The following is a 72,089-nucleotide window of genomic DNA, read 5'->3' as shown; positions in this document are numbered from 1 at the left end:
ATGTGTGTGAGTACTCCTTGTTTATGCATGTCAACCACTGGAATATGATAATAATTCATCTCCCATGTTAGACAGAGGCAGTGATCTTCCTCATGGTAAAAACAAATGGAATGAGAAGTTGATGCAAAGTCAAGCAGTCATTAGACAGTAAAGAGGAAAAGAAGGTGTTGGGGATTGGTGTACAGATGTCTAGCAGCGGTGATATATGAGGGATCTGTGAAAAGCGGTGGTGGGAGCTGCCAGACAGTGGCTAAGTGATTAGGGACGTGTGGCGTAACCCTGCGCCATATTTAGCCGCGGCGGGGCGCCCCGTCCCCTGCCGTCTCCCCGAGGCCCAGTGCCAGATGTCGAAAGCTGCTGCGGCACGCCTGGCAGAGCAGGCTGGCAGCAGGGTGGCACAGCAAGCCTGGGTACAGTGAGGATAACACCGTCCCCATGCCAACTGCTGTTCACTCACTCATTTATAGAAACACACACTACAATCAGCACAGTGATAATACTTGTGTTTTATTCACATGTAGAAAAGTTATTGCCAACTCAGCGTGGTCCACTTCTCATAAGATACTTTTCATGATATTACATTTTTCTAGATTTGGTAAATACTATGTTGTTTATTGACTTAAACTAATGAGATATATGCATAGTTGGTTGCCTGAGGATGGTTCTGATCAACCACTGGTCCAGATGTAAATGGATACTAACAGATGTGGATTCACTCATGAAAATGATTCAAACTTAGCTACAAACACGCTTATCCCCAAACTTTCCAAGAGCAAGAGTTGTTAGTTAGTTTTCTTTTAGATGAACAGAGTAAGTCATGTAAACACAAGCACATGCCCCAAAATGTACACAGTAAGGAGAAAATGTGCTTTGTGTTCAATCTCAATGCAGCTCAACACAGGACTTCTTAACCTTTCCTCTGGCGACACCCACAGTTGCATTTGAACAGAGAAAAATATCCAAATCTAATACACAGATTCTCTTATGATTTGGTCAGCACATTTATATTTTATGGAAGAGAAACTTTTGATTTCAATGATGTTTTGTCATGCATCCCAACTACTGAAAACTGCTTGTAAAAACAGTTTGGTGATGGAATGTCAAGCTCCTTTGTTCACTGGATATCTCCACATTCATCATCCAGACAGGATTACATCCTTTAACACCACTCTCTGAACCACAAACTCGCAAACTTTACATTTTTATCCCACCAACTGGCTTTAACAATAATAGAATTATGCGTAGAGTTGTATGTAATGCTTATTTTCAAAAATAATTCATCTTCAAATACTATGCCCCATGACCTAGACAGTTATTGTCAAAACTTTGATGTGCAGAACAACACTAGAGTGAGAGTTCTGCACGGAAACTTTTGGCAGTGCACCACTTAGCAGTAGCATGCTCATGGGTGTGTGCTAACTAAGCTAACCAAGGTAGCCTGGTTACCCATAACGCTGACCAACTGCAACAATGTTATTAATATATGCTCTGTTATATCCAAATGATAGTGTGTCCCCTCCTCCCCGTCCTCCCTCTGTGATGGTCGGCTTTTCGGAAACATGTCTTAAAAAGTATGAAAGAAAAAGTAATGGTTTGGTGCATCTGACTGATTTTATTTAAGAAGGAAGTCCCTTTAGATTGAAATCTCCTCTTTTCTGAGGGAGACCCAGCCAAGACTTCACACTAGTTACAGTTGAAGTAGAAATAAAACACAAAAGATGAGGACACAAGAAGAAACTAAATCCAGCTCAAATAAGGCAGTCCTCCTTCTCAGTTAAATGGATTAGCTTGGACATTATTCAGGCCGTTCTCATCCTCTGTTTGTATGATATCATACCAAAAGTAGTGCACTACTGTTCATATGATATCATATCATATGATGACTGATGTAAAGTCTTGTTTCACAGCCTTATTATTATCCTCATAGTGTGTATCTGAGCTGCAGAGCTAGCAGAGACTGTAGACAACTATGAGCAGAAGATTTGTCACATGAACGTTTTTTTCTCTTTTTATTCCTCACAACGTTCGCTGAGGATCATGGGTAGGCTAATGTAGCCACTGCTGCTATTGCCCAACATTTTGAAATAATTCCAACCGATGGTCAAAACATTCACCCAGTATTTTGTTGAATTATCCAAGACACTTATGAAGAAATGTTGAAGATATAAATAAAATCATCAGTCTTTTCAGGACTTATAAAAACACAACAAGGGTCAAATCTCCTGGTTAAATGTTGAATCATATAGCGATGCGTTTATATTTTTAGTACTAAATAATATTTGAATCAACAGATTACATTTCAGGGCTATTTTAAGAACTGCCTTGAGACTTGTCAGGCGCACTGATCACTCATGTTACTGCATGTATTTGAATTCGTATGATATCATACAAAAAGTAGTGCACAACTTTTCATACAATATGATACGAACAGAGGATGAGAATGCGCTGCATTACTAGATTATTAATAGTGAAGCATCAGTGTTAGAGCAGCATGTCACTGTTGTAGCTGCTGGAGGTGGAGCTAGTTTATACTACTTTATACAGTTAGCTAGTTTACACTACTTTAGCTAGTTTACACTACTTTATATACAGTTAGCTAGTTTACACTACTTTATATACAGTTAGCTAGTTTACACTACTTTAGCTAATTTACATTACTTTATATACAGTTAGCTACTGTAGGTTACACTACTTTATATACAGTTAGCTAGTTTACACAGTTAGCTAGTTTACACTACTTTGTATACAGTTAGCTAGTTAACACTACTTTATATACAGTTAGCTAGTTTACACTACTTTATATACAGTTAGCTAGTTTACATTACTTTATATACAGTTAGAGCATAAATCAGCATGACACAGCTGTCAGCAGGTATCCTGACTCCCTGCAGACACACAAACCTTATTTTCCTTTTCCTCTGCAGCACAACTAAACTGTTTCACTAATAGTTTCGGCCAATGAGCCATTCTTGACATTTTTCTAAATAAAAGACTACAATGTTATTTTCTACCATTCTTTTTTTCCGCTTTATAAAAATTGTAGTGAACTGTGACGCCTACACTGAGGTACATACCCAACTGTGAATTTTGTGTACCATCACACTTTTAACAGATATGGAGCAAACTAGTTTCAAAGTAGATGATAGTTAATTTTGAGTTGATCGTATAACTGAATAATCAAGTAATCACTTCAGCTCTAATCATCAGTATGTCAGCTTTATTAAACACATGTGGTAGAGCGCAATAAACCACTATTTTGACTTTCTCTTCCAGGAAACAAGAAATAACAATAAAAAGATCACCGGTTCCTTAATTGGCAAAAATATTATCAACAGATAAAAACCTCAATCATGTGAACCCTAATAAACATGTTAACATAGAGGCAGACATACACACACATACACACACACACACACATACACACACACACAGAAACAGTCTTAACTCACTGATCTCCCTGCAGATGTGGCGCTAACAAGTGTCCCCCAATTAGTCATTCTCTCTACCTCTGCCTGCTCCCCCTTTTTTTGTTCTTTCTTTCTCACTCTAGGACACTCTGCCGGAGGCTGACCAAGATAAAGTTTTGACTGGCAGGACCATTTGTTTTAATCAGGTGTTTGCAGATGCTTCCCTGACCTCCATTAGTTGAAGTTTTAATTGAAATTAACCCCCACTACTACCCCAATTAACCCACGTCCCCCATGACTGGCGCCCGCCCTCATCCCGAGCATCTGTTTCGGGACGGGGGGAATGGGAGATGGAACGGGGAAGTGAAGGGGAGTGGGTAAGGAGGGTGGGGGGGGGTTAGCACGACCGCCGAGGATGCAGTGTTGTCACCCGAGGAGAGGCGGCATCACGTCGAGTGCATGCCGACTGTGCCTGGCTCTCCATGAAGCCCCGGGGGGCCTTCTGTCTCTCTGTCTATGACATCCCAGCAGCGAAGCTACACATGGCTTAGTCTTGGCCAGCGGGAGGTGGATGGGGGGGGGGGGGGGGGTTTGTGTGGGGTGTGGGGGGTGGAGCAGGTAGCTAGGTATAGAGGGATGGGCCTACAGGAGGGAGGAAGATGGAGATGTCCCACAGGGAGGGAGGTGGGATGGGGTTGGGGAAAGTTGGGAAGATGAGAGAGTGAAGAAGTAGTGGAGGATGGGGGGACAGAGAGGGAGGAGGAGGTAATTACTGTACAGCGTTCTTTCTATCTTAAGCCTCTCCTGCTGGAGATAAGAGTGTGTGGATAGAGTGTGGAGTGTGTGTGTGTAGCCTCCAGCACCTGTTTCCTTGCCTGTGGAAGGTCTAGAATAAGGAAGCTGTCAAAGTGGCCCCTCCAGCCCCGAGCTGAGACTATTGAGTGTCTACATACACACACACACACACACACACACACACACACACACACACACACACAGAGAGAGACACTGGAGTATCATTGTTTAGCCTTTCTCTATGCCTGGAGAGCATTTGTACAATTAGAGCTTTAAAGTGACTATAGTCAAAGCACAAATGTACAATCAGTGGGACAGTAAAAATATGGACCACTACTGTGACTGAAGCAGTTTAAAGGGATATTCCAAAAATCTTAATTTTGCCTGTGGGATGTGGGAGGATTTAAAAAGTTTGTATCTTTCTACCTCAGAGTTTGGATTCACAGCAGCTACTATAGATTCTAATAGTGACTCAATGTGATAAAACACCCATTGTAATTTCTAGAACCTCTCTTACAGCATAACTTTTCTGTAGTTATTCAACATTTCAGTCAGATTTTCAATGTATTCCTTTAAATATGTCATATAATAAGATAAACCTCAAGTACAGAAACCCTGGAATTTAGATTGAGAACCTTATACTTTGTGTTCTGAAGATTAAATGAGTGATGAATCAAATTGATGCATGTAGTATTGAGCTATAGGTAATTCTTAGCATGTTCATTTGGAGAAATTAATCTTATGACCAATATCCAAACCTCTACTGTACCTCAGGTCATCAGTTCAGCCATTATATTTCCAGGCATGATTTGTGGCACCTTTAGTGTGCAGAAACTTGATGGTGATAACTCTGGTGACTTCTTCCTCCATTAAATCTGCCTCACACATCTGCAGGAGAAAACATAACAAGCACTTAAAATATCACTTGGTCATGTATACAGCTTAGAGCCCTGGTTGAGAGATTGGCTTAACGGTTATACTGAATAAATTGATATATACCAAATGCATTATTATTTAAACAGGTACTGTACTTGCCACTGAGGTAGGCCACCTATTTAAAGAAAACAAGTAAAACAAAATCACTTAATTATACCAGATAGACCAAAAATAACAGAGACAATAAGCATTAAATGAAACGGTTATTTTCACAGTACTTCCTCACTTCTACATTATATTCCAAGTGGCTGGAGCAGAGAACATGAAGCCTTGTTTTCCATCTCTATACATTTAGATACATTTACAAAAATAAACATATTTACCTGGAAAGGCCTTTTAAATATAAATATACCAATCATTGAGACCTTGCACAAATCCAATGCGTACCACACAGCCTCAAACACAATAAGAGGTTTGAATTGAGTTACAAAGCTCAAAGGGCCAGGGATCGACATCAGATGCATGCAGAGGAGCAATGCTGCTATTTCTAATCATCTAATAATCCTTGTTGCCTAACTCCCTGTTGATTTTCCTACTTCTGCTGCTCATTTCTTCACTGGTAGAAAAACAATATCTTTCTTCCGCCTTTCATAAAAAACAAACAACAAAACAAAAGAGTGTCCTGCCCTTCACCTGAAAAAAAGAAAGAACCAACTGGAGGGTGTGGGGTTGAGGTTGGGAAAAGGTGGAGGTGGTGTTGAGTGGGTTAAGGAAAGGGGCCGGGCAGGGACGGTGCCCTGTGAAGGACAAAAAGGCGAAGGACCTGCCCCCTGCCTACTGTCGCCATCCAGAGCCATCCCTCATATGGGACCCCCCAATGGTGGCATGTCCATGTCCTACACACACACACACACACACACACACACACACACACACACACACACACACACACACACACACAGGAACTGTGCCACTGTAGGCCTCTGGTCTCCAGCCAGACTCTGTGCAAGAGATGATGTGTGTGTGTGTGTGTGTGTGTGTTGGATGGGGGTGTGGAGTGTCAGTCCCAGGGTGGAATATACCCTTGAGCAAGGTGGTATTACACTGTGGCTTTCTCCTTAGCTGGGTTATTCCTCAGTGCTGCTATTAGAATCATAATTGAGTCTAAAAGATGTGACTTTTTTTCCAGCTGAAACACTTTACATATCAGGCAGGACAGACAAAGAGATTACAGTTTCAATTAAAGGTTAACATTATCAAAGCCAGATTACTCCACAAAGAGGCTGTCCTCTGTGGGTGCTCAGAAGCCACAGCAACAGGGAAATCATACAGTAGGGTGACCAGGAGAATACCATCCAGTATAGTAACATCATCCAATGAAGATGAATAGAGGTTTGTGTAAAGGCAGGTGACAAATGAAATGAAAAACTAACTAAAGTGTCTTAGTAAGGTGTTGGGCCACTACATGCTGCCAGTACAGCTTACTTAGCATTGATCCTATAAGTCTCTGAACTGTACTGGATGGATGAACACCAGTCTTGTAATATTAGGTTGATATCTGATGACTATGAAGGCATCATCAAACTATTCATTGTCAAATTCAAAGACCACTTTATTGTCAGTTCTGCTACATGTACAGGACATACAGAGGATTGACATTGTGTTTGTGTCAGACTCATGGTGAGGTAGACTCTGGATGTGGAGATCCAGTGACCCCTCGTGTCCTATGGATGGACTATTGTTAAAAACACTGATGAAATTCAACTGGCGCTTGTAAATGGAATACATTTATTGTCGTCAATTATTTATACTGGTGCATATAAGAAATGACCCTAACCCTAGTCCTCTAAACTGATATCTAATTTTAATGGCTTTGATGGTTTTAAACCAGCAGGTTAACATATAGGTCCAGATTTTTTTATTATTTCTGTAAGTGCATTTAAGATATCTGTCTTTCAAGCTGACAGTCAGTGGCCATGATGTTTTTATTGGAAATGTGTGGATGTGCAAAGATGCTATTAAACAATAGTATTTGAATTTAACATCCTCTGTGTTGATTCCACATTATTCTGTGGTTTTACATTTGAATATCCATTATTACAACTTCAATATGAACAAGAATAAGCATTTAGTCAAGATTAATCACACCAAATTTGTTGTTCTTAATCGATTGACAGCCCTAATATATATATATATATATATATATATATATATATATTCTTTTTAAAGGCGGATCTGTATTCAGTCTGACTGGTTTGGTCTTCTAATTATGATTTTTTGTGGATATTTTGCCTTAATTTGATACTTGCCAGACAGGAAGCAAGAGGAATGACATGCAACAAATGTCTCCATCCACTATCAAAACAGCAACTTTGCAAATGACAGAGCCTTAGAGCACTTGTGCATGTGTAATCAAACTTTGATTGTATATTGACTATGACCACAATCGCTTCTTTACCTGGGCTTGGTTTAGAAGGCCCCTTTGTACACATTGTCTTCCTAATGGAGGCCCCAGAAATCTCTTATGGTTCGTTTCAGAGGGCAACGACAAGCCTCCATGAATACTTCAAATGAACCTGTGAGAAAGCTGTTGTACAATAAAAGGAGCACAGAGAGTTGAATTTTGTTTAAAGTGAATGTAGAGTCAGATCCATGCACAGTTTATGTGAACCTCCTGCACGAACACACACACACACACACACACACAAACACGCACTCTCTCTCTCTCTCTCTCTCTCTCTCTCTCTCTCCTTCTCTATGTAATAGATGAACTTACCTGCAGATGCTTTCCCTGTTCTTGGAATGAATCCCAATCAGGGGTTCCCATCGCCGCGGCTACATCCATCGAGGAACAAATTACAGTTGGGGATTAGGATTGGGGGGGGGGGGGCAACCCAGTGTTTTATCAGTGGGGCCGTGTTCCGTCTGCCGAGCCGCTTATATTTCAGGTAAACATAATCCAGATTCGGCTCTGGCGGGGGTAGATTCAATTAAGATACAGAGACAACTTTGTTAATGCGGCCGTATCTTAATACCCTGGCCACAGCTTGTAATGAATCTGGGCTCAGGGTGGGAGCTAGGAGTCAGGGACAAGGGAAGAGGACTGAGTGTGACAGTATCCTGTGGCGGTGGCTGCTGGAGTTACAGTCATCAGGCCTAGGCTTATACTGTATGGGTGGGGGAAACTTTTAAAATGCTGAGTGTTTTCAGGTTTGTCTTCTTAGATTTGATTACAGGAGAGAACTTCTGATACCATTAGTGTTTCCTAGATATTTTACATCAATGTATCAGGCTTTATAACATGGTTAGACTGACTGATCACTCCATTTCCATGAGTTATTCACAAGGTCTAAGTCCCACAGTATAGCATAATGAATGAAGATGCTTCCTCTCACTGATACTTCTGCAGTAGCAACGTTTATCAGTAAGGTAATGCTTTGACTTTTACCTCAGTCACTCCTAACTCTTAAAGATTACAAACTAATCATACTGCTTATGTCTGTCTGATTGTGGATGTGGTTAGCCTAGTCCAGGGATGTCCAAACTACTCCATAAAGGGCCATGGGCCTGCAGGGTTAGGGTTAGGGGGTCAAACCTGGTGTGCTCCTGCTTGATTGGGATGACATGCCTGACCTAGCCTAACATAAATACTTGTATGAGGGGGAAATAGATAGGCTGGTTCTATCCAAGTTCAAAAATACACCTTTCAGAACAGTTTTTGTCATTTAATCCCTAGACATACATGGTTTAAGGGGGTGTTACATGCTAGAACTATGTATTGATATGTACTTCAGTGTTGCAGTGTAGGTTGCCATATGTGGAAAGTGAGCACAGGTTTTGATCTCACTACAAACCTGATGGTACCAAACATGGCAACCTCAATGTGACAGCAAGACTTAAGTCATTAAGCAAATACCTTAACTCCCTTTACTAACATTTGTATTCTTATTCTATTGAAGTCTGGATTAAACAACCAGATGCAATGTGTAACATAGCAAGCTGTACCATCCAGACCTCTCAGGTGGTCTGAGACAGATCTGCTTCCTGTCCCCTGAGTCAAAACTAAATTTGAAGAAGCAGCATTCATTTTTATGCTCCACAAACCTGGAACAAACTCCCAGAAGACTGCAAGTCTTGGTTCTTTTAAATCATGACTTTTCTGTTGGTGACTGCTTTTTATTAAAATCCAAATTTTAGCTTTAATATCTCACACTGTAAGTATTTCATTCTCATGTTTTGTCCATCTTATTCTATTTTAGCTTCATTTTATTTCCAATTTAACACTTTTAATTGTATTTACACGTATACTGTCTTGACGTATTCAATGATTTATGTAAATGGGATTGCCTTGTTGAAATGAGCTATACAAATGAATGTGCCTTGCCTTACCTTTGAGTTGTCGGCAGCCATAATTCTCTTTTTAGGGGATCTTCTCATCTCTCACTCAGAAAGAGGGGGAATAAGCAATACAAACTGGTTCACAAGAGACACAACATACTGTACTACTACACTTGGTATATAATGTTTTGTATCGTACATTTAGACTTCTGAGAGCCATTTAATCATGCTTTCAAATGCTTGCGAACTGAAATCGTGACTAAATTTAGACAGTTTATTAAATAAATGAGTGTTACATTTCAGTTGGAAAAAAAGAGATGTAAACAGAAAGCCCAAAGTTCAGTAAGCCTGGAATGGAGTAACAGATGCAAATTTCATTGTCACTAAAAGTCACAATGACCTTTTGCATCTCTTGGAAAATGCCATCAATTTAAAAACAAAACAAACAAAAAAAAAGAAAAAAAGAAAAGAAACCCAAATCCTGAAATGCATATAACATGACAGCAGTTCAGCTCACCCAGAGTGAAGAACTGATCATTACTAGAGATTACAAGAAGGAAAGTGGATCCATTCTTCAAAAACAGTAGTTGTATTTAAATGAGGAATTAGAATATGTAACTTTATTGTTCTACTGTCCTCTTCTTCACTGACATACACCAGCTGGGATTCCAATTTCCAATTCAAATCTACTTTGCCCATTTTCACAGGCAGCAGTGGTATTAAGATATGAATTGACAAGATTATCTATTTAAAGTCTACTATCACTCTTAATGTAACAACTTTACTGAAAGCTCTGTATGTAGCTAAACCCAGAATTAAGTCAGTAAAATATCTTTTTTTTTGCCCGAACTATGCTGAAACAACAATTTGACATCATCTGATTTAGTGAGCCAACAGATGAAGACATTTCCTGAATAGCATCTACAAGAAGTGCACAATCCCAAAGCATGTTTGGTCTTAAAGTCTGGGTCACTAGCTCAACAATCCTTCCTCAGTATCAGCTGAGAGACAGCCACCCTGAGACCCATGTGGTGAACAGACAGCCTAACCAGAGCATATCTCATCCCTCTGGATGTTAATATTTATTGACGGCACTAGGCTGGTGTTAGAACATTAAAAAGGGGATCGGGAAGAAGGGCTCTGTGGACTTAAGCCCTGGGAGGCCACGGCGACTCAAAGTCTTATTCAGATGATGTGCCGTGAGATGCTTGTCCTTGAAGAAAGGGAATTAGTGTCTGTGGAAGTCAAAGGGAAAATAGAGAGAGTGAGAGAGAAAGAGTAGAAGGGGATGGGGGGGGGGGTGCAAGACGTCTTCACGCAGGGAGAGATGATGCAAAGAGTGCTGGCTGGTACAAAAGTGCTACCACAGGACCGAACAGACAATCCCCTCTCCAGGAAACGCAGATCAAAGTGGATTTAAGTAGTCAGGACTTGTTCCGTGCAGTTCCAACCAGCAGTCTCGACCCCGTAGCCATACTTTTCCTCTCTGTGTTAAGATCAGTTAGGAGGGGTGACGAAGCTCCGGAATTGAGTCATGGCAAAATTTGACGGAGAGGCCCAGGCGTTTCTAAGGAGCAAGCGATGCCATGTGACATTGTAGAGCTTGTGTAGATTGCTTGTCATGACTTGGAGATGCTGGGAAATACATTTTAATCACATTAGAGTATATATGAAGCTGAATGCAAACTTCAAGCCCCCAGTGTTTTTAACCATCATTTAAATTATATTCTTTTTGCTGGGTGTCTGTGACAATATATAGTAAAGTACAAGGAATAAAGCCATTATTAGTGAGATAGTCTGCATGAATTTGACTCTGTATCTTAATTACTGATGAAAGACAGAACACTTAATGCTGTGGTTTGAACATGAATCCTCCATCACCAATGCCCATTTGCCCATATGTACAATACAGTTTTATGGGCTGTACTGCTTCCCCAAAGGACAAATTCTCCCCTAGAATCCTTACATACACTTTAGGGTTTGTGCTGTGAACTGCTGTGATTTACTTGTCTACCTGTCAACTTCAGCTGTTGATAGAAAGGTTTGGGTATGTATGGTTAAGAGTAACATTGACTTTTGGTAGGAAACTAACAGTGGTTGTGTTTTTTTGACTGATCCATCCTCCTTAAGGTTTTGAGGTTATAAAACAATGCCATCCTATCACATTGTTTCTGACAGTCAAGAGTTCTTATTCACACTAGAGGTCACAGTAAACACAGGTAATCTTTTTGCTTGGGAGGACAGTATCACCAATAAACCATAGCAACATGATGGGCTGATCACACCAATCAAATCAGCTAACTTGGTTTCTTTTTTCAAACTGGAACATTTTACGTCAAACCCTAACCCAAGTTTCTCAATAAACTTAAGGTGAAGACCATGCCACATCAGTTCAAAACTCGATAATTAGCCTGATGAAATTGCCATTTCATTTGTTGAGACTCGATATATGTTCATGTTAGCTGATTTCTGTTTGCGGACTGTCTTTTTTTGCCCTGGCCAGTCAGTAGGCCCTGGTACTAGTTGCTAGGAGCAGTTACCACAATGATCAAAGACATATGTAGACTTAGCTAACTATCTACAAAGAAGGATGACTTCTCCAGTCATAATCCTTTCTGCAAAGCTCTGATTGGATGATTGTTTAGACGTAGAAATGGAACCAGAGAATCTGGACCCAGGCTAGAAAACTGAAGCTGAAGCTATTTTTCTTAATAAATCATTTAAACACATCTTGTCGGTGGTGTGGGTCCTTGCTAGGGAATTGTGGAGTTTGGACAAACCCCAATCTTTTTACCATCCAGACCACTTGTCATTTGCTGATTGGGTTGTAGATGCAATTGATTTGGACGTCTTCCAAACAAATAGTGTCCATTCGTCAAAAGATGGGGCCAGTTGGTTGCCTGTACTTCTGAAATGTTAATAAATTCCTTTAGATTTGAACTACATATTATAGATGATGATAGTACGTGCAGTATAGAGAAAACAGACACTACCCAGTGAGGCAGACTATGCATACAGTAGACTGTACATTTGTAAGTATAAGAAAGATGTGTAAGAAGTCTGCATTAGAAACAAGAAGTGGCAGGAGATTATACATCTGCACTGCCTCACATTTAACAGAGGACTCTATTCGGCACAGTACAAGCTGGCACGACAGCATAGAGATAGAGAAGAGTATAAGGACCGAAGCCGTAACAGAAACACAGATAGTGAACAACAGAGACGGCTGAAAAGGCTGATAGAGACAGTATAATGTTGGGAAAGGGGAAGCCAACAGAATGCATATCACCCGAGGAAGCAGAGAAATATAAGAGGAAGAAGCAAAGACGAAGACACAAGGAGGGAAGGAGGTGATTTATTATTTGTCTTGATATATGGTGTGATCGCAGGCATTCAATTTGTTCCCAAGCGAGGGCAGAGCAGTGACAGTGGTGGTGTGTAGGTATGAGAGGACATCAGCACCATAGGGAGAGAGACGCCAGTCTCCTTTCTCCACTCTACAAACAACACTACATAATTAATACATTTTTTCCTCTCTTTGTCAATGATGTACCGTCATTTTTATCCCTCCAAAATCCAAAAAGTGTTATCTTACTCTAAGCAGTGCTGTACAAGACCTGAATCACCTGCAGCACACTGATAGTACAGTATAGAGAACAGAAACACATTCAGAAACTAGAGGTGGGTAATACCATTAAATTTGGTTGCGATTTGATGCCAAATAATACCAGGACTGGAATCACGATATTGACGCTGATACTGATCTGTACTTATCTGTATGACTATAATAAACTTATTTACTAAATAAATAACTCATGAATTTGTTTTTCAATTTATTTTGTCCTGTGAATGACTTAATCCCAATGTTAAAACTCAAGTTGAATTCTTTGAACTTCCAAGGTGCTTCCAAGTGTAGCATAAAAGAAAGTTTACATCAATCAATCAATCAATCTTTATTTGTATAGCGCCAAATCACAACAAAGTTATCTCAAGGCACTTTACACATAGAGCAGGTTCTAAACCAAACTCTTCAGGTTTTAACTTTAAAGGGACCCAACATTCCCACATGAGCAACAGTGGCGAGAAAAAACTCCCTTTTAACAGGAAGAAACCTCAGGCAGAACCAGACTCAGAAGTGGGCGGACATCTGCCTCGACCTGTGCTCAAAACACAATTTAACATAGTACAAATACATCTATTTTATATTTAATCTAGTATTAATACTTGAAACAACAATTACTTTTGGTGATTATCCTCCTGCGACTCTGCATCCTCATATCGGGAAAATTACATTTTGGGTTTGCTGGACCTCATACTTCATTCTGCTTACATTTGTTGTGCCACCTAGTGGTAACAAAAGCAGTCAGAAGTACTAAACCATTTTATGGTTGAAACTTTATTATTGCTTAATAATGTTTGTAGTTTGATATGCTATACAAATTTGACTAATTTTAGTTATAGCAGCATGCTACGGCACTGCTAATCAGGAAGTACTCGTTTGAGGACACTCCGACTTCATTATCATTCGGGCAAAAGGAAGGTGTACATGTAAGGAAATACACAGTTTTATATACTGGTGAGTTAATTATAACAGTAAAATAAACCCATTGTCCCCATATGAGGACATTATTTTATTCAAAACGACTTCCTGTTCAGTGATATTGCTTCATTTTTGTATTTATCAAGTCTCGGGTCTCAAGAGGTTATCAATAGGTCTTCTTGTGGTACTTCACATGGACATGTTTCTTCTCTGGACAGTGTTTGTCATTATTTCACACATGACTATTGTCATTTCTTTTTGACAGTAGTTTAATATTACAGTTTTCTAGATCTCATTAGATACAGACCATGCTGAGTGGCTGATATCTGTTTTTATTTAAAATACAGTACCATCTGGTCTACTCTTGTCCCTATCCACAGGATGAGGACCACATTGCCCATGCTAGAGGCATTCTCAAACCCTGCATGTGTCAACTTATTCTAAGAGCACTTCATCTCTAAGAAACCATGCTTGGATCCTCCTTAACCCCCACTGTGAGCTCCTCCACACCCAGGAGAGAGAGGGCAGAATCTCCCTCAGTGTGACAAGCTTGTTCTACCTCGCTATCCCCAGGTGGGTTATCCTCTGAAAGCAAACCCCAGGAACATCCCTCTACCCCCCGTCACAGGAGAGAAACTCCCATCTCATGGAAACAGATGGGGGGCCAGAGTCAATCTGCCATACATCTTTCATTCTAGTTGAAGCAGAGATGGCTTCAACTTTACATTCTGACCGGTTGTAGAAAGAATGACAACAAAGATTACACGTGGCTCTAAACCAAAGAGTCATGAGGTACCTTCCTCTTCCTACTACCTTTGCCAACTGCCACCCAACATTAAGCCAAGATCGAGGGAATTCATTACAAATCAACCCCCCAACCCCTTTCTAATGCCCCCACCCAAACCCAGCTCAAACTGCTTGCATCCTGTAATCCGACAGATTAATGGCAGAGCATGAAATGTGGCGTTTACGTTGACAAAAGTTAAATGTTGTAGGGAGGGAGGGGCGGGCTGGCTTTGGCGTGTGGATTACGCCCCGCGAAACCCCCTTAATGCCAGTATAATTTGATGGAGCTGCCAATTTGCTGTATGCGCACTCTCTCTGCCCCACACTTCCCCCCCAGCCCCCACCAAACCAAAGCCGACTTTGCTGCAACACTTCTGAGGAGGATCTGAAGTTCGGAGAGGCGGAGATACATGTTAGGAGGAGGGACAAGCAGCCACAGATGCTGCCTGGGATCCCTACCTCCCCCCAAGCTTAGGATCACAGTGCTAATGTCATGGCAGAATTTATGTCACGTCTGGATTTACATAATCTGAGTCCAAGGTACCACAGGTGTAGATGCAAAAAGTGAAACCTGGTAGAAAAATGATTATTACAAGGCCATCTTAAAAGGAGATACTTGTAGCATTTTAACACCAAAGTTTGACACACAACAACCACATAAACAAAGATCATTTAGAGATATTTAATTATACATTTTTCATCACAAAATCACACCCCCTGTTAGTGTCAAACTGGCTGTTTCTATGATGTCTGTTGATGATAAATATCCATAAATCAATTAAGAAATATAGATAAGGCAGAGGGTGCTTTGAATGAAATGCTAATATCAGCATGCTAACATGCTCACACTGATAATGTTAACATGTTTAGCAGGAAATGTTTATCATGGTCACCTCAATGCTAATTAGTACTAATTACAAGGTACAGATGAGGTTGACAGGAATGTAATTATCAGTAACACTTTTAATAATAACACAATTATTATTATGTTCTTATTATAACAGTGATTATAATTCAAGATTAAATGATTATAATGTATAATGTACTATCCTTATGATGATACTTGACCTTATAAGTCAGTTGCTCTTGATTCACGGGTAAAAACTGTTAAATGTGATGTTTTTAATAAGACATTTAGTTGTTCCCTCAATAAATAAAATACAGCATGTCTTCCATCTCCAATCCCATTCTATTGTTTTGTTGACCTATATCGGTTCACTTGTGAAATGAGTCTTCAGTTTTTAATGTATTTGTACTGTACCTCATATATAAAGCACTGTGATCGGAGGTCTTTGGGTTAAACAGTAGATGCATCACCATCAATTCTACCAATTTGCCACTAAATGCTGTAGGAATCAGCATATTACTGCTGATGATTCAACATATAACTTCAGCTAAAAGAGTGATGAAAATATTCCAGTGACCAACATCATCATTGTTAGTGAGTTAGCGTGATTTTAAGTGTAATCTATGATACATATATGTCCTCTCTACTGTCACACCTAGTATCACTCCTAATCAAGATCTGGAATTACTTAATCTAACCATATATTTTCTAGTATATATATATTCCACATTGGTACTCTGAGAGTATGTGAAGATGTATTAGGAGTAAAAACAATGTAATGACACCAAGATGTTACAATATAGTCGTCATCTTTCATCATCTTTAATTTTAAGACTGCGTACACACTGACAGTAAGGCCAAAGGATGAAATTAATTTGGAAATGTGATTTAACTTAATGATTCCTGAAAGTGAAATTTGGACTTACAGCCCCTCCACCATCCCTGGTTACTCATCCCTTAGTGCATGTTTACAACAGTGGTAAACTATGACTCTAGGACTAAGGCCATCTATCCACCATCCACCCCAAACATAGAAAAATAAAAAGTCATGGACCTAAACATATGGTGATGATAAAAGCCATCCGCTGTACAGTGTACTGTGTTAAGCAGCTGACTCTCTGTGAGGACCAGATGTTACAAGAGAAAGTTCACAAATGCTCTCCAAAATGTTACCAGCCAGCTAAATCCCACTCAGTAACAATATCATCACCACTGTATCCTCCCTAGTTTTGATACTGTTCAAGATTCACTAACACCAGCACATCTACCTCTAAGTAAATTCAAGATGAAAACTGTGGCAATTCAACTTGTACACCCTTGTAAACCTTGTCAATAATGGTCAAAGCTGCATTAGGACCCCAAGGGGCCCCCGGGCACTGAAGCTCAATTCAAGTAAACACATTATAATATAACGCTGCTGTCGGATAATCCTGTAACTCATATTTTAACTCACATTTATATTTTGTTTTGGACATACTAGGTAAGTATTTTTTAAAAAGCACACACATTTATTTTCTCCCATCACTGAGGGCTCTTTTTTGCTCAAGAGCAGCTGGTAGATCCGGCCATGAATAATGAAAAAAATACTGTCCATGTCAGTCTAAACATGCCTGAATATAAGGCATGTCTTAACATGTCTTTTGTTAGTTTTTACAAATACAGTATCATGATTCTAAGAATCTGATCTGGATTTCACTAAGAACTATGATCAAGATCAGAATCAAACCAATAATGTGTAAAAAACCAACCTTGAAGGAGAGGATGGGTTGTCTCAGGTTAATGTCAGGATTTGGGTGAGCCTGTGTGTGTGTGTGTGTGTGTGTGTGTGTGTGTGGTGGGGGTTAAAGCTATAAGGTTCAGAGTCAGGTCAACAATCCTACTTTTACCTCTCAAGCTGTGTCATGATCAGGACATGGTTGTCTAAGATAATCACACACACACACACACACACACACACACACACACACAGACACACACACACACAGACACATTTGCCAGCAATTTTATCAGTGTGTGTGTGCATGTCTGACACAAGTAGAGGCAGGTCAGATCCAATCAGCGCAGTGTAGTCCTGTTCTCTGGCTAGTCACAGCCCACCTCCCTGAAATAATACTCATAATTCACGGGGAGGAGGAGGAGGGAAGTGGGAGGGCGGAGGAGTTTGCTCTTTAGCATCATTCAAAGGACATTTCCAAACTATTGCTCAAAATGACAGAGGGAAGCATGGGGGTGTGTGAAGAAAAGGGGAAGGGGGTGGTGGTAGATGGTGGTGGTGGATGGTGGGGGTGCTCGGAACAATCACACTCATTCACACCTCCGTTGCCAATCCCTTCATCCCCACATCCCTCCCATCCCTCCCCCTCCGAGTCCGCCAATTAATCGCAGTGAAAACATGTCTGATTGAATCTTTTCAAGCAAATCCTCAGGCTTGGGCTTTTGTTGGTCCACTCCTTGTCAACATCCATTAAAACAGGCCTTTAATGCTCCCGCCCCGGCCATCTTCCCCACAAAATATGAAGTGAGAGATGGGGAGGGGGTGAGTGAGAAGGGAAACAGGCAGAGGGGGTGGGGAAGGAGGGGTGGAGGACAAAAACCTCCGGCGCAGACTGATCCCACTGTCTTCAACTTTAATCAACTGTATGCTAGACCGCTCTTCATCCTCCTTTTCTCTCTCTCCCTCTCTCTTGCTCTCTTTCAGTCCCTCCCGGTGTCTCTCTCTCCATCTCTCTCTCTCCGTCTCCCTCTCTCTCTTCCTCTGTCTGCCCAATAATGGGCTGTTTGTAATGCAGGAGGCGAGCTCCACATCAATCATTCGCCCCAGTTTTCACCCCACCGCCATCGCCGCCGCCGCCACCACCTCGTCCTCCGCTGCAATAAATATGCAAATGAGCAGGAGCCAGTCATTGATAATTTCAAGCTCGGCTCACTAGTGTTAAAAAAGGACACAAATGTATTAATTGCCGGCGGCCGGAGGAATCCCATTTTCTGTGGGCATTGATTACAAAATTGGTATGAGCAGCTTTTCTCTTTTTCTTTTTTTTTTCATAAGTTAGGGGCTGGCTGGATGGTGTGTGTTTGTGCTGAAGTGCAAGATGGGGAAAGACAAAGATAGGGTTAGTGATGTCACATGCACAACCCCATCACCAGTAGCAGATACATCAGGTTGTGGCGTAGGTCAGATTCTCACATATACACAGAGTGGCAGATACATGAGGGAGAAGTATTTGTGAGTGTGCAGTATATGTTTGGATTGATACTGAGACTACTGGACAGGCAAACACACACACACACACACACACAATATGCAAGCCCCAACTACCCCCCAAAACACCACCCTAACCCTCAGAAAACAGGGAGTGTGCATGCTTGCTGCACAGCTGGCTGTACTAATGTGAGATTATGTCGCGTGGAGACCCAATTATCCACAATTGATCCCAAACACCTCCTGCTACAGCTCTGAGAGCAGCCGTGTGTAGGTGTGTATGTGTGTATGTGTGTTGTTTGACAGCAGTTACCTCCATGAGGGAGAACACACATGGACATTCTTGCAAACACACAGGAGAGACACACATTTCCCTCAAGGTTAAAGGATCATCAGTTATATTTAAACTGCATGAGCATCATTACCCCAGTTTTTGCCATCATGGCAACTGATTGGGTTGAACATTTCCTCACTTGTTTGAAAAGATTTGTGGAAGCATTGTGCTCTGATACATAAATGCACGAACACCTGTTAGTCTTATCTGAACATCAAGAAAGTATTTAAAGCAGTCAAAATTGCCCCTGCCATCAGTGTTTGAATGTGTATGAATGGGTGAATGTGACATGTAGCATAAAAAGTGCAAAAAGAATCACTATTTTATAATCCAGGTGAAGATTTTATAGAATATGATGAACACAACATGTTTGAATGATGATTTAAAAAAAAGAAGTAATAGACACGTTAAATTTGTACATTTGCATATATACAAATGTGTATCAGCAGTACGAAAAAATAAAAGTGATGCATTTTATTTAAATTTTTGTACACTCTGGGTCACATCAGGAAAAGTTAGACTAAAATAAATGTGTACAGGATGTGTGGGGTCAACTTAATCGATCGGACTCTTGTCAGTTGTCAGAGTCTCAAAAATCACCAGGAGTCTTCAAAGTTGAGTTTTATTTCTGGCAGCAAAACCTGAGACCATCACACAGACAAAGTCTATGATAAAATGATCTACCATACAATGTCATTGTCCCCTTTTTATGCCCCAAAAACTGCTGAGGTCTGTTGTTTCTGTGGAAGAGTACCAACCCCTCCCCAACATTTGACTCATATTCGGGTCATATGTTCAAATATGGTCAACCTGGGTTTTTTTCATACAAGCTCTTGCACCTGGGCCTTATGTCAGCCACTGGCCTTCAAACTTGGAGGGTTTGCTGTTGACGCCTGCTCCTGGCCCCCTCTTGCTCTTGGCCCCCTCCTCACACACACAAACTTTCTGCCCACACCACTGCCTCAGTTCTTCTCCTTTGAAGACAAAGTCCCTTCTTCTTAAGACACTGTTTCAACCTAAAAATATACCATTATGTTTTGCTTTTTTAAATAATAATAATATACTATGATGTACATTTGGTTGTATATTTCACACACATTTTGTTTACATTTCACGTCTGTGGGTTACAGTACAGCATACTCAATCAGTAAGTGCACTCTAAATCAGCAGGTGTGGAGTAAACATATTTCAACTTTAACCCTTCACCTTAATCTCTAGTATAGCCATTATTAAATGTACTTAGCATTATGAGTGTAATTTATACACCACTAGTGTAGCTCTCAAATGAAAAAAAAAAAAAAAAATGGTATTTGATTGTGGGGGCTTGGCAAGGAGTGAATGAGAAAAAATGCAACACACACTGCACCAAGTTCAAGGTAATTATGGCAAAATTAAGTTAAGTAAAATATCATTCAGCTTTATTTCACTTATCATACTGTTTCCTCAATATCCCTTTAGCAAATGTTCCAAGGTCTGGTGCTCAGGCCTGTGGCTCGGGAGTAGAGAGCCTCTGGTCTAGAGATTAAAACATCAAGATTGTGGCTGAAATGTGGTTAAGGGGCAGTGAATGAGTGATGTTCCCCTCTCCACATCATGAGACTCATTGTAACAGTCAGTAACAAGTGAGAATGTCAGAAAGTTTCAATTCTGTAGATAAAAAGCTCCAGCGTGTGTGTGCGCTGTTGCTTAAAAAAAAACAACATGTGTGCTTATGTGTACATATATTCATGCATAATGTGCTTTTGAACGTATTAGTCTGGAGTCTATTTTTGTTTATGTGTGGCTGTTAGGCTGTTGGTACTCCACGCTGAATACGTTTACCCTGCTGCAAACCCCAAGTAGTGCATATGAATCTTACTTTAGTGCTATCAACCTCATTCACAAGTCAAACACATACGGTTTACACACATGCACACACACACACACACACATGCACACACACACACACACGCATCACAATAATAATAAAAATAATAAATCGACACGGGTCCGAGATGGTGTCCAAGGAATCTCATCTCCCCATAAATTATAGCCGTAAACTTTTGCCGCCACGCAGCCTAATTAATTCTCGTGCCGTTACACAAAAGGAAATGTCGAGTGACAAATGGGCGCAGGACTTGAAAGCTGCCAGGTCTGCAAAACATTTTCCACTCCAATTTATAAGCAATTCTTACTGTAAATCATCAACCAGAACTGGCTACTTTGGGAAAACAGGACAACGTGGTAAGTGTAGTGATGAGGGAGAGAGAGAGAGAGACAGAGACAGAGAGCATGGTGGGGGATGACAGGAACAAGTGGACGAAAGACAAAAGAAATAAATACCAACAGGAATGTCAAAATACTTATCCTGACGTTATTATTAGTCTATAAAAATGTGGAAAGACAAATTCTAAATTCGAGCCCTGGGCCACAGATTTTACTAGTGTTCTCACTGCACGTCACCTATTTTACAATGAATGACCTATTTAACAGCAGCTGATGCATGATTGTAGTTGGTACATTGTGTTTACATGATATTTTATATACAGTATATGTTCCTAGCAAACACTGGTGGACAATAACCTGCAGGTGGTTATCAATTTCACACTGAAACACAATGCATTACATCGCATAAAACCAAGGCCAATACTGTTATTTCAAGTATTGGGCAGATATTTAGTTTCATCCTGAATACTGTTATTGTCAAGGCTGAGAAGCCTAAAACTAAAACCCCTCACTGAAACTCAGGTTATTTTATTTTATAGTTTACAGCTTCTTAGGCAGGACAACCAAAGATGCCAACCAACTGGCAGGTGAAATCTGGGATATAGTACAACAATCCAGACTAAAGCTCTGCCAGAGGTTTCTACTGGTTGGAATGGAACAAGCAGTTTAGGATTTGGAAAGGAATGTGATTTTGGATGAGTCTGCAAAACCCCAAATTATGTATACTATGTTATACTGGTGTGTTTTAATGTCCAATACCAGTGTTGTTAAAGCGGTTGAACAATTCAAACACTTAGATAAAAAGCCAATATTAAATGTAAGATTGTAGATTTGCTACACAAAGTAAACACTTTAAACTTTATGCTTTTGATAATTTGTCCAATATGAACATAGTTCTTTGGATACAATGAAACATATTCACAATGAGAGCCTTATTTGTCCTGAGCTAAAGCTATGGGTACATTACAGTAAAAGAGGATTTACATTTATGGGAGTATAAATACTCAGAGATTTCAAACTAATCTGAAGATCAAATAATGTGATATACAATCTTGTGCAAAGTCAACTGTTTGGACTAAGTTTGATGATATAGGTGTAACCCTTTCGCCACCGGCTCATGATATGAGGAACGCTTTCAGATATACTTATTATAGCATTAACCTCATTTCATCTCCAATAATCAATTAAGTGGTGAACAGGATATCTCATTGTATAGTTAACATGTCTAGCTCTTATAATACCCAATGAGAGACTGAGGGAATAACCCTGGCTTTGACAACCACATAAAAATACTACAAAAATGTATGAATGATCTTACTCAGATACTCACTGTATAAATTGACAAATGAAGTTTTGTATTAAAGTAAACAATACATTTTCCACATCAGAAAATAGAAACATTGTATGAAAAATAAAATAAGAAAACCCCAAAATAAAATTGACCCGGAATTGTATTTTCCCAATCTGCTAGTTTACTAAACCTGAGTGTACTCTGTGTTTATGATCTGGTCTTTTAGCAAGCTTGCATTAGGTCGTTGGCGCGCTTTACGTTGGAGCTCATGAAGAAACAGGATGCAGTAATGTTTACCTCCATTAGAAGAGATGAAACAGCTCCTACCGCCTCCCGTCAGGCCTGGCTCAGCCAGCAACAGTTAGCAGCAGACAGCAAGCAGATGGTCCACAGCCTCAGCAAAACGTCCATGTCCTCTCGTTTGTGCAGGTGAAGCGATGTCTGACCGCTCTCCCTCCACAGTGGCAGCTGTGATGAGCTAACGTGGCTAACTAGGGCGCTAGGCTAACGTGGCTAGCTCAACGCTCTCAGTAGCAGAAAAACACGTTATTAATAAACAGTCCCAACTCTGGTAAAGTCACCTCCGAGCTTTTCCTCAGCAGCAAGATTTACATTTACAGTCCAACATGAAAGCCACAATAAAGGAAGAAGCCTGCAAGGACTCTCCCATGAGCAGCTCTGCTCTAATCCTTTCCATCAGTTTTTTCCCTCGTATTCTCACGTGAACACACAGAGGTCAAAATAAATGAAAGTTACTGTTATGCTTTTCTTTTGGTAATGAACTGAAACATTTTTAAAAGTAACTTATACATTTTAACTGTATGTTTTTAAATCACTATTTAAACAGAGATATGGATAATGCTTGACAAATCTTTTAGATGCAATTTGACCCAACTGAATAGAAATATGCACCTGTCAACAATTCACATATTTTAAGTGAGGGACAAAAATACAAAATAACTGATTAAGATCCGGTTATTACATAGGAAAACTGATTGATTATCCCAAATAAAAACCGGCATCATCCTCTGGGGAGCTGGAATGTGATCAGTATATATCATGGCAATTTCCTCTACACAAATTTTATATTCTATTGGTGACGAGAAAGGGAAAATGTAGGAGTCATCGAAAATGATTAGGATTCAACCTCTGGGAGCCATCAAAATCTGTCTAGTAGTTCTTGGAAATATTTTGAATCGGACTGATGTGTAACTGACATTTTTAATGAATAAAGAAGGCCAATTTAATGAATAAATGAAATATCTATACAGAATATGGGGTGGCATGATGACTCAGTGGTTAGCACTGTTGTTTTAATGCAAGAAAGTGTTGGGTTGCAATCCACAAAGTCACTGATCTTTCTATTTGTGTATGTTAAAACATTAAAAAAGCAAGGATCTGCATTGGTATGGGTGCCTTGTTACAGGTATCGGCAAAAGGATGAAAAATCACCAAGAAATGTTTGAGAAATACATCCATGAGGCTTCTGAGACAGGAAGACCTCTAGAAAGTTTTCATGGCAGCAACGATCCTCCTTCTCAATCATGAATAGAGAGCACAGCTTGATGTTAACGTTGCAGGGTAATCTACTAGGATTGTGTGCCACTGTGCAAACATGGTAGTTCCACTGATGCAATACAAACGGCAGCCTCAACACAACCTTGTAGACTGATGACCCATACAGGGCTGTAAACCATCATCTCTTGTAGCTCGTGTGCCTCCAGCCATTTGCAAACTGCAAAGAAGTGAATCCTCCATTAAATAAAATAATACAGATGCAGCTATAGCCAACATACAGCTGTGTCACCTTTCCTGTCAGTGCCACCTTTGCACTGCTTTTCCACATTGGTGCAAGCAGCCCTATCAACATCTATTCAGCATTAAAACATTGCTGGACTGCAGCTAACAGTGTGATGGAAAGCAGCTCGTAATGCTGGAAGAAAGCTCACTTTGACTCTGCATTGATCAACACTCTGGGCTGATTGGGGCCAATGCAAATAACAGAGAAGTGATGGACAGCGACTGGACTGCCTTAGACCAGCCTGGAGGAATTAGCCTGCATGCTTCCCACCACACACAGACCCTTTATCAATGTCTGCGGACCCGGGGCCAATTTGAATGTGACTGAGGCACTCAGTGGACGTGACAGTGACGAAGGAGGCCCATTGGAAGCCATGGTTCAATGACTCATTATGGAGGAGGCTACAAGCTGTGTTTTCTGCATTTGATGCAGCACAAGGCTTTAAAAGCACTAATTGGAGTGTAAATGTGTCCTTTCTCTTGCATCTGTTTTGTTTGTCCTTATCTTGTAACTGAAAGGAGCTTGTGTCAGATCAGCCATCAATCTAAGTTTGAAGTGTACAGAATATTTTGACAAAGCGGCAACAAGTAAAGATGATAAAAAAAGGCCAACAAATAAGCCAAGAACAGCATTTGTGTGGTAATTGTAATTATAACAATAAAAATAAATGACATTTAATCTTTGTATTAAAATACAGTATATAGTTACCACACTACTAACTTAACCACAATGCATTGGAGAGTCTACAGTCCTCGAGACGACGGTGCACCTCATGACTCATTATATTTGTAGTGTTGTTTTTTATATGCTGAACTATGTTGAGAAGAATGGAAAACTGACAGTTTAAATTAGAACACATCTCAATATGTTTCAAACAAAGTATTTGTCAGATTGTCTGAAACCCCCTTTTTTTCGACAATGTTTGTAACGGTCTGAAACAGACAATCTAAAGGTGTAATAATCACACTCACTTTACACAAGGGGTGTGTGACAGCAGACAGTTTGGCCTTCTTTTCAAGCTTTTTTTTACCTTCACAAATACTCACTTCCAGCAATTGACAGTGCAACACCATATTGTTTCCAGGAGAGACAGTCCAAAAGAGTGTGTCCTTGCTGCAGTTGGTATGAATTATAGTGGTGAGATCACAAAGACACAGAGTTGTAGATGAGAGATTGAAGAAGCTATTTTGGCAGGCTCTTTGCTTCACGTTTGAGTGTGGCCATTTAAAAAAGGTATAAACATGTTTGTTTTTAGAGGTAGGAAGACGTCATGCTGTGAACCAAGCTCATGTGAAGTGTACGAGACTTAAAATGTCATACTACCACAAAGGTGGTTTCTTTTAACTATGGTTACTACCTAACTTTGATTTGTCTTTGTGAAAACAATAAACATTATTAAAACCAGAAACAACCAAAGTGAATATAGTATATAGTAAAGTATTAATCTAAAACTGCATTGGTCTTTGCTGGTCAGGATGAACATATTGGCACAGCAGGGTGACTCATGACCAGACAATACATTTCCAGTGTTGATGTTGGTAGAACAGCATTTAGTATTATGTATTAAGAATATTGCTTATGGCAGAGATGGTGAAAGAGAGTCTAAATCCTGTCCAAACCGTCTAGCCACAACAAATGCACTGCTCGAAATATATAAAAAAACAAAACAAACAACAACAACCTTAAAAACCAATCCTAAGTGACAAGAAGCAAAAGAAATTGTGTTTATCTATGTGGGGGGAAAGCAACACTGCTTCCTGTGGGTTTGGACTGTCCTTTTCACAATTGGTGCACAAATGGCATTGGAGATAAAAAAGTTTAAAAAGCTTAAAACAAACAAACATGTAGCAAGCCATACCTCTCACACCCATCCTGGGTCGCAGCATGGTCCAGTTGATTGATTCCTCCACTGTGTTCCACAGAACAGCAGCTTCTGATTGAGACTGTGATCAAACTGAAGTGGAGTGCTCCGTGCATAATAGCTGTAATTGAAATAAACAATGACCAAACACGCTTCTGTAAAACTGTCTACTGTCCCCCAATCAAATATAATCTCAGCTCAAGTGAGGCATTTGCATTAGATTATTCATGTGCGTGAAAAATGGGAAGGCCCATACCATTTGACCCTGTTAAACTTGAATGCATTTCTCGCCATACTTGTTATTTGTTTATGTTTAGCATTGTTTTGTCATATGGACATCTGCATTCATAGTTTAATCAAGACAAACAAGTACTGATTAAGTTCTTAATTAATTTTAAATCCAGAGTTTCTCAAGTTATTTATGACCATGTTGTATTAATATACTCAGCTTTCAGGACACAAAAGTAGGAGGCACCAAACCACTTCCTGCTTTTAAGCTCTCGCTGACATCACCAATGATGTCACAGGACAAAGTACGAGGGGGATTTATCATATTTTGTTGTGATATCATCATGATTATGCATAGACAACTTGAAAGGCCTATTTATAAGGAGAATTGATGGTTTGAGAAAGAGGAGATAGAAATAGGGCCTATACAAAAGTAGCATTCAATAAACAATTAGGAGAAATTAAAGGAAGCCATTGAAACAGAAAGGAGGGTGACATTATATCAAGGTTGAGATTTAGTCACAATGGTCTGAACAGTACACTGAACATCATGAACATAATACTGGTAATTGTGTGTATTGTGGGCTGCAGGAAACGGTGTAGCATGGACACTTAAAGTTACACTTGGAAGGAATTACATGACAGTTTTTTAGAAAGCAAAAAGACTTAGCAGGAGAATTGAATGTAGTAATATTATAGTAACCGTTCTGATCCACACTCCAATCCAGAAGGTGGTGGTAATGCACCTTAAAGCTGTTTGCTAACTACCAAAAACAACAGTAAAAGAAGAAGAGTGAGAGCACAAACAAGAAGATGTCCACATAGCTGACTTTAATGGCTCGGATTAGTTAAATTAGTAATAAAAGTGTATTTTTAGTTGCACATTTCTATCATAGTAATGACTGCAGCACAAAACCACTGGTTTGTAGGCATGATCTCAGAGGGAATTGAACCATCAGCCATATCAATACATGTACTAAGAGAACACCACAAAATTTCCAGGCACGACCAAGGGACACTGAAGTGGAACAGTGACCATTTGTCTTTGTGGCCTCCCCTTGCTTTCAATTTTAATGATTATTTTCTGTGAAATTCCAGCAGCCTATCTACTCCATTATAAACTTTGGCAAGGGTAAAAAAAAGGGAATTGCCGTCTAATTAATTATTTCCAGCTTTTGTTTCTAATTAAATGCATGGTTAGTCTACTCTGTGAAGGTGGGTGTGTCCCAACAATGCTGTTTTACCAGTGCAGACACACTCTGTGAGCCCGGGTTTCTGACTGTCACACCCACGCATCTACAAGAAACATGATGCTGTGCCACGGAACAAAGGAAAGTTTGGAGAGGAGAAGTAAAGGAAAGTTCTGAAGTGAAATCTAAACACACACACACACACACACACACACACACACACACAAACACACAGTTTTCATCTTTAATAAAGTGCGAGTATGGGAGCCCAGTGTTTGCCTGCTTGTGTGTGTGTTTACAGCAGCATCCTCATACAGTTAAATGATATGAAATTTGTTTGTACATGTCATCATTCCAGCAGCAGTTTGAATGTCGTGAAAAGACATGTTAAACTTATATGAGTCTCACCATGACTGAGAGAAAGGACCCTAAACCATGTCCTATCTTCTAACTATGATTAATGACTGCCAACTGTCATGCATGCATCAAGAACAAAGCCATACATCATGCAATAACTACAGCTGGCAAATACTGACAAGTACACTGAAGCCATGCCACAGTGTAGACCTAATAGCATGTTTCACTGTTCAAGCTATTTTGATTTAATATTCAAGTACATGTGTTGGGAAAATATCCAATATGTACAATTTTGGCAAAATAGAAAGGGAGAAAAAAAATACATGTGTGCATGGATGCATACACACACACACACACACACACACACACACACACACACTCTCTCTCTCTCTCTCTCAGAGACACACACCTCTATTCTCGTGTAATCCGTCATCTTGCCTATGGTTTTAATTCCTGTTAACTGCATGGTTGCATGCCGCTGCATCGTTCATTCTAATGGAATTGAATAACAGAGCTGCTTGGCTGCACTTGCACAGGCCTGCTTTAATTGGAATGAATGTTTTTTTTTTTTTTAAGAGAAATATTCTGGCCAATTTTTCTCAGCTTAAAGACAATGTGTGGCTCAAGTATTAGGCGCGTTCTCCCCTCTGTTGCTGTGTAAAATAAAGACAGTATATGACTGCTTTGAATTGTTTGGAAATTATTTTGCTGTTTACTTCACATTATTTTGCATATGCAATATAAACTAATATTGTACAGATACAATAGAATATCACTTGCTACCTTATAGTTTTTAATAAAAATGTATGTATGAAGATACTACATTTTAGATCAGTAGGTAGTATCAGCAGTAAACAGTATAATATACGAACAATGAACCATAAGTACTGGTGATATGTAATGTGTTTCAGCAATAAAATACTTACATACTAAAATATAATTGAATTCTGTTGGCATTTTGGCTTTATACATTACATCACTTCCATATCATGGAACATTTCTGCCTGGCACTTGTAAACAAAGCCATCACTGTTAAAATATTCTGTTTTGCCAACCACTCTGCATACCTCAGGGCTTTAGAGACCTTTTACGTATGCAACACAGATTGAGATACAAATGAAAATCATATAAATCATATTGCTTAAACCTTTCAGAATCAATCATAAACATTAACATCCCAAATATCATTCTAAACTACGAAAAGAATGGTTAGGGTTTTATTTGCAACCCCTAAAAATGCCAAAAATTATCTTTCACTATAGTCTTGTACGTTTTCTGTTTATGTACATATTGTACTGCATTACACATAATCTACTAATAACTCTGCTGAATAACAAATCAGCACCATGATCACAAATCAAAGTCTTTGCAGCAGGTTTTGTACTTTGCATGCAGCAATCTGTTGTTTTGTTTATCTGCTGCTTATTATAAAGAGGATGTGGTTGCTCGTCTTCCCAGAGTCTTTTAGTGCATAACACCATCAGTTTAAAACAAGACACAAACTGATACATTAACAGAGGTAGATATTAGATATTACGCTCTATTATCAAATATACATGTACAGTGGAGTGCCCATTCAAAAAGTGCATGTTTGGAATGAGCTGACTTATTATGTATGCATATGTATTAACTGACAAATGTGTCAATAAAATCTTTTTCACCAATCACAGTAAACTGAAGTTAAACCATAGAAGCAACTGCATGGTTTTAATCCAGACAGAAATGTATGGCCTTCTGTTTGTTGATTCTGCTGCCAATCAAAATCCTAACGAAAGCCTAAAATAAGAGCTGCACTTAAAAATAAAATAATGTGCATCCTATAATAGAGTGGATCAATTCATTTCATTTTAGATTTAGATCGTTCCTACTTTCTGTGTCTTCAGTTCAGATTTGAGTGGGTATGCTTTGTCTGTCTTTGTTCATTATTGCCATGGTCTTGGAACATATGAGAAAAACTGGTTTCTGGCTCTGAGTGCTTCTATTGAAAGTGTTGCATGTCCAAATTATACCAAATTCGATAGTGCACTCCCTTTAGGCCCCAGCTATACACACACTAAGTGTCAAGTCAATTGTATAAACGGTTCAAGAGATACTTGAAGGACATACATACAGACAGAGATTCTTCCTTTAGTAGACAGATGTATGATAGGTTGGTAAAAGGCTTCAGTCTGAGGAAGCTCTGTAAGGAAAGGTGTCTTTCAAATTATTTGTTTTAGGTCTTGGATAACAATTGACCCTTCTTAGCCAGTGAAATGCTCATGTTTTTGGTGATATTTTACGCTAAGATGGTTTTCCCTATAAACAGCAGGATACTTAGATGAAGTTTGGTTTTGGCAGGCGACCAGATAATTTAGGATGCGTTTTATCAATGCTGGAGGGGTATGCACACTGCAGAGCTAGACTAGCAGCTCTGATTTGTACAAACTGCAACATTTGTATATCCTTCTTTTAACAACAGAGCCATATTTAACATGGGTTACAACCAGCACCAACAGCATTTTAAATAATAGGCTACAATACAGCCAAGAGAAACATGTAATACAAGTTGGCATTGGGTGCAAAAGCAACTGGTTCCCTTATTTACACAATAAAATCAACTTGAATGACAACAATTACAATTTGAGGCTGCAGAAACAGAAGAAACATTCAATTATTAAAGGTAAGGCTAGGGCTATAGCTAAGTGTGGGAATCAACATGCTCAGTAGTCTTTACTGAGCAAACTATTATGAATATGTGATACAATTTAAGGGTTAAAGTAATGTAAGAGGAGAAGAGAAGTAGTTCATACCTGATAAGATATATCTGAGTGCATGTTGCATTTATAAATCAGTATGAATTAAATTGGTGGAGTTCCCCTTTAAGTTACTTTGCTTTTTTTCAATATGCTGTGCCACAGTGGGACTCAAAAAGTGTCTCTACAGCCAACAAACTGCATGTTATTAACAGCTGATGTAGTGTTCATTTCACTGCATCACTGACAACCTCAGGGCTCAAGTATACAACCCCAACTTGACCAAACATTCCATTAATGTTCTTTTCTTGATAGGAAGTTAAAATGTAGGCTACTAATTAATTTGTGGGAGCCAGCATAATTTAGATGCTACTTGGCCTTGTGCCCCTTGCAGTAGATCAGGGTGTTACTTTCATAACTGTGATGTAATCCACTAAAGCTATTGACCTGATGCTCAAACAGGAAACATAATTTGTTTATTCCTTCCCTCTGCATGGGTTGCTTACCCATTCTCATCACTGTATATAAACACAGCGCACTCAATACTCATCAGTACACACAGTGACAACTTAGGGGCCAGATTAGTGCATGTGCAATATCCACCCTCCACTAAAGTGAATTAATTGTCTAATGGCTTTAAATTGATTAGGCATGTCTCAGGTTTGAGTTGCAAATCTCCCTCTAATCCAGGTATTTCCCTCTCAGGATAAGCATGGGATTGCTTTAATTAGCAACGTGGTCATGTGTGTTGGGTACAGTAACATGGCAGCGAACACCTGGAGCTGAAGTTACAATGTGTTTGGGTGATAAGGCTTTCTACTGTGGTGCATTTAGCCACTTGTTCAAACACACTCAGATAATGCCACAGTAGAAAATGCTAAGCTGGCAGAAAATAACAAAAATCAATTTGCCCAGGAATCGCTATAAGCAGTGAACAATTTAAAAAAAAAAAGTGTTACAGCTGTGGTGTTTTGGCTTTGGGGTTTCCTTGTTCTAATGTTCATTTTTTAATGTCTAAAAGTAAGAAATGTAGGTTTTAATTGTAGAAGCTTACATGTTACTTATAAAGAGACTTTTATAGCTAAAAGTTATGGATTTCTGTCTGTATGTGTGTCTTAGTGACTTGTGAGTTCTGTTCCCCTTTTTCTAGTTTTGTTTTTCCTGTAACTTCCATTGGAGATATGTTGCTATGCCATGTGCTTTTAGTTTCTCCTGTTGTCTTCCCATTGACAATTCAACTTTTGTACTCGTTTGACTGTTGATAACTGTTAACTGTTAATCATAAGGTATGTTATTATACCACCTAACATTATGTTTTAGCCATGGGTTTTTTTCATTTAAATGAAAGTATACCTGATTTTTGAGTTAACCTGTCTTTTAGCCCTTTTTCACTGGAACATAGGAACATAACACATAATGGACTGTCCCGTAGGCACTTGCATCTTTGGTTGAATTGGTGATGTTTAACCTGTGATTGTACAAGGCCTATAGGAAATGCCATAAAGGCTGCTAAAAATAAAAAAAGACATAATACCTCATGATGGCACAAGACGACCAGTCAGGGGAGCACTAAAGTTATTAGGATGAATCATCTGGCCACCATATTTCATGGCAATCCATCCAATATTTGTTGAAGCAGCAGAGCTGAGGTGTGAACCCAGGTTTCAGTGGTGGTACAGTGGTGGTGGATGGTTGGTGAGTTGCTTTTCCCCCTCCGCCCATAATACACGTTTTTTGACATCTCTTTACTTTGGTTAATCAAAGCTAGTTGATACAACTGACCTTTCATCCAAACAAAACCTGATTAAAAGTTTGAAAAAGCTGAAAAGGTAGGTTTAACTTCTGTAAATTACAACAAAGGCATATGACCTACATAGACAGTGTATTTATGGTTTGCCACATCATGGTTCAGAGAAGGTAAAAATGATGTTCACTTGATCAAAACTCAAAGTAGAGGTTGACAAGTCAATTAGCAAAGGCAAAGAAATCCAAAATGTCAGAAATCATTATGTAGCACAAAGGTAAATAAGAACAGAGACAAGGACCCTATGACTGCGGTGGCACTATAGATGATCTGGTAAGGGATTAGTGTTGGTTTGCTAATATACTGTACGTATATAATGTAGTTGGGATCTGATGAGGGAATATGTACTGGCGCATGGATGGAAGATGATGTAACCCAAATAAGATTACTACTGAACAGGCAGAGAATGACTGCATCAGAAGTAACAGCAAAGTAAAGCAGTAGCTACCTGCTAATACCAATTTCCAGTCTGAGAACATGATGGTGATATTACAACAGGAAGTTTTCTCTGAGATTAGACGTTTTGCTGAAGAAACCCTAAAACACAGTCCATCCTCACAAGAAAAATTACAGTATAGGTCTAAAATTTAGGCCAGCAAAAAATAGCAGCCATAGTAATCATGGGAGGATGTCAATATAAGGTTAATTGAAAAGATGATTTTGCCTTTTTGGGAGGATGTGGGTTGGGGGGATAACTTGATAGTTAGATGGCAAAATGTTGCAAAAAATACTTATTTTTGGGAAGTCTACTGTTGCCATGATAACGAAGGTTGTGTAGCTTTGAGGATGTATAAACCTTGTCTCTAATGATCATTTTAACCCAAGTGGGGTTTTTTTGCCTACACCTAAGAAGACCTTAACCACACCGTTGTCACACCGCAAAACATCATTATTTTTCAACAGTGATTTCTGGTTTTGGAAAGCAGCATTTTACGATCTTTTGGAGTGTAAACATAACTCCAGGTTGTTTTTTGCTAGGTGAATTTTACTGTCATTTAATTATGAAGATATGTTGAAAAAACAAGCTCAACTCAGCCCACACTCATTATCAGAGAAACAGAATAGAGTGCAGGTCTCTTATTGTTTTAAACCACGTGACTACTGTATGCAAAAAGCATATTAAATAGCTATTTTAGACTAAATGTATTTCCAATCAGCAATGAAACACCCTATTTATGAAAGGAAATACAGCAACTCAACAAAGAGCCTGTGCAAATTATAAACAGATTTTGCACTGAAGTGTGTATTCCATGTTATATCACGATGGGAAATTGCCAGTGCAATCATACACAAACAACTCATTGAGAAAACCCTTGCCCTGAGCAAAAAACACAGCAGTTGGTCTCCAATATGTGAATGACAAATGAATATCACTCAGTGGGTCAGATGGTGTAGACACACTCCATGCTCTGTGCTAATCAGGCCAACCTACAGACCTCACATACCATCAGGACATCCTCCAGGGGGAAATTAGTACTTTCCACTTTACTAAACGAGTATACTTTCCTCCCTGGGTGAGCACATTGTTTGTTACATGGGCAATTTCTTTATGTAAATTGTACCACAATGGGTTACATTTGAATTAAAAGGAAAACATTTAGTTTTATACAGATTGTGAATGGCAAATTATAGGTGCATTTATACACAATTTTCACTGGCAAGCTCCTCAAGCTCAGGCAAAAACAATCATATATATAATGATTGTTTCACCAGTAGAAGCTCAAACTTTTTTTCCTGCGTGCACACGTTTGTGTCAAACACGGACCTCTGGCTGATCAATCAATTAATTAGGATCATAATTTGTTTTTCAGTACATCAGCGAGCTAGCTAAACTCTAGTATGCTTGTTTGAAATGTGTACATTTACCTCAGCTAACAATCTAAATTAGCTACTGTATGTTGGTATCGCCAAAATGCTGGGGTTATTATTTCATCGTTGTACCATTGCCTTTTTCATTACCTCGACTACGACTTCTAGAATTTGTCACCAATCATCAAGCAACATAAATGTCATTTGTTACTTTAAAAGAACGTAAAAATAAACTATAAACAGGCCAAATTGCGACAATGTGGAATTATTTAATGTTTAAACGGGCAGATTCTCAAACATCAAACCATATGTCAAACACAGACAGCTTGCAGACAAAGAGGAATGGAAAACAGCAAAAGCAACACCATCAGGTACTTTATACTGTAGTTGGGCCTCTTGACAATTGGAATCCAGTGTGACCTACCTTTGTGTAGCAGCTTGTCAAAGTCCTTCTATACATGCAGTCCATATTTCATTTTATCCATCCATTACACTTTATTGTTTAATACAACTAAAAGCATTTGCACCTTCTGACTGAAACGCCTGTGCTTCTAATTTAAGATATCAACCAAGATCCTCTTAACAGGCCCTTCACCCTGAACTTCTGACCCAGCAAAGGAGACGTGAGGGTTACAGGTCATTGTGATAGACATGGCCTTGAGTAGGAGTGGACCTTTAAGAAGCAGCAGGTCAAGACGAACAGCTGGGTGAACCTCTGGCCGTGACTGTGGAGTCACAGTTCAGGTATGAGTGAATTAGAACATGTAAAGAGACCAACAGCTTCTAATTAGCTTCACCATCATATCAGCTGCTGTGATGTGTTTAACAGATGAGCATCACTCAACAACTGTATGTGTTTTTAATGGAGTGATCTCATGTTTCTGTAGAGGGTCATACTGTATTTATCTACATTTTCACCACATCACTTTATATACACAGCATTATATCATCATTATATATATATATATATATATATATATATATATATATATAGTGAGTCATGTATGTGATATCGTCAATTGACTTTTGCTTAATTTCACTTAAACCCAAAATTCCCTCTAGCTTTAGCCCATGATGTCTTCACAGCTTTTAGTCTTGCTGTGACACTTCTTCTTCATTGGTAGCACTGTTTGTGTTAGCTTTTATATTTTACTACCTCATCGGCTCGTGAAAAACCATTAAAGACACTGATTTCACGTGTGCTGTGGTCTTCTTTGGGGAGTTAGGGGCTTTAGCTACCAAGGAGGTGTTACTGTTCTATAATTAGAAACGTACAGATGGCAGGATGATTGTACTGTTTTTAGATTCAAAATGTAAAAATGTGATTATTTTAGTTCAATGAATAATTGGAGGATTTTGGAGAGTGTGGAGGGTTCTGCATTTAAACCTATAATATACCTTTACCACATTAGAGTTGATTTGGTGCTATCTACATCCTTTTCGGTGGCTTATGTTTGACTTTCCCTAGGTGGCACTCTTTTCTTACTCTGTTACTCTCTCACTCTATTCTTTCAACAACAAAAACAAACTGATAAAAGCAGTGATTTCTGTGTTTGGAGCAGGAATACAAGGTGATTTATTGGTCGGGATATAGGTTGAATCACTTGAATTATACTTCTAAGAGAGAATATCAGATATTATTTTCAGGAAAGAGACTAAGTATAATTCAAATAGTAAAAGAAATTGTCCTGTGAGTTAAACATCTTTAGTAGCGAGGTGGCAAAACAAAGAGCTCGTCAGCAGAGGTCAGCTTATCAGGCTGCTACATGACTGTGTATCACCCGCTCTCTGAGTAGCGAGCCAGGGAAATGTGGCTCGGCGAACAACCGGCCCGCTCCATTGATTGACAGCGTTTTTTTTTCTCATTCCCCGGCCAAGAAAGCCCCCCCCCCACCAACATGTCGTTTGTTTGAGGAGAAACGAGGACCTGTGCCATGTTTGTGTGCTTACACTACATTCGCTCCGAGGAGAGGGTACACTTCCAGCTGAGCCACTCTGCATTTAAAACTAGCAGCCAAATGCTTCTCATATGGAGAGGGGCTCTAGAAAAAAAAAAAAAAAACCCTTCTCAGTTTGAACGCAAGTATCTCAGTGTTCGCCTGCTGGGTCTGATCTTCCTATTGGCTCAATATTTTGGCCCCTGTTGTACCCTAAAGTAAACCATTTTGTACTCCACCCCCCCTTCCCCTCACCCCCTCATCCCCTCCTACCAGCATTTATCCCCCTGTCAACACCCCTAATCACACACACATTCAAATACAGTACACTTATTTTGGTTCCCAGTGGGTGTGTGGGCTATTCAAACGTCCCAACTCTGAGATTTAAAATGTCATTTAAAACCTATTCAGTGTTGTTAAAGCTTGTTTTATTTTGCTGGCGTTAAACTACAAGGTCAGTTTGCACCGCCGACTGATGAGCGATCAATAGGAGATTTGAACTTAAAGAGCCGTGGCCCCGGGGGCGGTCAGTCGGCGGTGCATGGTGTTACCAGAGGGGTGGGTGGGTGGGTGTGTGTGTGGTGGGAGCTAAGCCCAGGGGCTCAAACAGAGACCTATATCCTTCCACAGACCCTCCAACCCCCACCTACACCCCCCCCACCTCCCCAAGCTTGGTTAACTCTCAAGACCATGATTAATTCATGGTGGATTACAGTCTGGAGGCAGGGGGAGAAAACTGGGATTGCACACGTCCCTAACTGCACACACAGGGTTAGGGAGATAAAGGTTCCCCCGGATTCATGCCACAATCCCACCACCGCCCGCCCAACTCGTTTCCCTACAACTATGAATAATTTTTCATCCTTCCTGCGAGAACACGCCTCTGTGTTTGGACTTCTTGATTATTATTACGGCTGCGTTCGCCGAAATAAGTCAGTAGAAGTCCCTCCTAGCAGTCAGACCGCACTGCGAGAACAGTAAGCTGCAAGGAATAATAATGTAGGAGCGGGCTAATAAAAGCATAACAAGCAAGCAGAGCTGCGGTCATGGCAATTTCATCATTGTCCTTCACAGTTGCACAGCTAACTGCTTATGATTAGTCGACGACCTCGATTAAGTGAACAGAAGAATCTGAGGCCGCAGCCAAAGTGGTTGTGGAAAGAAGTGGCATCAGCTAAAAGTTGTGAATTCACTCCCCCTTGTGTCGACTGCAGCAAGCAAGTCCACTAAATGCTTCCACTGCTGGGAGAAAAGTGAAATCAGCAGAAAAGGTTGTTGTTGTTGTTCAAACCCTTGTTCTATTTGTCTATGAATTGTTCTTGGAGCCATCAGGATCTGGTGCAACACTGCAGCAGGAAAAAGAGAAACCCCTTTGTTGATAGTTAAAGATTAGCATCACACAAATCATAATGAAAGCACAACTGTATGTTTGTACAAAGCTGCTAAAAGCCTCTGAGTTCTCCTTCTGACTGCTTTCTTTTCTTTGTCTGTCTCTTTTCGTCATTTTCCGCCATCTGCCATTCCAATTTCATTCGGTGTTTTTGAATCCCATTAATCAGAATTAACAAATGTTTACCTGTCACCATGTCTGCAAAGGCCAATTATTTCACACTCCAAGTGAATGGAAAATTAGACGTGTAGACAAAAAGCATTCATTATGAAATGAGTGACACTGGCCTGATAGCCTAAGTACCTTGAAGAGAGCCCTGTGATGTACTGCTGCACTGACACTGATACAGGTGATACATAATACACTGTAATGTAGAGTATACTGTAAGATAGCTGCTCCAAAGAAAATATGTTAAAAAAAATTCATAAGTATATTTTCTAGTTTTATTAGAAACACATTTTTGTCAACATGTTGTATTTATACAGTGAATGGTCTAATATGCACTGGAGGTCACATAAGCTTAGGTTTATTGGAACAATAAAAGACATACCATGAGGGCTTGATATTCAAAGAGATGTAGCAGCTACGAGCTGCATATTTGACCATCAATTTTCAATAGTTTGGATTTTTCTCCTTTGAAGACACAAAAATAAAACTTGTCTAAGTATGTTATATTAACAATTTTATGAATGTATTGTCAGCAGACTAAAAAATTAAGAAGTCAATTACTCCTTTTAACACTTACATTTTGTCTTAACACGTTCTGCAGATGATGGTGCAAAGCACTTTAACAGTATTTGTGCTATTTTTTTTTTATTTGGCAACTGTCTACTTTGTTTTTTATTCTTTTTTTTAACCTTTTTTGTAAACAACATCTTGTACAAACTAGAACAGTGAACCACAACCCCAGCAAATGTGTTTTTATCTCCATACAATATAAATGAAATCAATACAAAAGTTTGGTTGGTTGCTTGGAACATTTTTATATGGATCGAGAGGTTCTAAAACATGGTTTTCGAGACTTCTGGACTCCTGAATTAAATAGATCACGTAAACAGTTGACTGTTCTAAGTCCCATTTAGAACCCCAGTAGAAGATTTTTAGAAGGTAGACTTCATTTCAACATTTCAAGTTCACTTCCATTTTTAAATAAAGGGTTTGCAATCCGTAGAGGGTTTTTACTGTTTGCCTTTTAAAGGCGGCCTTCTTCAGATTTGGTGGAAATTCTGAAACCAAGAGAGAAAAAACAAAAAACAAATAGTCCAGACGGAGGAAAAAATTGTCATTTCCTCTGGCCTTCGGAAACATAGTGTCAAAAAGGTTAAGTGTCAATATGGCAGAGCCTTGAGAGGCAAAGAGGTCTGAGGAGCTTCTGAATAAATACAGGGGACACGTCTAGTGTCTGGAACAGAGTCTGAACGCCGCTCAGCCTTCCTACAGTGCCAGGTCAGCACACAGCCAACCCTCAGCCCCTTTATTCTCTCTCTGTAAAGCTATTGAAGTCTTTGACAGTAGCTAATGATGTTTTTCATGTTCGGGACATACTATAGGAGATTTCGTAAGGGTTGTTTTTTACCCCACCGGTGAGTGTTAGGGGGTTTGGTCGCTATGCTAGGCCACTGACAGGAGTCAGGAGGGGTGACAGGGTGCTCCAGGGGCCCAAAGAAAGGGAGGTGAAGGGGGACATCAGCAGTCTTGCCCAGTGTTTTTTTATCTCCCCCTTTTTTTCCCATAAGTCCAGTTTTGGATTCAGGGTGAGGGGGCAAATGAAGCAATTGAAACACTCAAACACAATATTGAAGAAAATGTTTTTGAGCATAATTTTTATGCCAGATAATACGCTTTCCCCACAGAAGATCAACAAATCAAATTTGGGGGAAAATAAATAAATAAATATGAAACCACAAAAAAAAAAAAAAGATGATTCAATGGCATTGCCCTAACCCTGTCAATATCCAATGTCCCTGTTCTCGACCCAGACCCCAACACCACCAAACCTCACCACCCTCCGTCACTCAATCTCTCTCCAGTAGTCTTTGCTCTCTCTCTGGGAAAAAAAAGCTACCACACGGTGCCTTCGTTCATTTCCGAGGGCGGGTGGGACAGGTGGTTGTTGTATCCGCTGCCGTTCAGCGACAGTGAGGTAAAGGGCGGGCTGGGGCCGAACACCTCAGAGGAGATGCTGTGCAGGGGCCCCGGGATGCCAGGCTCAGGGCTGGGAGAGTCCCCTGGGTGGTGGGACATGATATCGGAAAAACGCTGCACTTCGCTGGAAGGATGGTGGCCGGGAAGGGGGTGGTCCATACCTCCGAGAGGGGTACCCGTGGGGCCTGAGGAGGGCACGAAGGGGAGATCGACTGGGGTTTGGGCCTGTGACGATGGAGGCCCCTGAGGGAAGAAGTCGTAGTTCCCTCCTGGGCCGTAGTACTCGCTTTGATAATCTGCAGATCCAAGAGAAGAAGAAGAAGGGGGGGGGGGGGGGGAGAAAAAAAATCAGCTCTGAGAACAATGGCTGTGCAGAAATAATTCCAGAGACGTTGAGGAATTCATTGAATATACATAGCTTGATTTGTATTAGAGAGGGAGAGAGACCCTCGCCGTGCTACATTAGTCACAGAGCACGTTACACTTAAATCAAAACTGCAATTGGGTGGGGAGAACAACGTGGCCACAAAATTAATTAAAATGGGGGCCATTTCATCAGCGATTCTACCTACTGAGACCAATTTTTTTTTTCAATTCGGCAGAATATTATTAGACTTTTTGCTTGAGCGGGAAGGACAAAGGCCCGAACACAAATGAAATTCTCAGATTCTCCGAAAAATGATCAGATATTTCAAAGCAAAGATGAATACGGTAACAAATCACTCACATGTAAACTAAGTTCACTTTAAACTTAACTCCCTGCTCGCTGATTTCCAAAAAAGGGATTTGGATGAGCTGATCCAAACTGAATTGAGCATTTCAGTTGATTTAAATAAATAAATAAATAATAAGCTATTTGCTGAATATCATAACTTACATCACTGCATTGTTTGCATTTCTTTATATAAACGTTATATTCATTTTTAATGCACTGCATTAACACGACTACTGAAAGAGTGAAGGGAAGGCAGGAAGAGACGTAGAGGCCTAACGTGGTCTTAGCAAGTTGTGTAAAGATAAATTAAATTACAAATATGAAAGATACAATTATAGGAAGGATTTTCCATAAAGGCTACAGCAGGAAATTAGAAATATAAATGGAAATATACAAAATAAACGTTTAAATAAAGGAAATGGGGAAAATATAAGGCAAGTCAAGTAAAATGAATAAAAACATGAAACTTCTCATGAGCCTAGTGCAGACACGTGTAAATAAGTTTTATACGAATCAAACATAAAACTGGATTTTTCATAATGGTAAAATGAATTCGTAAAAAAAAAAAGAAAGCATATTTGTGTTAAGAGAATGAGCTGGATGGTACACATACCTCCATAGTAAGAGAAGGGCCCGTTGGGGATGAGCTCCCCGGGCTCCAGTCGGTCCACCAGCGTCCTCATCCGCCTCGGGCTCCGGAAAAACGCGTGCCTCCGTGCGCCCAGCGCGCTCAGCTGCTTCATGCGCCTTTCTTTGGAACGACGGTTCTGGAACCAGACCTGGACACACACGAAAAAAAACCATACTGCGGGTCAATTCATGTCACTCTGCAAACACGCAATAGGTTGCTCACGCCATTTTGATTGCAGGTCATTTTTTTGTTTTGTTTTTTGTTTTTGCGGGAGATGAAAGAGAGGAGGGGGAGAAATAGATGATGGGAAGAGATGGCTCCATTGGTGAGAAATTGAGGTTTGCAAAAAAAATAAATGTTCTGGAGGATGAGTAAATATGTAAACAAACAAGCCGAAAAATTGGCACGTTGGTATTTATTTATTTATTTAGTATATGCTAATAAACCTCACAGTGTAAATTCATCCCCATATAAGAGAAAGTGTAATTAGGTGTCATATTTACTTTGGCACTGGGTGCATTGGCTTCTTATAAGAGTAAATAACCTGTGTGTGTGTGTGTTTGTGTGTGTGTGTGTGTGTGTGTGTGTGTGCGCGCTGTGCAGCGTGCGTGATGAGCCGGTGCGTTAAATCCGCAAGGCTGTGCGTTGGAGAGGACTGCGCCCAATTATCGTTACAGGAACTAGAGTCACATCTAACCCCCCTAATGATCTTTTAACCCTCCATTTACTCCGACTGAAGCTACAGCAGCGGGGGCTTAAAATCTCCAATTAATACTTAATAGGAGGGTTGTTACCAATATATTACCGGGCTCTTGGAGGTTATCATTTCCTAATCTATAGGCCGGCCAGCCGTCCTTTAATTACGCTCTTCCCTTTTTCCCTCATGCTCATACATATTAGATACCCCGACGTCGCCACTCTCACTTTATCGCCATTAATCTGCTATGCTAAACCTCTTTAAAAAAAAACACCTTTGCTCTGCCCCGCAGCCTTATCCACATTATGAAGACAAAAAAAATCCCATTTATTAAAAATAAAAATGCATAAAAGCTCTATTTCTGTCATTTTTTAGGCCTACTCTTTCTTCCAGAAGGCCTGCTATTATTCCTGACATGTAATATATTGTCTCATTAATCACACATTTACGGTAATCCTTTAAATAGTAGATTTTGTAAATGATAAAAAAGATCAAAATAAAATATAACAATAGCAGTGTTATTGTTATTATTATTATGGATATAAATACTACTAATATTACTAATGATTGTCAGTGCTCTGTGTTGCTCCTTGTTTAACTTAAGGCGGCCCTGCTGTAATTCAGAGTTGTGAGGAGACAATCTGAAGACCCTTGAAACAGATTTCTGCCTTTCCACTTGGCTGGAAATGCTCACAGCATGGCTAAATGTGGTCGCAAAACGTGATGGCAGCGCTGTGCCAGCACTCCCAGCGCTCCCAGCAGCCCGGCGCCAGTTGGCGACTTTGCCCCGTCGCGCGCGCCAAGAATCAAAAATACCCATATAAATTACCCGTTTCCAAATCAACCTCGTTCACCGTCCAATCTTTGGCTTAATGAATTCAATGTGACCGCGCAGTTTGAAGGGAAGAGGCCTCCTTTAAAGAGGGGTGAAGGATGTGAGAGGAGGAGGAGGAGGAGGAGGAGGGGGTGATGGTGTGGAGGGGTTGATGGTGGTGGTGGTGGTGGGGGAGGTGGAGCCTCTCTGATGGGATGAGGCCTGCACGGTCATGGCAGTCTGGCAGCTTGGCAGGGACATTTTTTCCATAAAATATAAGCTGTTACATCACACCTTTTAATGGGCGCGTAACACCCTATAAAACAGAAAAGGTGCGGGACCACCTCCTCAACCTGTGGGTGTCCCCCCTCAATTCTGTTTCCACAATATTTCAGAGCATCTCAGACAGAATTAGTGATGTTGTCATTGACCTCTGAACTGTAGATCAAATATTGGAGCTGTAATTATCAGAGGGATTTTTTAATGAGGGGGCACGCGGACCCCAATTTGAGAAAAAAACCCACTTTAGCTAATAATGGTTATTTATAGCTTATGATATTATTATTAAATGAAAGGAGTGGGACCTCTGGGAGTTTTTGGATGCTACAAGTGAACGGTCCTTTACCTGGATGACCCTCATGTTGAGGCCGGTCTCCTGAGCCAGCTGCTCCCTGATGTGTCTGGTGGGTTTGGGGGTCGCAGCGAACGCCGCTTTCAGCGTCTCCAGCTGCTTGGCCTTGATGGTGGTCCGCGGGCCGCGTCTTTTACCGCCTAGGTTCTGGTCGTCGTTCTCGTTATTAACCGTTTCCTTGTCGGACAGGGCGGCTATCTCCGTGTCCTTTAGGACCACGTCGTCCTGTAGCTGGTCTTGAGAGTCCGGTGATAAACTGGGATCGCTGCATGCCGTTACTGCGCACATGAAACATTAGAAGATTTAGAATAAACAGATATATTTAGCAAATAAGAAACAAGATGAATAGTGTCAAGTGATGTGGAACAGCTCAGCTTCTATACCCAATACCACAAAAATCCATCCTATTCCCCCCAAACTGCTATTTATCACTGTGGACGGTGTCAGCAGTGATGTAGTGGTCAATTAAAGGTGGATGAACTATGACCTCAACTCAGTGATGCAAACTACCACCAGCATTTATAACTATCAACTATTTTTAACATTTTATTTACAAAAAAGCCTATCCAAGCTTTTCCTCTTTCATGTCATTTTTATGTTATTTTTACACAATATTCTGATTTATTAGTTCCGTCATGTTATAATGACGGAACATATTTTCTTTACAAATTAAAAGTCGCTCCTTCTTTACTGCGTTGCTATATAAAACTTAACAATTAAGTAAGAATTAAAAATAAATGATAATTCAACACATGGGCTCAATATTATATTCCAAAATGAAGAGCATCGTGTTCACTGGTGTAACAGAATATAAAAACATTGTCAATTTTTTGGGATGTTTCCGAGCGGCAACAATAGGCAATAGAGAGTGCTTTTGTCCAATTCTACTCCTTGGATGCGTCTGAGCCCTAGTCATGGAAATGATGAAGCCACTGCGGGGCTGAACACATCACATCCATCACAATTTATCCCGCCTCATGCTCACACAAACACACCCACACACCCACACAAGCAGTAAAGAGAGGAATGAAGGAAAGCGCTCCCTCCGTACCTGAGAGGAGGTTGGTGTCTTTTACACTGCTGTTGTTTAGGTAATCGTCTTTGCAAACGAATTTGTTCTCGTCTATGATGTAGAGCTCCTCGCCGGTGGAGAGCTGCTTATTGCACATCATGCAGGTGAAGCAGTTGAGGTGAAACACTTTGCTCCTGGCCCTCCGGACTAAGTCGTTTGGAGAGATGCCTTGCGAACAACCGCCACACTTTGTGCCGAACCGCCTGAAGGTGGAAGAAGAAGAAGAAGAAGAAGAAGAGGAAGAATGTTATACACAAGTCATTTTTCTTCAATAATAATATCAACATCCGGTTAGGTTGCTATAACAAGGCGGGGGTGATGGGAGGGAAAGATGTGTATTTTATAGACAAATAATAACATTTTTTAAAAATATTGTTGACTATATAAAAAAAAAGCAGCAGTCATATTTTAATGAAAGAAAAAATAAAGAATTAGAAAACGCTGCCATAAAGCCACACTTATTTTCTTAACGCGCTATTTTAAAACTTCCATAATAAACATCATGCATAAATATAAAAATATAAAGTGGATAATAATGCAAAGTGTTCTCCAGCTATTCACACACAAGCTTAATTGTAAAGACTCGCACTTTAAAATAGCGCGTTTACTAGTCTGTGGACTTAAACACAAATAGGCCTATCAATGCATTTAAGATAAAAATGTAAAGACTTAAATGTAGAATGATTGTGTGTGTGAGTGTGTGTAAGTGTGTGTGTGTGTGTGTGTAGCCTACATGATCGCATTTTGTGCAAAAGACGCTGTACAAATCTTTTTTTCAAAATAAAGCGTTTCCTATAAAGCAAACATTTTTTTTAGGTATAATAACAAAATATTTAATTTCTCTAAAAGAAACTGCACACTTTTATTTAAACATATTAAATAAGAGCTTCTGCTAGTTTTTTTTTCTTGAATTGGTTTAGCTCTATATTTGCAGGCTTTTGTGCTTCACATTAAAAGACATTTAACAGCTTTTCCGCTATGAAAAGCATTAACCACGCGGCTTGTCTGCCCCGGCATTATAAATTACAGCCCCTGCCATTTACTTCAACGTTAAACAATGTGTATTGAGTGGTGTGCACCGCTTGTTGACTGCACGTCTGTGATTGCATTGTCTGTGGACTTGATCTTTTCAACTAGTTTACTATTCAAATCCACTTATCACGTCCTCCTCAGTCGGACTGAGCAAACACACCGGGGCTCTGCTCTCCTCTGGCCGGGGTTTGATCCTGTGCGCTCCCCCCGGCAGCAGCCTGCACGTTGTTAAAAAAAACAAAAAAAACACCCCAAGTGTGATTTCCTCGATTTCCTAACAAACCAACCCCCCAATCTCAACCTCACCCCCCCTCTCTCTCCACTTCTTCTTCTCCCCGCTGAGAGCGAGTGCACATGCGTTTTAATGTGGCTGCTTCTCTTTTGTTGTTGTTTTGCATAAGAATCCAAATTAACAAGCTTTTAATTACTCTGCCTAATCAAAGCTTATCGCCTCGCAGTCCTGCTTCACGCCTCCAGGCTCGGACAGGTCTGTATTCTTTCATTTGAGAGGAGAAATAAATAAAAACGGAGACTCTGCGTTCATTCTTAACATTTGCTGTCCTTGTGTGTGCAGTCACACATTCTTTTAAATACTTCACCTACATGTTTTTTTCTTTTAAAACTGCATTTATTTTATTTTTACTACAAGTCTAAAAACGCTTCTGAGTTTCTTAGAATAACTTACCATTATATGTTTGAGTTGAAGTGATTAAATGTGTGTTTAAAGCTTCCAATAATTTATAAAATGTGTTTTTTTTGTCCACACTGAATAAGCTAAAGACATTTCAACACATTTTCAGTTAAATGTGATGTTAGGCCTGAAAAATTAATATTTTCCTTCTATTTCAATGATGCACCATCACTATCAAATTTACACTTCTTGCTATAATTTCCTTAAAGGCCAGTTTGCATCATTTTGCAAGCCAGTAACTGACATCAAAACACACATATTCACACATTAAAAAACACAGTGGTGAAGAGTTTTGCTGTCACTTCTCGGGAGCTTACCTAAAGAAATCATTTTTGCAGTACAGTCTTCCCTCTCGAGAAAAACATTTCTCTGTCAAATTACACTTGCACTCGCAGCACTGCACGCACTTGACATGCCAGGCTCTGTCCAGCACGTTGAGGAGAAAGCGGTCCAGGATAGGCCTCTCGCAGCCGGCGCAGTGGACCATGGCTTTGGCTTGGGCTTTACAACCCCACAAATAAAGCACACACGCGCACACACACACTCACACAAAACAAAAATCAACAGCGCAGGCCGAGCATTGACCGAGTTATCTGCGCTCTCCCTCCCTGATTCGCCTGGAGCTCCCGGGTCAATGTGCGCGGAGAAAGCCAGTCGATCAGGTGTCACCACAGATTTCTCCCTGCATGCGTAAAACGGCTCAGCGTCCAAAAAAAAAAAAAAACAAGACAGGAAGGGGAATGGGGGGAACCGCGTCCTCTGTCAGCGATGGAAAAGCCAACAACAAAAAAAAGAAAAAGATTAAATAAATCAGTCCTTTATTGGATCCGGGATCAAAAAACACGACCCAAAAAAAAAATTTAGATTTCAACACAGGAAGCTTCGGATCGGCTCAGGAGAGAAGACCGGAGCCAGTTTGGTTGTCCCGGCGCTCTTGGAAGTGACGCATCGGCCGAGAGGAGTGTCGTGTGCCAGTCAGTGCTGGAAGAGGCGTCTAATAAAATGGTTTTAGGGCAGAGCTGTCACACAACAAGACATGCACGCCTATAAATAATTCAGTGCACTCTGACATGGCAGCGTATCCACTGTTCAAAACCCGGCGAGAAACAAAATCACACACCCAAAAGATTTGTTCTTTTTTTTGGGAAAAAAAGAGCTTTTCTCTCCTCTCGCTGTCGCTGATCCTGGATGTTTAACTTGAGGTGGCGGAGTGATGCTGGGATGCGCTGGCGGCTCCGGTAGTAGTCTGTATATATGCTGGGATGCCCTCAGTCTCCAGTACCGTATGTATGCTGGGATGCGCTGGGTCTCCACAGTACACTGTCTTGCTCCTAAAGCTCCAGCCCAGCCTTATTCCCAGCCTCCTGACGTCAGGCCGCGGCCGGACCAATCAGCTGCGCACCATGCCAGCAACCATCAAGCCGCCCCATCATAACCCAGCGAGGGCTCTGCCTGCTATTTATGCCACACACTCAAGACACCAATTGTCAAGAATTTCCCTGCAAACTGTCATATGTTAGTGAATGTGTTTGGAGGAAGCAGCCGCGGCGGAGGGCGAGCAGCGCGGAGGGAAGAGACGCCACTTTTCAGCTGCTGAGCAAATTGTCTTCTGGGCATGAGGGGGACATGAAGGAGGAATCTGAGCAGGTAGATACAGTGGTGTCTGCAGGATAATAAGCTAGAGGCGCATATTGCATGGCGTGCGTCCTGTGTAGACTGAATTTGAAGTTAGTTTGCGCCAGAAATTTACGCACAAGTCGCTCATGTTTGTTGATCAATTAGAGAATATAGAAAGTCTTTTATAATGAATAAACTAATTGTAAGGTCAAATATGGAATAGCACATATCTGCTTTGAACTTCACATCACCCATAGAGCTAAATCTCTGATTTCACAGCAGGTAGCAGCAGAACTGTGATGAGTGTTCTAGGAGATGATGTTACCGGTAGTTGTCCTTTTTCTCCGCGTCCAGTGAAACGCCACAGAGTGTCGCGTGCTTATTTACTTTGATAATGTCTCCTCGAACCTCGGCAGCAGCACACATTAGTAGTTTTGTCTTTTGGTGTGAGTGAGAGGCAGCGTGGAAGTGAAAGACAGAAAGGCTCTAAAGTTGACAGCTCGCACAGCTCAGCCAGTCAGGAGCTCGCGGCCCAGACACCTCGGACGATTCATTAGGGGAGGTCCAATCCACTTCAAGTCCACCTTAAGTAAATAACACCATGAGCCTAACAGCCCGCTGGATTATTAGTCATTTCCCTTCAAAGAGATCAGTCAAGTCTTTTGTGGTGAAGCTTTTTAGATGAATTACAGGCCCCGAGTCTCTTTTTTTAATTTCTTTTGCCCAATGAAAATAAGATAGAAAAAAGTTGACATGCTGGTGGAACAAATTCATTTCGTTCCACCAACTATCCAAAACTTACATTTACCAGCTTTTAGAGTAATTCATCTTTACATGATTTATTTACATAAACTGCTCTATTGTGGCCTGTGAGATAATAGTTTAATAAATGTAATAAGAGAAATGAATTACTTGCAGTTGTTTTTGTGTGTAATTACAGAATGGAGCGTGTGTTTGCGCAAAAAGCTGCGCACTTAACGCACTTTAAAGCTGGGGGAAAAAAGCGACCCAGAGAGGTATATTTATTCTCTAACTAACAGTAGCCCGCCAGCATCTCTTGCATATGTGCTGCTTCTCATGCAAAACGCCCGCCCGTCCCAGTCCAGCTGCCTCCTGGCGTCTGGGGAGCGCCCCTTCAACAGGACATGTGTTCCTGGCTTGAAGAAAAAAAAGAGAGATAAGGCTTAAAAACATACAAGTCTCTGTTTAGTTTTCGCCTTATACCACCTCCTCAGCCCTGCTCTGCTTTAGTCCTCTTTTCTTCTTTTTTTTTACCCCTCCCGTTTTATCCACTTTTCTGTTTGTGGAAGATGAGTCTGAACGCGCTCTGCTGACCATCTGGTTATGTTTCCATCAGAGAGTCAGGGAGAGAAGGGTCATTGAGCTCCATGACAACTGGGCGGTCCATCCTGTATAGACTGGTAATCACAAATGGAAATATCACGTTTCTTTTGGATACAAAACAATCACTGTTCTTTATTTCCCCTCCTGCGAGGAAATGTGCAGAAATAAGCCTGAAGACAAGCCCAGAAATCCCGCAGTCTGCAGGCCTCACGCGCCCCGCCACCACACTAACTTGTAAATGCAGCATGTAAACAACAAAAGTTGTTGTTATTTCCATGTGTAGAAGATGCCTTGATAGTCTGTCAGTGGGGATAATCTCTGCCTGATTTAAACCAGAGAGGGGAAAGAGCCAGCTCACGGAGGCAGATTAATCCACGAATAGAAGGAAATCAAAATATAGGCTATAGGCTTAAAAATATCTCAACTCCCCTCCAGGCAGAGACACTATTAAATGCAAAAAAATGATTTTAACCTTACCACTGTAATCCCTTACTAGCAATAGATTTTTATTCTCACTCGTATTTTCATTCTGATGCAGGCTCAACTTGTAAATTGGAATTTGTGCTGCGACGTCTTTGCTCAAGTTGAAGAAAACAAAACTTTTTTCCCTCTCCTACTCATTTTATCCAGCTTTAATCTGAGAATGATTGGAGGTAGATGTGACTCCAGAAGGCCTTTCAGCAGGCCTGTTAAAACAATCAAAATCTAAGTGAGAACTGAAGCTGAAAATGAAAAATCTAAATAGCCAAAATCCACTTTAGTATTTGATTGATCTCTTATTGGTTCCCACTATAAAACCACTTCTTTTATTAACTTTTTCTAATTCCATGCATTTCCTTTATTTCCTCCAAAGTGATCATGTGGACAGCACAGGCCCTGCTGTACAGTAAAGATGGGGGATATTCTTGTATCAGAGCCATAGTGTTGTAAAGCAGCCCAGGAGATTTGGGGTTTATGAAGTGCAGACAAGTGAACTGGTACACTGCGAGATAATTAATCTGAGATAATGGATGAGGCTGTGAGGATGCATGCAATCATTAATTCTAATCATGACACGTTTATTTGTCTCCCTCTTCTCCTCCAGGCTCAGTTTTTAGAGACACAATGTCACCACAACAATGTATGGCAGGGGGGGCACGGCTATAGAGGAAGAAGACTTTTTGGAATACAGACTCACTGCTGAATCAGGCAGGTGATTAGCTGTGTTGGGGGAGGGGGGAAGGGAGAGGGGAGAGGGGGGTTGTTTAAAATATGTGAGAGAGCGATATTTAAAGCAATTTCTTCTTCATGTAGTTTTTTCCCCTCCTCCCCCCGTGGTGGCCAGGCTGTGAAAGCCGGAGCTGTGTGACCTTAAACCCGGGCTAGAGAGACCGGGCAGGCTGCCGGGGGGACACACCGTGACTCCGGTAATACAGAGAGAAATATCACCCCCGACTGGAGCTTTGATCAACTGAGTGTACAGGGGGAGGAGGAGGAGGAGGAGGAGGAAGGAGGAGGGGGGGGGGGGTGGAGGTGGAGAGGTGGGGTACCGGTCCACTGCTCTGCTCTGGCTGTTTCAGCCTATCTGCAGGTTTTTTCCACTCTTTTTTTATTTTTTTTTATTTTTTTATTTTTCTTTTTTTTTTTACAAAGGAATATTACAAACAGGCGCTGTCATTCATAATTCATAATAAGGCGCATTGTTCATTTCTGGCTTATGAATGCGATTATTTTAAAAATAAACAGCCTCATTTCTGTCAAACTGGCTCAGTTAATATCATTTTTTATAATTTTTCCATCTGTATTCCTACTTGGAGAAACTTCACGACGTGGAATGAGAAAAATCATTTGAAGGCGCAGTTGTTGCTAAATGCGCATATTTTGAAAAAAATAGGAAATTATAAAGCGAAATGAGAAATCAGACAGAAATAATTTTTCTGACATTTAAGTCTGTTGCACTTATTTTAAGTTGCTTTAGACAAACATATCAACGTATCAAATGAATAAAATTGCTTAAAATTACACGGATATATTTTTTAAAACGAAAAACGTTTTTGCGTCATTTTTGCCAATAACGACACACGCAACACAATGTATTTGAGTTATTTGAAAGTTTTAAAATGAGCTAAAAACACATCTTATTTTATATAACTCACAGACAGCTGAACATTGAGTAAACAGCTCTGACCATCAACATTTATGATATAATAGCTCTTCTCTACTTTGCTCAACCAGAACGCGCAAAGCACATTTCCACGCAAACTTTCCTGTCATATCCATAAAGTGAGTGTGTGTTTGCAGGGGAGTGGGTGTTGGAGGTAGAGGGGGGTTACGGTGCCCTGCCCTCTCCCTGCCCTGCCCAGTCTGTCAATCATTCTTCCCCGCATTATCACTCACTCCCAGAACCGAAATCCGACCCTCCCTCCCTCCTTCTTCTTTCCATCCCTCTGTCCATTCACCCATCTCGGCGCGCGGTGCTCACGCAGCAGAAAAGGCCCTGCATGGCTGACAGTTTTTTTTTTTAAGTCTGTAATGGTATAAACCACATGATTGGGGAGGCTGCAGCAGCCAACGCAAAAGCACGCAGAGTCCCAACAATCGACTGGCTGAGCTGTGTCCTCCTCTCCCTCCCTCCATCCCTCCCTCCTCTTCTTCCTCCTCCTCTTCATGTGGATCAGCAGCCAAACATATGCCGATGTTGCCGATGTGAACTCAACGTGGATTATTGAGCCAACAGCAACTCTACGCAAACATTTTCCAGACTTTCCAACTCCGGCCCCGGCCTGCGCTGAGAGAAATCCAATGGGATTTATAGATCATCTCCCTACAGCTGTCCCTTCTCAGTCAGTCAACCCCCCCCCCCCCACACACACACACACACACGCACACACACACACGCACACACTCGCGCGCACGCACACACACACACACACACTAGCCGATATTCAGAGACTGTCATGATCCCCGACCTCCACGAACCATCCACAGCTATACAACCAACCCTGTCTTCACTGTCTGTGTTTTTCTCAAGGAGATCATATGATTCAGTGAATTGGGAGGGGGCTGGTGGGTTCAAAACAGTCAGCCTGCACGAGACCATCATCAGCATCACCACAACACCGCAGCCTCCATCATATAGTCCCAGAGTCCCTGCCACTCCTCTAGGGGGCGAATTTAATCCGGGTAAAGAGAGAGTTTAACCTATCATATACTGCCTTTATTATAGTTCATATTTATATACATATATATGTATCAGTTTTTATGTCCTCATTGAAAAATGAGAGTTTTTACATGAAGCCTGACAGGAAATATTCTTCTACTAATGCTGCCTATATGAACACTTTAAAATGGGCAATATTTTAATGTTGAAAAAAAAATGTCCTCAGCTAAGCAAATGAATACAAATAGAAACCTATTAAAATTATATTTATAGAAATGCAGAACGCAGCTTTAAAGATTTGCACAGTTAAATCAATAGCACAAATGTCAACAACTACACCATCTCCATCAGATCAGCTTGAGAGACTATTGACTGATCCATGTGGGATTCCTCAAAGGAGACGTGCACCTTCACTGTGAATCAAAACTAAAGAAAAGAAGAAGAAAAAAAGAAAAGAAGAAAGAAAGAGAAAGCTTTTCTCACATGAAACTGCTCCAAACAGAGAAATGAACATACATAAAGGCGCTTGGGAAGCAGCCTCTAAAGCAATTCCCCTAGTTTAGATTAATGGTACTCGGCGCTTATTCTGCAGTCGGGGGTGAAAGGGCTAGGATCACTAATGATTATAATATAATGTGTGGCGATAACCACTCCCTTTGAGATATTATCGCCCGCTGGCCAATGCTCAGGGGACGGGCTGCATGGCTGCAGAGCGGCAGATAGCTGCTGCTGCTGCTGCTGCTACTGCAGCGACCGCAGCGGATTTCTGCGCTCTGAAATAAAAAAGCCCGCAAGCATGGAGCGATGGAGAGCTGGCCGCTGCTGATACCTGCATTAAAATATACAGCAGAGCAGACTCTGGACTGTGAATACTGAACTATGCACACACACACACACACACACACACACACACACACACACACACACACACACACACACACACACACACACACACTTTAAAAGAAATAATGGTGAGACATATGTTTTTTGTGTGAAAATATAGGCGTGTTTATTTAGAAGCTGCATCTATTTTTTTGTCTTATTATGTTAAATCAAACTAAAAATGACTTCATATACTGCTTTATGACACGGTTATGGAACACTATGGAGGCCCTGTGGACAATCATGTTGAAGCTAAAAGAAAATCTCTGTCTTTAAAGGTAATAAAGTAGCTAAGCCTAAATGATACACAACAATTGTAATTCCTAAATAAAACAAGAACACATACAATAAAGAGAGTGATTCATAAAATGTGATCCAATTCAAAATTCAAAATCCTGTTATTTCCTGAAGCTTTTTGTTGCAATCAAGTGCTGAAGAAGAACTGAAGGTCCTCAAATGATTTATGCTCTTTAGTTAATAATAATTGTATTCAAATTATCTTGTTAGAAAAAAAAGAGTAAAAACAAAGACAATCAGAGGATCCAAGGATGCCAGCCTGTTTGAAAAGTATTTTGATATTAGGACTATTTTATTCAAATATTGCATTGTACTTTTAAAGAACCAAAGAGCCTGTGGTCTACCTGTATCTTCTCACCTTCTTATGTCACGTGATAGAAAGTCTTAGACGCACAATAACAGCAAAATAAGAAAATAAGTGATTTTGTATTACACTCCCCATCCACCGACCTGTAGGCCTCTACAGTAAATGCTGTGAAATCACACATGTCTACATATACCTGAACATTTTCTCACTGCAATCAAACAAGACTGAAGAAGCCTCTGATTCTCTAATGTGAACATGCGCGCACAACTTTTCCAAAGCCGATTAGGTTTGAAATCCCTGCGTAATTATCGACATTTACTGATCAATAAGAAACAGCCCAGTCCTCAACGACTTGCATGGGTAAAAAATAAAATCTCTGAGAGAAGGAAGCACAGGAGGAGGAGGAGGAGGAGAAGAAGAAGAAGTGGAGTGAGTGATGCTGCTGTGCTGCACCGCGGCCAATCCCGCACTATCCATCTTCATTGGGCTTTTGTGTGCGCAAAAAGCAAAGGCGCGCATAACGTAAAGCCCGCATCAAAGCCGCGGCTTTATTTTTATATCCAATAGATCAGCAGGCAGACAAAGCTTTATTTTCGCCAGGAGAGAGATATTTTACCTCTGCCTTACGGTTTTATGTTAGAGAGGTGTCAGCCGGGGGAAATGGATGGTTAATGCATAGGCAAAGCGCTGCTCGCCTTGGCATGCTGCACGTCAGAGGGGGGCTGCAAGGGAAGAGCGGCGGGGATTTAGGGCCCCTGGGGGCCCAACACGGGGGACTGAGCACTGGGGGTAGGGGGCAGGAGGGGGGGAATAGAAGTATCCGCCCCCTACTCCAACTCTTGCTCATAACACAGTTGGAACACACAAGCACACAGTCAAACATACACCTCAGTTAGACTAATACATGACTTTTAGAGTGTTGGCCTTTTCATTTCAAATCCAGGGTTGGGCCCACTCTTTATAGACCCCCAACCATCCACCCATCCATCTCAGAGTTTTTTATTTTATTTCAATTTTTCTCATTATTATGAGTCATTCTAGGAGGTAAAAAATAAGTGACAGCAGGAATGTGCTGAACTGAAAGGTTACACAAGAATACCAGTACATGAGATATTTAAACAAGTCGACCTCCAGTAAAAGAAAAAAGACAATTCAAAATGAAATCTAGTGACAGTCATAAAATGAATTTTCCAGTATACAAATCAACAAACTGTCTTTACAATTCAGTTAACCCAGTTTGACAAACTCCAGATTCCGTTATTAGCTTTTCTGGAGCTTTCAACCAGTGACAATAACCTACTAAGATTTATGGTATCATCATTAACTGGAAACCTAGAAAAAAAGCTAGTAAGGACATCTGGCTCATAACACATAAACACACAATAAAAACACAGTTTGCTGGTACTGACCTTTTGTTAAAATACAGGGCCGGTCTCAGACTTTATGGGGCCCTTTGTAGAGCCCCCCCCCCCCCCGCCCCCCCCCATCCACCCAACACACGCATTCATTAACCCAAACCTTTTATATTATTTTTAGATCTTTTTTATTATTCATATTAAGTCATATTGGAAGGCGTGACGCCATATAATCAGCATGTGAGGCATTTAAAGTCAGGTAATCTGCATCCACAAAAACTCCAATATGAATCAGAATATCAAGTAAACAAATATGCATACATAAACCAACTTTACAATTACAAAGAGAACTAAATTCATATTTATTTGGCCAATACCTTAACTCAAAGTCCACTTAGCTGTGAATTGAGGCTTAATGGATATTAAAACAGACTCAAAGTCATGTTGTCATCTCAAAGTTGTGGTTGAAAGCTCCAGAAGAAGCTGAATGTCATTAGAGTTCTCTTAATTTCAGGGCTTTAACAGCTTCTTAGTAGATATAATCTACCTTATAAACTGGAGGTGTGGAGTCTAGATGTATGTGTGTTAAAAAAAATGCAACTGATTTGCATTCTAGGAAATGTAATGCAGTGATTTTGGAGTCAGGATATGTCAGACACTGCTGCACTGACCATTGACCATTCTTCAAAAATCTTTCTACCAACTTAATGGAAGGGTTATACTCAATCACTGGAGCACCCTCTAATTTCCTCTTTAAGTACAGCTAAAATCTAATTAAGCGGCCAAGTAGTTTGTTTTAAGCCAAAGGCAGTCTATATACTCACCTCTGACCACCGCTACACAGGAGGACACTCATCTATTCATTTTTTTCCAAAATATTTTCACAAATAGATTTGTAATTTAAAGGTCAAATGTATCCCATAATGTCCTTTTAGTAAATGAATGTGGAGTTCATAGTGCTTTAAACTGTCTTAAAGGAGAGTTTTAGTGTCCCACCACGGTTTTAATGTGGTTCCAGAGGGTTTTTTTGTGCCAACACGAGTACATCTGCATGACATTTCTTATTCCCAATTTAGCAGCGGTTCAAAATTTAAGCAGCATCAAACAAACAAATCTATAGGAAATCTTCACATTAGCAAACTCCACCCCCCTTTCCTCAGACCCTTCCAACACACCCTCACACACGACTATTAGCTAGTTGTTAAAATCTTATGCACTGCTCCCTCTCTGACATGAATGCAGATTTCTCGCTATATGCTGCAAAGAGTTAACGAGATTTACAATGCTGCTCAAAACACAGAGCTTCCCTGTCATATTTCCCCCTCATGCTAAATAGAAATCTTAAGAAGTAATTGGAATTTACTGCATACCTGAATAACTGCATATAAATAAGCACACATTTCATCAGGGGGTTCACTGACACTGTTTGGGCGCATAAAAACTGCTGCATACATTATAATACACAGCAAATAATCTTATTTTGCTGGAGCCTTTGCTACATGCTTGGGATTCCGTCCAAATTACCGAGGATTCAAACAAGCGTTTTCAATTTATTAAGCCTATATGGGCAACATTTCATTTTAATGGGACAATTTATTTCTGGGAGGGGATTATCAGGGGTTGGTTGAAACCATGGTAGTGTGTAAATCTGACAGCGTTCATCTCATTTAAAAGCAGTCAGCCTTTCTTTTGCTTAAAGCCCATTTTTCAGTCAGTGGACGGAGCTGCAGGATTCAGGAGCCTCGAGAGGCCTCGACCTCTTGTCCTCTTCCTACAGCTGAAAGGCAAAAACTAGCTCGTTGACTTTGGCCATGTCTCCCAGACAAATTCCTCAATTCTCAACACCTTTATGAGCCTGCATGCACTTACCGAATTTGGTGGAGGAGGACACAAATCCTCCGGATGGGATTGGCAGTCATGCCCCTCGGTCTCTCGGCCCGACACGCTCGGGATGTAAAGTGCCCGTCGACGCCGCGACCCCCTGGTCGAGAGGGCTCAGCGGATTTGGAGATAATGACATTGCCGCCTCTATTAAGATTCACATTAACCATTTCACCGCACGACCCTATTTCCCTTTGTCCTAGCCCCCGTGTCAAAAGCCTCCCAGTCTTACTGTGCCTGTGGTAATATTCAAAGCTGGCCAAACAAGCCTGACTGCCTGCATGTGCACAACCTCTGTTCCTGTGAAGGACTAAAAAAAAAGAGGCTGTCTATATGCAAAGAATACAGTGGAAATACATATCCCACTTGTTGAAAGCAAACCACCTTAAAATTCATGGAACAGACTATTTGGCTGCAAATAGATCCTCTATGCTTGTATCTGACATTTTCCATGTTGGAACACTCACGCTCACTCTCACAAATGTTACTTTGTCTTTTCTTTTTCACTGACTGAAAGACACCTACACCAAGTGCCCTCTCTCTCTATATCTCTCTCTCTTTCTCTCTCTCTGTCTGTCACATACACACCCACACCCACACACACACACACACACACACACACACACACACACACACACACACACACACACACACACACACACACACACCAACCCCAAGCTGCCTCCCCTGCTGGCTCCCAGAGCTGTGACTGTGGGAGGGAGGCCAAATTGTTTGTCTCTCCCTGTGTCAAGGCTCTGCAGCGGGGATGAGACCATGAGAACAACTGCTCCCTGTCTGGCTTCTGGCTGATGGCTCCATCAGGTTAGAGCAACAGGGAGTCTGACGCTGCATGAGCTTGAATGTGCGTGTGTGTGTTTGTGTGTGTGTGTAAGTGAGTATATGAGTTTGAAGAGAGGTGATCTTTCCAGGAGTGAAAAGTGATGCTGTGTACAACCAAAGCAAGCATTAAAGGAGAGTTTGAAAAGCGATTGTTGGGAAGCAAAGTGCAAAAGCAGCACTGAGTCGTTTGCTCCGAGAGATGGGAACAAAATTGAAAAACACCTCAGAAAACAATGCGAGGGCATCAAAACTGGTGACAAACTACAAAACAAAGAACTCAGGGATTACATCTTCATAAGTGCAAAGATTTCTCTTGATACGTTGTGGAGGAAATGTAATTGTTGCTTTTCCCCAATTGCCCCAACACCTAGAATTGATATTTATATACTTAATTGTTTCCGCAGTGAATATAATTGCCTCCTGGATGATGTTCACATTCATGCACATGTACTGCACTGGAGTTGGAGGGAATATAAAACATAGCATGTTGACACTGGAAATAGAGTTTTGCATCACTTTAGGCAACAACAGCACTTTAATTAAGAAAAGTTGAAAGATGGTTCCAGTTAAATGTGACTAAAAATCCCTTAAACAGGCAACGTGAAACAGGAGATACAGACTCTTTAACACTATGTTGGTTAAGGTGGTGGTGCTATTGTATGTGCCTTGAATTGGTAGAGCTGGATTGGTAGAAGTGGAGCTTAGGTCTGTACTTTGATAGAAATAATAAAAAATCAGTTAAGAAACTAGTATGTGTGATAATAATGACAAGGGAAAACAAAAATGTATCACTTCTCTTTATCAAATAAAACATTGAGTTGTTTATCATTATCACTTACATGGACTTTAACGTATCCTGCTGGAGATACAACTCATAAAAACCAAATGTATGAAAAATATTTTAATATGTATTAATGGAAATGTTTTAGTTTAGGTGCAAATGAGATAACTAGTAACCTAAAATGATGTTTTTAAATCTCATTCTCCACTCCTGCCTGTTAAACAGTTACCATGTGCTGCTGATGTTGAACTACCAGTAGATATTGTTTTGAGAAATTGGATATTTTGGTAGAAAAACATGAAATATGTTGTCACGAAACATTGTACAGGTCAGTATCAACATTTTTACAACTTGCCAGCAACTTATCATAGATGTCATAGGGAGGAGGTTGTTGTGGATGGTTGTCAGTACAAAGCGCAGGACTTTGATACCAGAGCCTGGGCTAACACACTTGGTTAGAGACTGTGTTTTCCTTAGAAGACTGACTGTGGTCTCTGAGAGGTAAAGCTGGAGGAGGTCAGGACTGGTTGGCTTTGACATCGGATACTGTGGTTTGCAACAATCAGTGTTGGTTTCTTTTCCAGAATCTTAACCAGGCTGTATGCATTTAAGAAAGGCACTGACAAATAAAGTTATCTAACTGATCAGAAATGCTTATGTGGCTTCTTTTGCAATTATAAGCAGTCTGTTTTTGTATTTTAGGTTGGATGATTGTCTGCTGGGTTACTGTTCATGACATGTTGTGTCTTGTGGTTTAAGTCAGCTTTGAATTTTCTAATCATTTAATTAAGATCTTTTCCCCTGACCTTAACCAAATGTTCCATAAACAACACTATTACAACCGTTAAAGGAATAGGTCAACATTTGGAAAATACAGTTTCTGTGTGGATTAAACAAGCAACATACAACAGTGTTAATTAGTGAATCATAGAGGTGTAATAGTCACTTTGTGTAGAGCCAGACTAGCTGTTTCCATCACTTTTGAGTCTTTATGTTAAGCTAGACTAACCATGACCTGACTTCAGTTCTGTACTTAATACACAAACATATCAAACTCACATAGAAGAAGAAAGCCAAATAGCATCTTGCCTAACATTTCATTGCTTGAGTTTCTAGGAGTTTTTATTGGAGAAAAACATGCTAAAGTTTTTGCAGATGTGTATCAATATGGACATTCTGTGTTAATCCACATCCACACATGTTTCCTCATCATGTTCCTACAAGTGTAATCCAGGCAGCATTACCTTCCCTGCACAATCTTATTTTCTCTATTCAAACAAATTGTATATGAATGTAATTTTAAGGAGATGGGTTTGTCTGAAATATATACATATATATATTCTAATGTTGACTGATCTGTAGGGTCTTAGGTGGTCCTTTAATGTCTCATGTTTGAGGAGAAGTGTGACCCTACAGAACCAAGGAGACAGCTGACAGTCAACTTGGATTTATTAGCATTCATTTGCTACAGTGCATTGCATTCATTGGAGAGTATTTAGTCATCTTTCCATCCGTGTGCATGTGTTCCACTAAACTCCCTGATTCTTCTCCTCTTCTATAATGTGAACGAGGTAGTTATGCCGCCGCATGGAGAGCCCTCCTCCTCTCCTTCTCCTGACTTGCTATGCCTGCAGATGAGTTGAAAGGGTGAGGAGGTCGCAACCTTCCTGGGGGATGTTTTACGATGACACGGCCGGGAAGGTCTGATTTGTCTCCGCTGGAGCGTGCTGCTGGCATCTTCACACCCAGCGAGAGAGAAAGAGAGAGAGATAGAGATAAATAGAGAGAGAGAGGAGCTGAGAGAAAAAAAAGAGAGAGTGTGTGTGCACAGAGGAAGAGTGTTGGTGATGGGGTTTAGGGGGGGCGAGAGGGGAGGGGAGGGGGTTGGATGTCGCAGGGTTGGAGGAGGGCGGGTTGTAAATTAGCCGGCTTGGCAGACTGATGGTCAGCAGCGGTTTCAGAGAACAGCACCCACCTTGACCCCCCGCCTAGGACGTCCAGCTGAGCCCTCGAGGGAAGAGGAGGAGGAGGAGGACTGCAGACCTCAGAGGTGGACATGTACTGTAGGCTCAGTTTAATCCTCTATGTGGTAAACATGCACACTATCATATCATATCATATCATATCATATCATATCATATCATATCATATCATATCAGTATCTGCTTGTTCCAGCTCTTCATTAAAGTCATATTATTTCTATGATTATTTTTAGCATGGGAAGGGTTTCTCATGTGAACCCATTTATAGCTCTCAAAAATCCACATGACCCCCATGAGACAGGCTGACATGTAAATCTAGGATGGCAGATTAAATGATAAATGATGAATAACAAATAGTACAGTCAGTTACAACTTACTGATATTTAATGACATTGGTTCATATCTGATATAATATCTATAAGTCCAACCTTTGTTTTCACTAATTCTAACATAATGCCAGTATTAGCTGCAGCTGTGTGCCAGTTTTAGCTGTGACTAAATGTTTAACAGGAAGGCTGGCTTTATAAGCAGACATAGTGATGTTGGTCCTGCTTCAACCTCTGATCTCTGTTTGAGTGAAATCTATGATCATCTAAGAGTTAGACCGTCATTATATCAGCTTTGTGCTCATATTGTGGATATGTGTGGTATGAATGATTATCACATAGCAAACATGTTGCCAGTTGGTATTCCACTATAAAAAAATATATGGGGGGTTAATAGGGGCCCATGAGCTAATTTTGGTCACTAATATAAACTATGGGAAGTTGTATTTTTTATTTTCCAGGCATTGTTTCTTTCTTAAGATACACATGCATACATTTACTAATCCAGTATATCAGTGATGAAGTCAAATCAGCTGATAATGCATAAACCCCGCCAGGCTCTAGTTTATACTAACACATATACAGATCAGTGTCTCTGAGCATCTCTCAGAAATCAGACACATACAGCACTGTGGACCTCACATTCATTGTTGAATGTGTATGCAGACATGGTAAAATAGTCTGTTTTAGAAGAGCATGCAACACTCTCCACCCTCCACAAAATCTCACAATATATAGTAAATTGGCCCATATTAAACAAATTAATCTCACGCTTGGCAGTTCATCGATCTGCTGTTTCTCTGTTGCTTATTTGCAATCATGGAGCTCATTAATGGAGAAAATTATCTAATTCACCCGAGGTGCTTCGGCTGGGGAGGAGAGAGTTAAAAAGCTACAGGGACACAGCGGCTGCTCGGGAAACACGGAGAGAGAAAGAGAGAGAGAGAGCGAGAGAGAGAGGGAGATATGTTGGCTTCATTTGCATGAAGTTTGCTGGAATGCACTCCCCTATGGGTTGTAGGTGGGAGAGTTAACACCCTGCAACACACAGCCCCAACACACTCTAATAAATCATGTAATCCCTGAAACTGGAAGACAAACATGGGACCAGATCTAATCAGGACTTGGCAGAATCCTTTTATCTGGGCCCATCTCTGCCTTGTCACACACAGTACACAGTCCCGCGCTCCTCTTATGACGAACACGGCAATAGCTGTTGATATCCAGTGATGGATAGGAGCTGAGGGGGTTGATTTTGTGTGTGTGTATGTGGGTGAGGGGGATTGGGGGGGGGTTATTCATCTTTAAATTTTACCATTTACATACTTTATAATTTATTCTGCATCACTGGACAGTGGAACTCTCCAATGCAACCCAGAATAATGACATATTTTAAGTTGGCAGCCCTCCACAGCAGAGTGACCACAGATACTTACAATTAGGAAAACACACACACACACACACACACACACACACACACACACACACACATATGTATATATATATATATATATAGTGGCATACCGTACCATATGCATAGAGGGTTTAAAGACCGTGTAAAGTGAATTCAGACATTTTCTTCTAAACACATTAAATAGGTCATAAATGTATTTTATATATACGAAATACAATATTTATAATATTGTATAAAAGGTGTAAAAAGCATTTCAACCATTTAGATTTGAATTGTGGAGCTAGGCTTCACAAACTGTGTTTCAAGATTTCTGTGTTCATGATTTAGTATGAAAATCACCGCTGCGTTAGCATAAACCCGCCCCTGCTGCTGTAGAGGTATAAATACATTTAGCGCACACTACTACAGTAGCTACTACAGTCTACAGTTATCCAGTTAGCTGCCGAGTTAGCCGCCGAGCTAGCAGCCGATTTAGCCGCCAAGGTAGCAGCTGAGCTAGCAGCAGAAAGCTCTCAAACGTAGCGTCCATTTTTCTGGTAGAGGCAGTGACTTTGATTGACAGGTGACACTTGGTAGGGGGCGGGGTTTCAGCGCACTCGGCGGGCACGCCCACATCGTTTGGGAGCAGAGAAAGAGGTTGCTTTTTACATTAACATTGAAGCCTAATTTCATGTATTTGGCGATTTTTTTAATCATTCAAATTTGGCAGAGTTATTCTTACTTTACACGGACTTTAGTGTTAGGTTAGGGTTCAGTATTTTATATGATCAGGAAGGGATAACACAGTGGCTAATGAGCTAGCATTCAACATGAAATACCACAAATCAATATGCAATTCCTCTAATGACAGCTATAATACTGGCTCAAACCAACAATGAATGAATCCTAGTAACAAGTATTGTATGTGTATCAAAGCCTGGCAGATCTTATTGCTATGTGCCATAGAGCTCCACTGTACTACTATAACACATCGATGAGCCACACTGTTGCATATAGTGACATGTTCCTTCATTACTATGAACACACATACTGTTTATTATGACTAAAATAGTCACCATTAAATGCACTATTTCCCCATGTTTGTGTAATATTTGTTAAAAAATTACAGGGAATGACTGAACCTTTTTCAAAAAAAGATGTATGTGATTTTTTATAGATCTTCAGTAGAAAACATCAGGCATGGGGATGAGAGCCACAGACAAGGAAGGGAAAAAGTAGAGACAGAAAGTATTAAGAGACAGACACATTGTTGGTTTTGATCTTTTCATGAGATGTACTGACATTAAAGGATAAGGCTGGTTTTATTCTATATTTCTCCCAAAGTCACATCACAGTCATCTCCTCAGCTCCACCTCACCTTCTCTACACACACATCTATCTCATATCTGTCTTTCCTGGAAGAGGGATCTAGCCTCTGTAGCTCTTTCTGAGTTTTCTGAGCTGAGTTGTTCCTTACTGAAATCAAAGGGCAAAGGGCCGAGGATGTTGCATAGGAAGTCCCTTGAGGCAAATTTGTGTTTTGTTATATTATTATACAAATAAAATTGACTTGACTTGACCTTTGCCCAGGACTTTCTGCTTAGATGTAATACCTCAATCCCATGCAAGCAAACCCTCTTCTCAATATAAGCTGAATGCAGACTCTACATGGCCCACTTGCCTTGTATTGGACTTAGTTCTGCATATATATAATAATTATGTTTTAATTGTATATAGAGCTGACGTTACGGGCTATCTCTATGTTCGAAGTAACCATGACCCTTTAACTGGCTCATGCTCTCCTGGTCCCATTCCTTTGAACCCTCATGTTGTCTTCCCATTAACCATGCAACTTAAGTCCTCCTGGGTAAAGATTGACCCGCTCTGGTTTGACTGTTTATAAAGCATAACGTATAAATTATCACCAAAATCTGTGTGTCAATTTTACACATATTTTTGGACATAATGGTCGATAGGCCTCATTTATATTAAATGATACCAAATTCTTGATGTCCTCCTAAGTCTGGTTTGACTGTTTATAAAGGATAAGGTGTAAATCATCACCCAATTCTCAACAGACCTTTTTAACCAACTTCATTCCAACTTATTGCCACAGGTTTTACGCTTAGTTTTTTGGAAATCATAGTCAATAGGCCTTATTTTAAATTAAATTATACCAAGTTTCTGAGTTGTCAAAATTGACCCACGGACAACAGGGTTAACCCAGATTAGAGATGCATTCATTAAAGGTCCTTATCTAAACATATGGAGTGAAAAACATGACATACTGTTGATGGAGACTGTATTCCAGGGCTTACTATAAATGTCCAAAAGATTTCAAATTAAGTTTTTTTTTTTTTTTTTTTACTTCTGGAGCCGAACTCAGAAGGTCCAGTAACACTAGCTTTCTATGGAGCTTTACACAGGAGCCTTTGCTGACAGTAAAAACAGTCTCCAGCACAGGTTGAACATGCATTCAGTAGACCTGCATCATATGAACATCTCATTAGAAGCTAAAGCTGGCAAAAATTGTTCAAGCCCAAATAAAGGTTAAAAAAAAGTTTGTTGCAAAGTTTCTTTGCAACAAACAGACACAGACACTTGGACAAGCAGGAAGATGTAAGTAGAGCAAACTGGTAAAGTTTAACAGGTGACATCATCATCATCATCTACACATCAGTCTGATATCACTTTATGATTCTAGTTTCAACCACTTCCCAAAGCTGCTTTTTTTAAACGAGTTCACCCGAACCAGGCAACCCTCCTGTAAATATTCACTGTGTCAGTTACAGGTAGATGACTGGATACCCCCCCCCCCCCCCCCCACATCTGCTTTTCTGTTACACTACAGCCCACCATGAATCAAACACGGTGCGCCAATTCACCAGAGAGCCATCACTGGGAATATATAGCAGCTCCTGGGTTACTTTGTATTGTAATAGATGCATTGTGCTACTGAAGAATATCCCAGCCTGTATTCAAGCAGAATGAACAAAAAAGAGGAGCAGAAGAAAGAGTCTGGTGGTGCAGATTCAAGGGGGAGAACGTGGAGGGACGGGGGTAGGGGTGGGGGGCTGGGGGGGGGGGGTAGCGTAATTAGAAAGAGATGGGATCGGGGGAGGTTCAGTTGCTCTAGATGTGAAATCTAATTTCTATATAATGTCATTTAAATCCTGTGATCCAGGAATTGTATTTGAACTTGGATTATCGGAATCATCAGCCCGTGAATGCCTAAGATCCCTGCCACTGTTTGTGTGTGTGTGTGTGCAAATGTGTGTGGAGGGAGGGAGGGAGGAAGGTAGTGAGGGGATGGGGGGGGGGGGATTTAGTGTTCCTCAAGTTCACAAGTTGCAAGCTTTTTTGGGATGATTATAGTGGTGGAAAGAAAAGATGAAATCCATTTAAAGTTGAATAAAGAGATGGAGCAGGAGGGAATAAAGGGAGTTTTTGAAAGCGGCACGGAGAGAGAAAACAAAATGAATCTGCAGACAGAACTGAGCGCGAACTCATTTGAGCAGAGAATTTGTTATTTATTTATTTATTTTGCTGCTAAAATTACCTATAGTTTAGAAGCAACAATGAAACGGAAAAATGATTTTTCCATCTTCTGTTTGCTCGTACGCCGTCGTACACAATGTGCAAGTGTGCGAGCATAAATGGCAAAAGTCAAAAGTGACATTACGCACACCTCTGTAAAATAACATATCACATGTAACGTACTGTTTCACACTGACCATGTTCTGCCTTTCAGGAACAATGTATGTATTGAGGATGAGTTTTGTTTTAGGCTCCTTGGGGAGAAGGAGGAATTCTAGAAAAGGAATCTCCATCATTCTCTCAGATGATACAGTGAGACACAACTTTATTCATCCCCTCAGAGCAATTGCAAATTACAGTTGAGAAAAACAAATAAATAAGAATTGTTGACTCCACTGTATCACATTAACAGCTGGCCAGCCAAGACATCTTTTAGATGGGTGAACATTATGACATACATGCTCACCTGTGAATTCATATATAGATTGAATGATTTTTGCAGTGGAGGTAGAGGTAGTGTTTTCAGCCTTGAGTATAGTAACAGTCAGCTGATTTAGCTTGAAAAGTGAAAACTCTGTTCAGCTTATGGCAGTGAGGGTGCATTCATAATTAAGGGTGAGCCAACCCAGATAAGTGTATGTAAATATGAATGAATTTAAACTTTTTTCACATGTGGATCGTGGACAGTGATATCCCACACCTGGTATTAACATGTGATCCGTGTTAATACACCCAGAATGCATTGTGTGATCAGATTTGGAGGTGGTTTGGCTACTATTGTGATCAGATTTCAACCAGTTGTAGATGCAACCCAAGGAATGATTTAGAATTTGAGATATTCATTAATATTCTCATACATGGTCCAGACCTGTCCTATGAGTTATGAACAGATGGTCTAAAGACTTCAGAATCATAATGCTTTCATCTGAATGAATTTAGTCTAAATATGGAACCAACATCAACTAAAAAAATTAAAATACATAACTAATATTCTGCTCCCTATATCATCATCATCATCATCATCATCATCATCATCATCATCATCATCATCATCATCATCATCATCATAGCTGCCAATTTATTGAGTAGTTGTAAAAAGCTCACTTTCTGCAGGTCCAGTATCACCTCTAATATCTGTGTGAGTTCCACATCTCTTCAATCCCTTGACCTCCTCTAATATTAGTCATGGAGCTCTTTGAAGAGACATTTAACTTCCTGTCAAACTGTACATTCCCTCTTTATTTCTGTCACAGTAAAGAACTACTCTGATGGCTCATTTTGAGCCAAACTCGGTTTGTTTTTGTCTGTTGATATCTGAAAGTGACTTGAAGTTTTGTGAAATTCTTTTCTTGACTTCTCTCCTTTTACTTTTTCAGTGAATGAAACCTCCTCACAAATTGAGCATCACAGGTTTGCCTTATATAGACATTTTAGGGGTGAAAGAGATGCTAATGATCAGATCAGGAATCGACACATCACATGATTCACACCTTACAAAGCTGATTTCTACAACACTGTAAACTTGTAGAGAACCCGATGTTAGCCACCATCACCACATTGTTTCAGCTCCATTCATTCAGGCCTGATCTCACTGTTAACCTCTGTCTGATATTGGATTATTGATCACTATCGATCACTATTGTCACAGCGGAAGCTCTGTTTTATTATCTGCTCTGTTAATTTGCTCAAGAAGGTGATGTTGATGAATAAAGACACTGTTGTTACTAACTCATCACTTCCAGTGTCTGTCTCATAATGAAATACATTTGATGTGAGGTAAACTGGAGCTTAGAAAAAGATGGCTGGATTCATCAAAAAATAGATTTAGACATTTGTGGCACAAACTGTTTTGAAACATTGATTATGTAGAGCATTATTTTGAAATCTCTCATGTATGCTCACTCATAATTTCCCTTGCTGTCATTGTCTGGGGGTTTCAGCTGTTCACATCTGTCCAGTAGCACGGTGGCACACCTCCACTGTCAGCCTATCATCTTGTTGTTGTTGCTTTTTTAATATTTCATGTGTTCAACTGCTGTTATGCATGCTCCTATCACCACATCATTTTCACACATTCATCTCTTCATCAGCTTCATCCGTCTCAACAGAAGTCATCAGCCAACACCAACAGCAGTCAATTACAAAATCTCCCTGTAGAGTCTAAGTGACAAAGACTTTCTTGACTAAGACTTAATTACCACTACATCACCTGTTATAAAAAAAACAGTAATCTTTACTTCGTTCACTGTGTCTCTCCTGATTTTGTGAAGATCACTAATAAGATGAATGATCAGTTCCTGTTGTTTTTCTCATTCTCTCTCCTTTCCTGCTTTGGTGAAGTGGTCACAAAGGCCTGAGAGAAACTTCAGATTCATGATATGATCTAAAGCATGCATGCTCTTTGAAGAAAGGATACATTTCAGTGGACTCTACTTGTTTTCCTTCTAATCTCTATATGAATTATGCTGAACATCACATTAGTATTTGGGAACATCCCAGCAGTACTTTGATTTTGCATTCGAGCGAGCATGCAGCACATGTCTTACAGGAAAGTCTGTCTATAGTGTCTTCTGTTGCGATGTAAGAGAGTATCCAGAGAGCGAGCAGCATGCTCACGCCTCAGTCCCAGCGAGCTGAGCTGACAATAAAACAGAGGAAGCTCTCAGTGGAGCCTACAGGTGTGCTGCATTGTCTTTCCTCTGTGACAGCCTTGAAAGGAGAACACGCTACTCACTGTGGCGAGCCTGATTGTAGTGGCGTTATCGACCAGCTCCCTGGTGTAATTCCCAGATACAGAGCGGCAGAGACAAACGCAGGTAAAAACACTCGGAATCTTTTATCTCCACTGAGCAGCCGACGGCAGGGTGAGAGTTCTCCTTTCCTTCAAGCCAGAACACTGAATACTGGCAGGGATGCAGCTGTTATGTACTTCTTCCCACTAGTCCAAATATATGCTTTAACTCTAGTCAGTTGTTATGGATGCAGATCTGGGAAGACCAACGTCAAGTCAATTCCAAGACCGGCTTCAAAGGTGATCCGATTCAAGATGGAGACTGGAGCAAATGAAGATCACAACAGACACAAGCACTGCTGATTGAAGACTTACGGGTGAACAGAGATGTACCTTTATCTCCTGTCTTCCTCTTTCTCTTGAATGCTTAATCATTAGAGTAGAATCCAGTCTATGTGGGCAACATGAACTTAAACCTGCATGTACATTTATCACCCCTTAGAAAAAAAAGGTGCATTATATTATTATGTTGACCAGTGATGACAGGACAGAATTGCACTCAATGACACTTTAGTCTCAAAAGATGAGAAACTGTTTTCAACCAAACGTTTACGGTAATTGCACGTAACCAAGCAATTAAATATTTACATAGTAACCGATCAGCAGCTAGCACTTGAGAAGGAAAGGGTAGAAAGAGGCGCACACAGCATGCCAAATCCACTAAATCATGAAAATGTATTATCATATATCCACATAACAAGTAGAAACTGTGTTGTTCCTTTCATACACAGATATTAGATTTCCTTGCTAGATGCTTTATCAATTACCATAAATAGGTTCATCTGTGTCGCTGCGAGTTAAATGGCATCTGACCTGCAGAGATGTGACAATGTGACTTTCTCTTTGATAACATTTGACTGTTATGTGAATGTGTTGGATATACAATACAAAAAAATTTAGATTTTATGACACTTTCTAACCTCTGATTGGAAAAGAATCAGTGTAACATAGTCCTGTATATGCAATAAAGAATGTTGTGATGATATACAGTATAATGGTTAAACCCTATTGAATAAGGTTAAAAAACTATATTCAAAATCTCTCTTAATATGTATGTATGTATGAGTATGACTAATGCTTGTTTTACTGCATTTTCAAGCAGGAGAGCAGCAGAGATGATGTGATGTGATGATGTGTTTTTGGGTATTTAATACACAATCTGATATCCGTCAAAACAATAAAGAAGAAGAAAAAAAAGTAAGAAACTAGTTTATTTCTAGAGCGTCCAACCTCATTTTACAGTCTTCCTCTGCAAATGGATTTTAGCTCAGTTGTCATGGAGATAATTGTCATCAATTTATGAAATTTAGGTGACATGATAAACACTGTGGAGTTGACTAGTCAGTCAGACTCCTGCTCTACAACTTTTTCCAAAAGTTCATATACAAACAAAATAATAAAATACAGTACAACTGACCCGTGGTGCATTCATGTGCTGGTGAGATGTGAAATCTGAGAGATTAGAGCTGGCTGCTGTTATTCTGATATGTTATGCTCTATCAAAATTGAAACCTGAATATTCACAAACATAAATACTGCAAAAAGGAGAATGTCAATTTTGCTTACATTCTAAACATGAATCTGATGTTTCAATGGTTTCATTAAAAGCAGAGCAGGTGGACCCAAATGCAGAGATCGCAAACAGGCCTGAAGAAATAGTTTTTTGCTTGAGGTGCAGGCAAAATAAAATGGACCAAAAGGCAAAATGAACAAACCGAGCAGAACAAACTGAACAAACACAAGCTTTACCAAAGCAGAGGGAAATCAAATAGGACCAAAACAGGTGAAAGTCAAACAGACATAACTCAAACAGAGAATCCAACAGTGACAGAACAGAAAACTAAACGAGTAAAACACATGAAGACACTAAGGCGGGAAAACACAGGAAATAAAAAATAATAATAATAATCATTCAAAATAAAAGAGGAACTAACACAACAGAAACATCAGACAAGACAAGACATTAACATAATAATAAGCAGTGGTAGACTGATGACTTAGAAAACTTAGAAACAAAGTTCTGATTGCTGAGTTAGCCAATTCAAGTGCATATATTCCCAAATTACATTCTTTTGGGTTTAAAATTTTCCTTTGAATGCAACTTTAAACTTTATCTTTATTGCTATTGAGTAGTTAGTTGTTTTGCAGCCAGGCAGGATTTCCATTGATGTAAATGAGCAGCAACAATCAATAGTCATGGACATGAAAAGCAACCAAGAAAAAAAGAACGTACTTGTGATTCCACTTTAAACTCCTGAGACCTGAGCTATTGTTTGGTATGCATTTTTAATTTCTCCTAGATATTTGGAATGAGAACAACCAGATAATTACAAAAAAATAAACATCGTCTTTGACCAGGAAGTAGTTTTTGGAAAAAATAATGTCCTCATATGGAGACAATGGGTTTACTTTACTGTATAACAATTAATTCACCAGTGTAAAAAACAATCTATTTCCTTACATTAACACCTTCTCTTTGCACAAACTAGTACTTCCTGATTAGCAGTGTCGTAGCTTGATGCTATTGCTATAATTAGACAAATGTGTATCAAACTGCAAATGTTATTAAGCATAAATAAACAAGTTTCAACCATAAAATATGATCAGGTTTTGTACCTGGTCCACTTTTGTCTGGGGATCAGCTGTTGATTGACTTGGCCAACATGCCTTTACACTGATTTTTACACTGTAGTGTGCTTTTGTTGTGGCACAAAAACATGTGCACAAATGAGGACAACAGGTCAAAGTTAAACAGAATGAACTATAAGGTCCAGCAAAGCCAAAATGTAATGTCCCTATATGTGGACGCAGGGTCGCAGGAAGTTAAATTGCTCAGGCCAACCATAAGATTTGGTTGAAAGCTCTGGAAAAAGCTAGCCAATGGATGTTGAATTATGTTTTTTGGGTTTTTTTTTTTTAATAGAACCAACTTGCACTATGCAACCTGCAAGATTACTGCTATTGCACACTGTACAGAGGCTTCAACAGTAGAGTGTATATTATCATTCTAAACTTGTATATCGGCTGTTTCTTTATGATATGAATTCAGCATTCTTAAAGCTGCTTTGTGTGACAAGTAGCTGCAACCAGAGGCCAAACCTCAGAGTGACACCATGCTGGTCTGGAGATGAGTGAAAACTAATATACCTCTCCTCTACCTTTTTCTTTCTTCACATCCCCTCTGTTTGCTTTCTCTCTCCCCTCTTTTACTTTCTTTCACACACTGTCCTATCCCACTGCCCCCCCTTCTTCACTGTCTCTGTCTACCCTTTCCCCCCTTTTTCTTTCTTTCTTTGCCTGCCTTTCATTTTTTTTGTCTGTCTCATTCCATGTCTCCACTCGCACCACCTCCACCTCGCCATTGTGCCTCGTACTCCAGCCCTCTGAGAAAAAAAAAAGAAAAAGAAAATGGGAAACGGCAAATCCTGCAGCCTCTTATGGCATCCGTGTTTACCAACC

At 40.2% G+C, this 72,089-nt stretch overlaps 1 protein-coding gene across 1 annotated transcript; it reads right to left on the bottom strand.

Moving 5' to 3' along the window:
• Positions 1-39,791: 39,791 nt before the first annotated feature.
• lhx1a (LIM homeobox 1a) lies at positions 39,792-46,645 on the bottom strand. The gene is made up of 5 exons (XM_053321622.1): positions 46,476-46,645; positions 44,415-44,638; positions 43,358-43,641; positions 41,204-41,369; positions 39,792-40,171 (listed from the first exon to the last, which is right to left on the bottom strand). Exons 1-5 carry the CDS (start codon positions 46,643-46,645, stop codon positions 39,792-39,794), a joined length of 1,224 nt encoding a protein of 407 aa, XP_053177597.1.
• Positions 46,646-72,089: the final 25,444 nt, after the last annotated feature.

The sequence above is a fragment of the Scomber japonicus genome, chromosome 6 (assembly GCF_027409825.1).
Source record: "Scomber japonicus isolate fScoJap1 chromosome 6, fScoJap1.pri, whole genome shotgun sequence".
NCBI lineage: Eukaryota > Metazoa > Chordata > Actinopteri > Scombriformes > Scombridae > Scomber > Scomber japonicus.
The sequence above is the reverse complement of the archived record's forward strand: the minus strand, read 5'-3'. Positions and strand labels throughout refer to the sequence as shown.

Excerpts from the sequence above, each read along its gene's own strand:
- lhx1a (XM_053321622.1), bottom strand. The coding sequence starts at position 46,645 with ATGGTCCACTGCGCCGGCTGCGAGAGGCCTATCCTGGACCGCTTTCTC. Across the intron at positions 44,639-46,475 it reads TGCAAAAATGATTTCTTTAG|GCGGTTCGGCACAAAGTGTG; the intron begins GTAAGCTCCCGA and ends TTCCACCTTCAG. Across the intron at positions 41,370-43,357 it reads TCAACATGAGGGTCATCCAG|GTCTGGTTCCAGAACCGTCG; the intron begins GTAAAGGACCGT and ends GTGTGTGTCCAG.